Source organism: Geospiza fortis, unplaced genomic scaffold, assembly GCF_000277835.1.
Source record: "Geospiza fortis unplaced genomic scaffold, GeoFor_1.0 scaffold41, whole genome shotgun sequence".
Taxonomy (NCBI): Eukaryota; Metazoa; Chordata; class Aves; order Passeriformes; family Thraupidae; genus Geospiza; species Geospiza fortis.
Genome location: NW_005054299.1, coordinates 6,899,508 through 6,967,139, shown reverse-complemented (window position 1 = coordinate 6,967,139; position 67,632 = coordinate 6,899,508). Strand labels below are relative to the sequence as shown.

General features: G+C 39.5%; 1 long non-coding RNA gene across 1 annotated transcript; it reads left to right on the top strand.

The window, feature by feature from the left end:
- Positions 1 to 7,236: 7,236 nt before the first annotated feature.
- LOC115948439 lies at positions 7,237 to 60,622 on the top strand. Its single transcript, XR_004082267.1, has 4 exons — positions 7,237 to 7,271; positions 46,174 to 46,271; positions 55,390 to 55,531; positions 60,484 to 60,622. It is a non-coding gene; the product is annotated as an uncharacterized LOC115948439 (long non-coding RNA).
- Positions 60,623 to 67,632: the final 7,010 nt, after the last annotated feature.

Below are 67,632 nucleotides of genomic sequence, written 5' to 3'. Positions count from 1 at the left end.
AAAGGAAGAAAGGAAGAAAGAAAGAAAGAAAGAAAGAAAAGAAAGAAAGAAAGAAAAGAAAGAAAGAAAGAAAAGAAAGAGAAAGAAAAAGAAAGAGAAAATGTCTATCTCTAATCAAGTGTCAACCCTACTTATTTTAAAACATTTCTGCCAAGAACTAAGTGAATATCACAGTTTAGCAGTTCACACTTTTGTATGTTCATTATGTTGACTTTTTTGGATTTACTGGATAGTTGTGGTTATTACTAAAGCTGCCTTTTGTGTGTGTGTGTGTCAGGGAGAGGGTGCCATGGGATTTCTTCTTATGAAATATTTTCTTGGTTAGTTTTTCTCTTGGTGATTTTTGTTGGGTAACTGAAGTGGGGAGGGAGGAGGAAAAGGAGGGCAGCCTGGTGGGAAGGAGCAGTGAGGGCAGAATGGGAAGCATTAAAATTAAGCCCCCACCTGTTTTCTCTTTCTTCAAGTCATGTTTTATATGATGATGATGAGGTCATCAGGATGCATAAAAATGTGCCAGGAGATTCAAAAATTGGAAGGAGATTGTACAACATGAGTAGAAAATACATTTGAGTGCATGTGCAGAATCCCTTCCCCCAGAGAAGCACACAAACAGGCTTTCTGTGGTCATTCCCTGGTAACCCGCACAAAGAGCTGCTCAAACAGCTGTGCCTTTGGCTGAGCACCATCCATGGGGCTGCTGTGGAAAATGCTGATTTTGGGGCATTAACTTCCCCAACACAAATTCAGAGAAATATACTGACAGTTATTAATGGAAGGGATTGTGAATCCTGAATAAATATGTGCCGCGTTGGGAAATTATCTTCTTTATTTATTGTAACAAAAGATTCATATGTGCATTGTACTCAGGGAATGATTAAAGGTATGTGAAAAAGCAATGTTTTGAATTCCAATACAGCTTATTAGGTGACATCAGTCTAACTAAAGTACCTGACACCACATTTTAAAAGTATCTAAGTATTTTGAAAACAGAGAACAGTATGATTAAAAGATGTCAGAAGTACCATGCTGCCTATGTATTAAAACATGCCATGTTGATCAAGCATGAGAGTGTTTTTCATCAAAATTTGGATATCTTATGCTGAAAATTTGGTTATCTTATGCTGAACTTAAGCAGGAATAGAGAACTGCACACTTTTCTGCTTTTGCTACCTATGGAGGGACAATATTAAATAAGAAGTAGTTATTACTATACTTGTATAATTCTGATATATTGTATTTATATACCATGGCATAAATTTTTATGTATTTTGGAATTAGTGTCAAATCAGTAGAACAGTGGTAGCCAAGAAGACATTTATGTGTATTTTACCAAGTTAAAAGTTTTCTGTTTCTCATCTTTTGAGGAATATATTCAATAACTGCTTTTAATAGTGACACCTACTTTGACACACTGAAAAGATTGTTAATGTCAAGTCACATGTTGATATAAAATTACTGTTTGCATGTTGCATAAGCAATATAAGATTTGTGAAGCTTCATGTATTCCATTTAAGTGGGCTAGTCCTAATAAATATGGCATTTTTTATTGTTGCTTAGCAGTCTTCCTTAGACATAAAATTAATTTGTATTTTGGGGGACAATTACAATTTTTATGGGCAGAGCCAATGTTAAATTATGTCTTGTTATTCTGTGTAACTAATAACATAAATTAGGGTGGTAATTATTATTTTTGTCACTAATAGCTGTTGTTGTAGAGCACTTTTTAAGGAGAGGGCACATAACAAGAACTGAAAATCAACCCATTGCTATGTTAGTCACACATGGCAAGCAGCATGGTATAAATTCCCTCTGAAAGTTACAGAAGGATGCTGAACATCAGGGCATGCTAAAGGTCAGGCTTAATAATGGGGCATAAATCTCAGATCCCCTCAGTGAACATCTAATGCAATGAAAATCAGGATGTCTTTACTGAGTCCCTAAACCACTTTTTGTGCTCACAGCTACATTCACAAAGTTTAGCTTGTGATAGGACCCAGAAGTGTGTAGGAGGTTCTTGTCAATACACTTAGTGAAAAGAGGATCAAAATAACATTCTGTAATCTCACGTGTGGGACCTGAACCTGCACTTCTGATGTTGTGATTCATCTGTATCATCAGCAACTGTTTACAGGGATTCCTTGTTGGTGATTCCATGGAAAATAAGACTGTGACAGGAGGCCATATCTGAAAAAATTTTGTATCTATTTTTTGATAGTTTTTAATTCCCTTTTCAACACTTTATTTCAACGTTTTCAAATTTTCACTGTTTATACATCTACTTTTTCTGCCACCTTTTTATTAACCTTGAGCACAACAGATATATACTGATCTTTACTGAGAGGATATTCTACATTAAGTGAAACTTCAGAATACCAAAGAGTCTGACACGTCATCCATGGCAGTTATTTAAAATATTCACCTATGGTTGCAGAAAGATCCCTCTAAAAATGACCCTTCTTCCTTCTTATACTAACCTGATATAAAAGTACTTAAATCAGTGCCAAAAGGACTGAAAGGAATAATTGTGATTAAATTCCTTTTGACACTGCAAATTCTCCTCACAATCCAATTCTCAGATTTCACTGCATCCCTTCTTAAGAAAAGCTGGCTGGCCCAATTGTGCAAGAATGTTTTATAAGGCTATGAAACCAAAGGCTGGTTAATCAGGCCCTTTCTGCAAATGATAACGACCAAGGCAGAAATGCTGCAACAAAACTGATGATTCAGGTGGACAGTAGGAGACAGCTGCTGAACTGCAAACAGAACATGAGTCACCTTCTCCCTCACTCTTGAATGAAAAAAAACCAAACCAAAACAATAATATGATTAGAAATTACTTTCTCTACCCTCAGATTGAGGGAAGAGAGTGACAGCCCATCTGTCCTTGCTTAAATAACTAGATAAGTGTATTACTGGTGGTGGATGGAATGGTGTAGCCACATAGGTCTGGAAATGGAAGAGTAATGCTGACCAAATAATCATGCTAAAGTCAGGTAAAGAATAATTCTGTGTGAATAAAAACCAATTTGGAACCTGGGATTTAGCCTTCTGCAACAGAGTAGTCACAACAATAATCCTAATAAGTAATGGGAACATAGGGACAGCACTTGTTAGTTATAAATAATTAATTATCAGCAATGGGAAGCCTGTGGTAGTGGCAGGAGCCCAAGGCTGGTGCCCAGCAGGTACCTGGCAAATGAAATGTGATGGGCACACACAGTGTCTCCTGCCCTTGCCAGGCTCAAGTGAGAGGTATCAACTACTGAAACAGAGCAGGGGAACCACTTGCTGAAGGCATTGTAAAGGCTGCTTTCTACCCATTTATCCCTTTTTTGTCAGTAAGGTCCCAGGTGTTTTTATGGAACATGATTATGTGCAGAAGGAGCAAGGTGAGCTTCCACTCAGTTCAGCATTAAATTGAAAATTTAATGGTCCTTGCAAGCTCTTCTTCTCTGCCTGTGATAAGACGCCTTGAACTCCTGTAAGGAAACAACAACTGAAATCCACTTTTCCAAATTCAAGCCTGATGTTGTTCCCATTCATATTGTTTGGATCAGTTTGCCTACGTACTCCAACATCAGGTTTTTATCTTTCCCCGCAGAAAATAAAGTCCTGAACTGTACCTTCCACCCAAAATCAGGAAGACAGTTTTGGATAGGTAGAGTATCCAAAGTTCAGTTTTCTGAAATTATGCCCACAAGCAGCTAGCCAGAGTTTGGCTCTCTCAATTTGTTCACTTCCTATGAGGATGGCAGTATTATGACATCTAATATGAATGCAATAATCCAAAGAAAAACAAAATAACATGTTTTGTACATTTTCTGGTACCAAGGGATTACCATTTACTGCTGCTGTTATTTAGAAATACTGACATACATATATGTAGCCTTTCTAATTTTCTCAAAAGAAATGGGAACAGTATTATATCTGAGAAAACTAGCTAAACATTTAGTATTGTGACTAATATAATTTGTGATTCATCTCAGTTTTACCTTTTTGTATATTAAACACTGAATAATTTCTCTCTGACAGACAAGTACTATGCATATGCACAGCCCAACACTTCTACCTTGCTCCCTATCACTGCAGGAGGATGGGGATAATTCTTCTGTTTGCACAAGGTCAGGCAGGACATTGGTAGCAGCAGACCTTTTACTAGCACTGCTGCAGTTTTTGGGTTCCAAATGGCTGAAATGTGCTGGACGCATCCTTGACAGCTTTAACCTATTGAAAAAAAATGGAACATCTCTAAAAGTTTCATTTCAAAATTTAGCCAGTATCAAATCTGGCATAATGTTTTCAGAGGAGAACATGCGGGTTCTTAGAAGAAAATACTCCTGAACACTCAGCAGTTGTTGAAGTTTACTTCTGACCACATTTTTGGGAAGCACACTGAAACACCCCACAGGAACAAGGGATGCATAAAGCCTACAAGCTCTTTACCAGGTGGAAAAGTCATTCTGTAACAGCTAAGAGATGAAATGAAAGAAAAGAGACACAGTTCAACACACATGAACTTTCTGAATGAAGGTAACTGAAAGGTCAAGAGAATAATCTGAGTGATCAGCAAGGTGGTGAGGCACACACCAAAAGTCAACTTCAGGTGTGCTTCCAATCGGCTGCTTATTTTGAGAGAACATAATTTGAACCTAATTTTTTGCACCTGCAAGCTGGTTATCTGGATTAGCCTGATACTTAACATGTGCCCTGTGAAGTTGCTCTCTTTTTTCTGAGGCTATGTTGATGCCTGTGCTTGGGGGCCTGCAGGCTTTGCTTATACATTACAACATTTTATTCCCTTTTACTTGGCTTTGCTTCCAGAAATCTATCAACAAACCCGTAAATTTTTTTGTTTTTCATTGTCTACCATTTTTTCTTCTGTAAAATGATGCCGCTCATGTCTTGAAGGTCAGTAAATGTCCTTTATGTAAACCTGCAAATGCTCATCAAGATGCTTTGATCTCTGTTTAATATCTTTCTCTGAATTGCTTTCTTTTAATTTCTAGCTTTAGTATTTTCCTCATCTTTTGTCTCAAATGCTTTCCTTTAGCTACCAAGATTTTTGATTTCTACATTCTGTGTTCTCTTTTATATTTCAAAGTGCTCAGAATGTTCTGATGCTTTATAAATGTTCTTGCATCGATATGCTTTTTCAGAGACTCAGCTGCTCACACCATGTTTTTTCTAAAAGGTTTTTTTATTTTGGTGGTTACTACCCTGACAGATGGAATTCTTGACTCTTCCATTTGAATCTGGTAAGTAATCTAAAAAGAGCTAGGTTGCCTCGGTGTAATTTGTGAGGCTGGGATTTAATTTCTTTCCTTATTTACAAACAACCAAGAACTTTGTTGGTTTCTATAGTGAAGATCGAAATATTCCCATTGAAGATAAACTGAGGCTTAGGAGGGGCAATTATTTTAAAAGCAGCGAATTTAGGAGGCAAATGTAAACTTTCTTAGTGTGCATAATACTTTCTTTTGAAGTATGTTTCAAAAAATGAGGAGTTTTAATTAATCATGCTTTGAATTTAGTATAAGTTGACTTTTCATCTCTGACTATGACTTGATTAGCTGTCAAAATACTATTATTATAATACTATTTTAATTTTTTTTTTTTTTAGAAATTCTTTGTTTGCTCCCTTGGAGATGATCATAACATAAATTCAGGCAGTTATAAAACTCTTCCTTCTACTTCTAAGCATTTATTCTTGAAATAAATCCTATTGAAGTCCCTGGGAGTAAGGGACAATCTGGCCCATGATATGGGAGAGTTGCTAATCTTACTTTTACCATAGCTATCTCTTGCCTGGTATCCTGCTTTGTGTCTGTTGGGCTCACTAAGGAAATAAATTATCCTTTGTCAATGTCTTGTTGGTAGATTTAAATAAGTCTTAGAAGATTAGTGAGACACAGTTTTCTCTGTAGAAACTCTGCTGATTTGACTCTGTGGCATCCTGAACATCCAATCATTTTATTTTGCCTTTAATGACTATTTCAAAGTAATGCCTTGAAAAACCAGTAGACTCTTCTAAATAAAGGTACGACACTTGTTCCCTCCAGTCTTCTGAAACTGTTGTTTTCGTGTAGTCTGAAATTTTAGTTTCCTCATAACATTCATGTTTTATGGGTCCAGTAATTTTTAAGAAGTTTCATATTTTGGCCAGTCAAAATTTTGCACAGCTGCTCCTCTTCATTAAAAAAACCAAACAAACACCTCCCCACCCCAAAAAAAGCCAACTCCCAAAAAAATCCATTCCTAAAACAAAACAACGAAACTCAAGACATTTTGAGAATAATAATTCTCTGATGTTCTGAGCAAAGAAAATTGATGCAGGAAAATAATATAGCGCTCTAACAAAATGCCACAGATTTTCTAATTGGTTTCTTTAGGTCCTTTTATTCCAATGCCATCACTGAGTGTTGTATGAGCTTTTTACTTCTGATGGACTTATTTTTTTCCACCACCTCTCAGCTTGTGATAAACCCTCCAACTGATGTCCCAGCTTCCTGTTCCTGATATGCAGAACACATGTCAGAAAAACTGGCCTAACTGGAAATTAAAAAAACCAAACAAAACAACAAAAAAACCTACCAAAAAAAAAACCCCACAACCAAAGAAACCCCATAAAAAATAGAGAGAGATACTATAAAATAAAAAATAGAGAAGTACAAGCACCAACCCAGTATGAGCTTTAGGGTGATAAAATTGATATTTTGGAGATTCTAGAGATTCAGTTGTAGTGAGATTTTTTTTTTTTTTTTTTTTGTTGCTAATATAAATTTCTTGGGCTTGTAAAAGATTCAATGAACCCATGGCTGTTTCTCATTAGTGGTGGCTGTCACTAAAATGAATATGTTGCTGAGTGTTCAGTTTCTGGGAAACGTGGTTGAAACACGAGCAGCTCTCTCGATGCAGAGCTCAGAGTCAGATGTTTTCAGAGGGGATGTTCCCCATTAAGTAATGACAGAGAACCATACGGAACACATTACAAATCGAAATACTGATTGATGAAGTGCCTGTGGTCAGCTTTCTACAGAAATGAGAATTTTGAACGTATTATCACGTCAGCATGGAATTGATCTCATGTACAATCACATTTTGTTTTTATTTCTCTTTTGCTTTACAGTCTCACACGTGCTGTTCCAGATCACGTTTATAGTGAGCAGAACCTCAGACTAAAGGAAATAAAGCATCAAGTTTGAGCTCTGATGTTTCATTGATTTAGCCAAGTTCACAGAAGCCAAGTATGTCTGAGTTTGTTCACACAGCTGGTGAGCTATAAAGTCTTTCTCCCAACACTAAACCTCTCCCCTCCCTCCAAGAGCGGGGAGAAGGGACTCAGAGTTTGCTGGAGCATGTGGACCTTGGGGAGGGAGAAGTGGGGTCACCTGGTCAGGCAGAGTGGCTCTTGTGTGAGATTGAATTTATCAGACTAAAAGCTCCTCTTTGTCTTCCCCAAAGTAGATGCTTTCCTTCTTCCACTTAGCTCATTTGCAGGAATTTAGTGAGGAAAATCAACTGGTTCATGCTGACTTTAGGGCAAGATTGCTTGATTTGTTTGCATTCAAGTTACTTATTAGTCTAGCTGTAAGTTCAGTTTTGTGTCAGATACAGTGACCTCTTCTGTTTTACACAGAAGGCAAACAGGGCTGAGCGTATGAAACCTGTGTACACAAATCACAATGAGTGCGTGGCTGAGTCTGAGTGTATTTAAAGAAAAATGTATAGTCAAATGGTAAATGTAGAGCCTTGGGTCCACGAATCTAGCCCTTTTATTTTGCCAAACAATTCTTAAATGGTGCTTCAGTAAAAGCCTGAGCTGCAATAGACTTAGACACATATTTAGCACAGTGTTATGAACACTTAAGTATTTCTGTTCCTGAGATCCCAACATGAGATTATTAGAGTGGTAAGGTACATCAAGTATGAGAGCCAAGTCTTGCTTGTGCCTTTGCTAATGGAAACTCACTGAAGTGAATACAGTTGCTTGGTTTACATTTGCACAGCTGAGGCCATGGCTTGGCCTAGGACCTAAAAGTTTGAACATAAGGGAAAAATAACAATCAAATGTCTGCTAATGCCTAGAAATGTGAACGGTGGACTGAATCTAAAATTAAAAATTAGGAGGGAGAAATATTAGACATTCATGTAAAGCACTTGGGTAAAATTTAGGGTCTATGTTTTCATAATCATTGATTTCAGACAGTTGGACCTTATTGTTCAGAATTGTTAAGAATGCAGAATCCTTAGCTGAGTTCTCTGAAAATGAAATCTTTGAGACTTACAGCAAAAATAAAGTCTATTAGCCCTCTTAAATACATGTGAGTGGGGTTTTTTTCTAAGAATTAGCCATGGTAAACTGTCTTTCAGGGATCTGATTTCTGCCTTTCAGACTTCTACAGATGTTCTTCAAGATGCAGAACAAATGTACCTTCCTGATAAGCAATTTGTTACTTTTCACTTTGTGTTTATTCATGTCAGAAATGTGCATCGGTATGTAAGCAAACAATAGTGTTTAAGTGCTTAATTATTTCAAAGGATAAATAAATGTGGAATAACATGAGGAAATATTTACAAGCAGCTGTTCAGGGATATCAGATTTCAAGTTATCTGTAGCCTTCATAATTATTTTAATGTTCTTGTATTATTAAAGATATAATGCAGATATCATAGTGATAGTAATGATAATTAGCTGAGATTCTACTACCTTTCAGATATTTAAGTAAGGAAAATACTGGAAGACTTTTTGACAGTGATGGTTAATCTTTGTCAAAAGATACAGACTTTTGATGGGGCTTCCTGGCAGGAGGAAGCTTGAGAGAGCTGCAACTGTCACTCAGATTGCCTTCCCCATGCACAGTTTTCTAACTATACACAAAGATCCTGCAGTCTTCATGTTTCTTCAGCCCAGCACTAGAAAATTTGCTCACAGAAGTGTTGAAATTCTACTTTTGGTACTGTCCAGGAATTGCAAGTTTGAGTTTAGATTTGGCACAGATTAGGAAAGACTTATTGAGCTTTTATGTGGCATGAGGTTCCAATCTCATGAATCCTGCTAGTCTTGGAGGATCAAATATCTAAAGTCCTTACTGAGGCTGCTTCCCCAGCCCAAGATAAGCAATAGTCATGGTCCCTGTCTGAACAGGAGAGCATCTTGGGTGAGATGAGGGAAAGGTTGATGGTGTTTCCTTGGACCCTGTATGTATCTCAGGAGGACTCATAGTACTGTCCCATAGTACTGTTTGACCTGGGGTAGATGATTGAGGCTTTGTGCCAGAAAGACTAATTAGTACTGAACTGGGTGCACACATGCACACTTCTGGCAGCGTAACCAATAGATAGGTTTTACGACTTCTAGGCTTGCTCTGCTCTGACACGAAGCAAGGGTGTGGTTCCTGGCTCCTAAAGCGGCTCCAAGCAAGGGCTGAGTAGGCTTGCCCTGCAAACTCCTGGCCATGTGCCTGGGCTGCTCTCCTGAGCTGGAACTAGCACTGATGTGAATGTGTGGTGAATAAACTCTGAGCTGCAGGGTGAGGTCAGTCAAACAGGTTATCTCTGTGTTTGGGCTGCCTTTTTTTTCTTTCCAGCACTAGGCGCTCTAAAACTGATAGACTACCTCAACGCACTAGAGGTTTTCCTATGGGTCAGATAAAATAAGGAAATTTCTCTTTCTCCTTCCACTAAAAGTTTCTAAGCTTCTCCTGGGTCCTAAATCAGGGAATTAGGAATCTTAGATATTATTGAATTAATCTTCTCCAGAACTTGTTTTTTGTATGCATGAAGATAACAGTGAAGTTTTGTCTCAGATAAAAATATTCAGACAGCATTGTGTGAATTGCTGCAGCTGTAGTTGCCATTTTCCACAAGTACGTGTTATGACAGAGAAGACTTGCCAATATAATCATCACTAGTACAGATTTCTCTTTCCTTTTGTTACTGTTTCTTCTAAATGGCTGTGTTTGATTGCTTTATTTTTTTAACCTGCCAATTCTTATACATTTCAGCAACCCTAAAAAGATTATTTTCAAAATGGTCAAGTAACTAAAGCCTTTCTCTCTTTCTCAGATGTGATCTGGTGCTTGTATGTGGGTCTGGAAATGCTATTACCTGCCAAAACACTAGTGAAACTGGTGTGATAGAGACATCTAAATCTTCTGAAACTCTTGGTCTCATATAGAAGATCTGGCACTAGTACAACCATTTAGGTTACTGGTATGTGTTTTTATTGAAAAACATCCCACTACAACAACATTTATAGATATAAAGACATCCTATGTTGTTTCTTCCCTGTACTGCCATTTCCTTTCCAGATTGAAATAGGTGATACTGCTAAGAGCACCAGTATAACTGCACCAATATTAAATGTTGTATTAACTATATCTGACATCTTGTTGAAAGTTGTGACAGCCTCCTAAGTGCTAGTCTGTTCTGAAACTGAGATTTAAGGTCTAATTCCACAAAACTTTGCTTTCTTTTTAGATTGAGGCTTTTTGTCTCTTTGGCTCTCTTGGAAGATTTTTCTGTGGTTATATTTATGCTGCCAAATCAGATTGGGATTCAAACTTTGGGTAGGATTTTGGGTGTTATTATTTCTGTCTCATAATAAAACAAGGATTAGGAACAGAGTGAATGAAAAGTAAGGTTTGAAGCTTTTGAAGCAGATCTGTTGCTCACCAGAAAGAAGTCCATGCTAATGATGCAGTTTGAGACTTTTATTTTGAGTTTCCCTAGAATTTTTGAGGCAGTCATCTGAGATCTAAACAGCAAGGCTGCCTAAAAAGTAAACACACCCTTTTAGATGTGGTGAGCAGATCAGATTGGATATGAGTGCCAAGAATGTACAAAATTAAGTCTATTTAATTTACCAACAGAAATGTTACTGCACAGTGATAGCACACGCATGACTCATCTCCAGTGTCGCAACACTGGTTAATGATCCAGAGAGATTGGACACAGAGATGACTGCTCTTGTCCTTGCTGGGAATACCAGCAAGAAGCCTGACCAGTAAAAACCCTAACCAGTGCCAGTTGTGCTGGTTTTCAGCTCATGTGTTAGTCATGTACAGAAAAATTTATTCCCAAGTCACACCAAGTAGCACCAAACTATTACAGTTGCTGGATTTCCATGGCCACTCCAGGACTCGTCCTGTTAGAATATCACAGTGGGGTGATCACATCTGGCCATCAGAGAGCAACTTGGGGTGTACTGTTTCAACAGAAAAACTGGTTTGGACCTGTGCTTCCTAGTCAGGATCATGTATTGATCTGCAGTTCCAGTCCTATTAGGTTATTGATTATGTAACACTAATCATTACTATTTTCCAGAGTGACGTGAGGTTTCCACCATGTTTTGTTTTTCCTGGAGTGATGTGGGACACAACCCTCACCCCTCAAAAAAAAATCCCCAGCCCCCTTTTTTTCTGACCATCTTACCTGTATGGTGCAAAACTATCTTTGCTAGAAGAATCAGCAGATACTGCAAAACCAATTATCCATTGTACAGTTTTGCTTCTTTTTATCCCTCTCATTTTTTTCTGAATTTTGTGATTACTGAAAAGCATCAAATACAAAAGGAGACCATAAAGCAAAGGTAGGACTTTTCATTTGCTTGGGGCCACTCAGCTCCCAAAAGATCTGAAACAAGAGGGCCCTTCTAAATCCCAGAGAAAAAGCATGTTTTTCTGTAAATGCTCTCACATTCTCTCTTGCTCTCACTTGCTTTAAAGCATACATCTGACACAAATTAATCTGCAGGGTTTTTAGTCATTTCCCATCCGCTGCTGGGGCAAATTAGACTTGCTGATGTTGTTTTGGCCTAACCCTGAAGCAGCATGAAAGGAATGGCCCAGAGGGAGAGCGAGCATGTTCTCCTTGGCTCTTCTACCATGTACTCTCCAGTCTGTTCAACAACAAAAAAAATAGTTCAATTGGCGTGAAAGGCACTGAAAACCCCTCTGTAGTACCTTACAGAACCAAAATTACTTAATTAATGTGGAGACCATTATGTGAGGTTACCATATGAATGAGTAAGTGGACTGCCTGAGTTACAGAGCAGGAAAGAGGAAAGGATATCTGAGGTCAGACTTGTCAGGGTAAAGGAATCCTAAACAATGAGGGCATTGGTTTAAGATTTGAGGAAGAATTTGAAAAAGAGCCCTGAGAGTGAAATTAAATGAAGCATGGGAGAGTATTAGTGGAGATTAGCAGTGCAGCGAAGGAACCCAGAGCAGACTGCCAATCGCCCCTAAGCACAGGCAGCTTTAACTGGGCTGATGCAGACAGGAATTAGGCAGTACTGGAGTCTGACTGAAAACTATTTTCTTGAGCAATGTTGAAGAGTTTCTCTTCCACACCCCCTTTCTTTCACTGACTTCTGAAAATGAACATGCCCTGTCTCAGCTGCATGTGGGTTTTTGCCAGGCAGATTTGTGACAGAAGCAGATAAAGCAGAGTCAAGACTTGAAAAGCACTTGGGCACTCTCAGTGTAAATGTGAGATTCACTCAGTAGCACAAGATCGCCACTGCAAACGAGCTGCTTCAGATGAAGAAAGGCCAAAGCCTAGCAAAACTAACAAAATTAATGCCTGTGCTTGTAGCTGAAGTCTGGGAGACATTTACTTACATATAGATACTGGTTTAGTGAAAACTATATTATTTTTCTGAAATGATCATGCTTGCAGTGCTTTTCACAGCTCTTCGAGGCTATTTCAAAATTACTCCCCTTGGAGTTTTTCTTATTAGTTATAATTTCCAGAAAGCAGTATCTATGATAGAATAAGTATCCACTGACCAGATGAAGGTGGCAATATTTTGTAAGGTGTTGGCTGCAGTACTTATTTTATTGGTTTTGGTTTAATTTGCTGTCTGTTTGAAACAGTACTCGCATATTCTGGAATAAAAATCCTGACTGTTGACAGCCTCCAAAATCCCTAGCACTATGAGTCCCTAGCACTTTTCCTGTCAGCTACAAGAAGAATTCTTGCTAAAAACAAGGGGAAAGTGAATCATCTCTCTGAAAATACTTTTATTCTGTGCTTTTACAGAAGACAATGGACTAGATCTTGAGTAACATTTCTGAAACCATCCAGAGCAGAGACTGTAGGAAGTCAGAGATCATATTTAGACCACATTTTTCAGATATAACTGATGCCCCCAATTCACTGTGTGGTTTGGAAGGACCTAAGAACTTTGGAGAACAGTAATTCAGTGCTTTGATGTTTAATCCTGCTGTACTGTGATAACCAATGACTGAATGGATGGAAGAAGTTCTTTATTGTGGGGACAGTGAGGCACTGGAACAGGTTGCCCAGAGAAGCTGTGGATGCCTCATCCCTGCAAATGTTCAAGGCCAGGCTGGATGGGAGTTTTGAGAAACCTGGTCTAGAGAAAGGTGTCCCTGCCCATGGCAGGGGGATTGGATCTGGATGGTCTTTAAGGTCCCTTCCAACCCATACTGTGATTGTATGATTGTATGGATGAATTAATGCCCATCTTTAAAAAGCTGCACTGTATCTTCACCAGTAAGTACTGTAGGTAATCTTGTGTTTTAGAACTGTAAGCCTTCAACACTGGGGCTTAGGCTTCCAGAGCAGCTCCTACATTCTCTTGGGGTGTCAAGGGAACCCCTGTGCCTAAAGTGCCTCTGGGTAATGGACTGAAATGCTTATGTTGCCTCGTGAAGATTCCTTCCTAAAACTTCAATGGTTTGTGTCCCTAAAACATTTAGGTGCTTCTGGGAAAGGGGGTGAAGGTAGACCCTGACTGTCAGCAATCATAATAGTTTTCAAGTGACACTGAAACTGCTGTCTGGCTGACGTTCTAAAATGGAGTAAATTAGTGGAATCCACACAAATGTTGCTTCATTTTATAAACTGCATTTCAGAAACAGATTGGATAACATTTTCATGTTCCCCTTTGCAGCAATTGTTTCATTTCTGTGCAAAAGAATAATTTAAGTAATTGGAATTTTCCTGCAGGATAGGAAAAAATTACCCGCCTTCCATCCCTTTCTTTTTTATTTTCCCATCTATTATTTTAATTGAAACCAAAATTGTTTGAAATATTAAATACCATTAGAGGCCTCCCATAACTAGAGCTGTGTGGGAAAAAACTTTTCTAACCTGCATAACCTTTGTGTTTTCCTGAACACTTCTGCTCTGCTCTGAGACAAAACCAAGCCCCTTTAAAGGCAGCTGCACTCATGCTTGTGTTGCTACATGGGTGTTAGCATTATGAGAGTGGTATGCAACCCCCCAGAAGTTTCAGATTCAAAATACCTCATTTTCTTCCCAACCTAAGAGAAGGTTGCTAGTAAAAAGTTCCATGATTTCATTCTCTCTCCAGATCTTGAACAGGGATACTAGCAGGGCACTGCCCTTCAGCTGAGTGCTCTGCAGGTTAACATGAAGGCCATGAGAAGTCTGAAGCTGGTAGGAATCCACATAGAGCATGGCCCTACATGGGTTTACCCAGCCTGCCTTCAAAACACACCTTGCAGCCTGGCTGAGCATGGACTGAATTCCCCTCGGGAAGGAATGTTTGTTGGGAGACCTGGGGCTTACAGTCACCTGCTCTACAGCTGTCATGCAGGACTTCACTGGGAGTCCTTCAAGCTAGGCTTGACTGAGATGTCCCACTTGCTCCAGAGGAGGTGTGGGAAGTGCTTAAGCTGGGCTTGGCAGAGGAGGTGAGCTCAGGCAGTCAGCTGCAGGTGCAGCTGTGAGGCAGAACTACCTGTGGGGACTCAGATGAGGCCAGTCCATGATGGCATGTGAGTTTGGACACAGCAGAAAGCTGCCAGGAAACCCTCCAGAAAACAACCCTGGCCAAAACCCAAAATTTTTTGTTGTTGTTGTTTTTTGGTAGTTTGTTGTTGTTGTTTTTTTTTTTTTTTGTGTTTTTTTTTTTTTTTTTTTTTTTTTTTTTTTTTTTTTTGCTGTTGTTGGGGTTCTTTGGTTTTGGGTTTTTTCATAAAAAAGAAAATCACACCATATAAATGAGAAACAAAGATGAAGTTAAAGTGGTTTTGCTTAACCCTAGAGCTAAACAAGCTGACAGAGGAATTGCACACCCTCTAAACAGCCTGCATTGCTTCTGCTAACAATAACATATGTGATGCTCCCGCTAATTCTGACTTGACCATGGTGTTACTCAATATGTTGTCCTGTACTGTAGCTGATGGCTCAACATACAGCCTAAACAGAGTTAGCCTAAACAGAGTTAACAGCTGAGTGGGACTTTCTGTTAATGTAATGTATAATGGCCAAATTTTGCCAGCCATTAATCTAATTAGTACTGGAGGACATGTTTAGCTAAGAATAGTTTTTATATGAAATATGTTACAGGCAACATGTTCCTGAGCAATAAACTACTGCTGTTTCTCCACTCCCATCTGAACAACACACAGTAACTTTTTATTGAAAGATTTTTGTGTTACTTCAAACAGACGTGAACCCTGATATTCCTTCTATATGAAATCTAATTAAAGAAATGTGATTTCATTTTAAGAGGTTTTTCTCTGTCCTAGCCAGTTCATAGCAATTAGAAATGCTTTGCTTTAGAGCCCACATAGGAGACTTGTATTATGTAAAATTTCAAGTCTTTTTCATGTGTGAACCACAAATATATTAACTTTCAATGATTCACATTAAGCTGATGAAAATAAAGGCAGGGAGGCTGGTAGCTTCATACTTTATAAGAGTTTGTGAAGGTTTGGGGAGTGGGTTTATTTTTAAAAAAAAATGGAAAACAGCCAAAGTCAAGAAAAAATGAGGGACACATGAGATAAAAAAACCTATGTTGTTCTCTTTTAAAGGATTCTGAATAACTAATCCATCATTAAGATTCCTTTTAATGGCTGGTGCTCTTTCTAATTGGTTCAACTACTCAAGAAGGTATTTCAGTGCAATCATTAGCATAGAAAGCCTGATTGTTTATATCTTTTGATCATTCATGGCTATCAGGGAAGAAGCTGGATCTTAATATTCTTGAGAAGGATGTGTAGAGTTCTGCCTGCCATCCAAGCTTCTTGCTTGTAATACTATATGTCTAAGATCCTTAAGTTGCATAGAGATATCATCTTATTTTCTCTCATCAAATGTTTCCATAATAAATGCCCTTTTTGTACTATCTGTTATATGCTGTCCAGTGAGCTCCTTGGGAGTCAAATAACTTAGGAGAAAGGGGGAGAGAACATGTTCTTTTTGCAGGTTGTGGGGACTATATATGTTGTGCCTTGGAGATGAATACTGGCTTTGGGATTTTTAATGACGTATCAGACTTGCTCTGATTCAATGTGAATTGTTGTTGGGGTTAAACCATCTGCCATCTGGGTTTTGTCTGTTCATATTTGACCCAGGTCAACAAGATCTACCAGAGAGGTGATAGAGGTGTTTATGCAAAGAAATGTATGCGCTGGTTTTGGTTTGGCAAGCTCATTGGTGTGTTCTTTTGCTCTGAAAATTGAGAAGGAATCCTTTCAGGTGGAGCTTTCCTACAACATTTCTACTGTTTGTAGCCTTGAGACATTGTTGCCTTACTGAGTTTTGCTTTTGGCTCTTTCAAATCAGGCCAGAAGCAAAATGCATGCTGTGAAGAATGACAAATTTTAAACTGGCTGATGACACATTTTCAGTATACAAAATAGTCCATGGCATTTGTCATGGCTAAATTCATTCTTAGAGTCAGTGGGTGCTCTGATAGTGCATGGTCCTTACTGTGGCACCTGGTAATAGAAATCAAAGGATGAGGAACTGCTGACTCTTGCAAAAGCAGGGAGGCCCTGCAGAGAGACATCAACAAATTAGAGGAGGGGGCAATCTCCAACCATGTGAAGTTCAACAAGGGAAAGTGTTGGATTCTGCGCCTGGGATGGGACAACCCTGGATGTGCAGACTGGGGAATGTGATGCTGGAAAGCTGCGCCATGGAAAGGGACCTGGGGGTCCTGGTTGATGACAAGGTGAACACAAAGGCCTCACCTTGAGTGCTGGGGGCAGTTCTGCAATTGAAAATATGAGAAGGATTTTAAACTACTAGAAAGTGTCCAAAGGAGGACTATGAAGATGATAAACGGCCTTGAGGGGAAGCCATATGAGAAGCGGCTGAAGTCTGTTCAGCCAGGGGAGGAGAAGACTGGTGTGGGACCTTGTTACATCTTCCTCATGAGGGGAAGAAGAGGGGCAGCCATTGATCTCTCCTCTGTGGTGACCAATGACAGGACCTGAGGGAATGGCCTGAAGGTGTATCAGGGGAGTTTTGGGTTGGATATCAGGAAAAGGTTCTTCACCAAGAGGGTGGCTGGGTGCTTCCTCAGGGAAGTGGTCACAGCACCCAGCCTGGCAGACCTCAAGTGTTTGGGCGATGCACATGGTGTGACTCTTGGGCATGGTACAGTGCACAGCCAGGAGTCAAACTCTAGGATGTTTGAGGGCCCCTTTCAACTCAGCTTATGTTGTGATTCTGTGAAATTCCTTGGAAACCATAATTTTACTGTCCGGGATCTGTAACTGGATCTTTTCTGGGCTGAAACCAGCAAGAACTTCATACTTAAGAGATCCATTAAGTGTGGACACATGAAGCTGAAATTTTGATCTAGAGAGGAGCTGTACTGGTTGTAGAGTCCTGCTACTGCCTTGGGCAGTAGCCAACAGTAAAGCTGATTTTTAAAGTCTGTCAAATCTAGTGTCAAAACACTCCTTGTTGGTTAGGTAGATAGGGGTATTTTATGCTCAGGTGCTTCAGAGTAAGGTTGGAAATCAGTTTTTAAAACTACACTTGTTTCTGAATTCAAAACTGTTTCATGAATCATAGGCTCATACTGTGTGCATAGGTAGAGGCTCCATTATTTTGAGCTGTCTTTCAAAATGTTGATGGGGGCAAGCCCACAGAAGTTGAGCTGAGTGAATAATGACACAGTGAATTATTATGATACGTTTTGCTTAGGCTCAGGATCTTTCCTAGAAAATTTATTAGGAAGGGGAACTTTTTTACACTGACGAGCAACTTCCAAACCCTGGAAATATGAGCTGTGCTGTCTTAGCCGCTCTCTGCCTATGTGTGCTCACATGCTGCTCTGGCATGCAGGCCAGAGGATGCAAATGAAACCTTTGGTTCTGGAAAGCCACATCTGCCACTCTCCCCCATATCCTGCTAGCGTGTTTGCCAGTAAAACTCAACCCTGTGAACATTTGCAGACACCAGTCATAAAAACAGGCCAGGCACAGCAACAGTTAAAGCTTAACACAAAAGCAGTAAGTGTCACAGAAAATAGGTGGGTTTTGTTCCCCCCACACCTCCCTCTTAGCTGTCCTCTTAGGAGCATTTTGCTGGGAAGGAAAATAGTTATCATGAGTGCTGTTAAAGGCTGCTGAATGTTTGATTTAGGCAAAGCTTGCAGATTTGATTCCTCACTTTTGCTTATGCAGGCTCAACAATGTCTTTTGGAAAACCCTTTCCAAAAGGTCTTTGAGTCATTGTAACTTCGTTGCATCAAAAAGTTCAGCTGCAGTCACTCATTTCCAGTCATGGCCATTGCAACTTAGCCTGCAAAGGAAAAGAAACCTGAGGAGGCTGGTTGTTTCAGAATGAAAGGTGTGATGGCTGCCCACTCAGTTACTTAGTCAGAGGTCTTATTTAACACTATCCTGAGTTACAGGAATTCTGCATTTAGCACTCTCTTATGCTGTGTACCCCCCTTCCCCCAACTTTGGAAAGCCTCTGTCAGCAATCACAGGGAGAAGAGACAGTTTCATGAGGTGAGTGGGAGGTTATCCCTAATTACAGCTGTGTTATACCAGCATTTTATTTCAAACCCTTCTGCTCATGTGCATGATTCACTCCATGTGCTATGTGATTATCTACCTGACTTGTGAACTTGTGTGGTGAGGAGGAAATGCCTAGCTCGGGGAAGTAGCTATGGTAGCAATTCATATAAAGTTCTGATGTTTAGATGTTTATCAGAACAAAAGATAATGCTTAAATTGCTGACTGCTCAGGCCTCCAATTCTGTAATGTGCAGAAAAGTAGATACACACACTGCCCACTTATCAGAGAGGGCTTAAAGTTGAATATCTAAAGCATTTGACAATTCTCTCAGGACTCAGATGCATCAGCTACCATTAGTATAGGAAGTAAGAGGTTTTTTTCATATAGGTGAGAAAAAGCTACAAATCTCTGCCACACATTAAAAACATATTTGTGGGCCTGAAAGTTTTCTTTTGACTTTACCACCTGGCCTAAAAGGTTTCTTTCTCACAGTACAAACCCTGCCTGAGAAACATTTTGGGTTATCACTTATTTCCAAATTCTCCCTTCAGAGTAGACTGTAGGTCTCTGTCTTTAGTAGTGGAAAGCCACAGTTTTGAGTGGGATCTATAATTAACAGCTCTGCAGCTAAGTCTCAAACAGTTTTCTGTGCAAGGGGGAGACCCAAAGTGTCATTAGTTCCCTCTTGATCCCTGTGCTTAAATCAAAGGTTGATATTAATTTAGATCCAGACCAAACATGGTTATCTTACCCTCAGCAATAAAGTTCAAACAGTTACAGCTCTCCCTTACTTGACTGGGTAACCTCATACATAAATTTCCTGTTTATCATTCCTCTGAAAACTCTGCGAGGAAGGAGTGAAACAGAGTTCTCCAGAGTAAGCTCTGGTCTTCTACACAGTCTGAAGCATCACAGCTCCAAATGATCAAAATTGCTTGCCTTTTTTGTGGCCTGAGCTTAAAGAACATATACCTGTCCAGTTTACTTCTCAAAATGCAGGCTAGACTGCAAATGATTTATTTGAAGGAAACATTAATGTTCTGAAAACACAGAGAGTGTCATTCCTATAAGGGGTTGTCCTAAAGCAGCAGACCTGGCATCTTAAAAGGCAACATGGGAATTTGATACATGTATTTGTTTAATTAAAGAAAATTATTTGCCTGAATTGCAACTCTCTGGTGGATGGAGCTGCAAGTATCACATAGGATTTTCTGCCTAATAGCTGTTTTCAGTAGATGTTGAAATACATTGTGTTCTCATTTCAGTGCAGGAGTTTTCTGTTTATAAAAAAAACTGTTAGAGGTTATAATCTGTACTGTTGTATTTTAAAACTGACTTTATTGAATTTTCATAGTCTCATAGGAATTTTCATGGTGATTTACACTGCTTTATATTCTCTGAACAGTAGCTGGCATGGGTCCCTACCTTCTTTTTTTGCTCTGGGCACCTGATATGTAATGCTTTTTTAGCTGGCTTGGTTTTGTACTGTCTGAGCAAATACTTTCTAAACATTTTCTATCACTAGATTTAACACCATCAGTGTAGCACCTGGCACTGTCCTGACTAGCAAGGATCACTTTTGAGGCTTAGAATACCTGGCTATTTTTCTCTCACTGTTTACTGGACCATTTTTGTAACATTGGTCTTAGAAACTTTTCTGTAACCATCAGCTCCTTTTCAGATGCTTTTGAGTGTTCCTAGTGATGAGCTGGCACAAACAACCATGCTGTGTGATGGAAAATCAGTACAGAAGATGCATTTGACAAGCTGGTATTTAAAAAAATACCTCACCTTTTCCCCTGTCAAACTGCCTGGTCACATCTGTTTGGCTATATCCTTGTAATCTGATGAAACTGATAGAGTAAATGTTTGCAACGAATAATTCAAACCCCTCTAAATTCCCCAGCTCTTTAGTTTCCACACATATGATTTAAAGAAATGGGTTTACCCCCTGGTATTGTTTAGCAATCCAGATACACCAATCCTGAGCTGAAAAGGTTCTGTTTTAAGAGGAATGTAATTGTTGAAAGTACATAATTAATTTTTTCAGTGAGCATCCTTATTTCCCTTGGGATGAAGACATTAAATTTGGGCTTGTATTTTGAGTTATGTAGGAGGCTTAAAAATTAACAGGGAAAGTTTTGAGTCAGTCATATCAGGATCTTTTCAAACAAGTCCCAGGTAAATTTTTATCATGTTCATTGCTCTTCTGCTATTGCTTTTCTATTGAATGTAATTAGAATAGGTTGATAGTGGCATTTCATTTTGCACTGTATTTCCATATCTCAAAATCTGCCATTAGCTGCTTCCCCTGAAAGATATGCAGAAGAATTCCCTGCCTCCTTTTCACTCTGTTTCCATACCCCTAGACATGCTTTATCACCAAAACCTTTCTGTTTATGGACTCAAGGCATACAATGCAGTGCACAAATTGCTACCCACAGAGTAAATTCAGGTATGAACATTGTATAATTAACTCCAAGACTTCCAAATTACATATTGTACTAATTACATATAAAGAGGCAAATTACATGGCCAGGGCTGCCTGTTGCTGCTTGTGCAAGTTTGCAAAACACAGAACCTCCTTTATCTATACCATGATTCTCCAGCTATCAGCCTACTGAGGTTTGGTGATTCAGAAACAACTTTTCCAAAGGTCAGTACAGGTCACTGAAGTATCCTTGGAGATTTAAGTTGCAGCTTTCTTACATCCTGACTCAGCCAGGTTTTTGATTCTTGGTTCAGACTCATGACCTTCCTTTGTTTTCGTGATTAGACCATGGAAGTTGCAAAATACTATTGGGAAGTATATGTCAGAGAAGCATGTTTTCTATACAATTTTATTGCAGTCAGTGAGATTCTCAGTGCTAGAACACTTCACTAGAAGTTGGATTGCAACTTTTAAGCCCTCGTTGGTGACACTATTAACAAAAGTAATGTAGTGATATTAGGGGGAAAAATATAGATGTATTTTCAAGAGGGTATCTTGATGAAGCTGAAAAAGTAATTTACCCAACATTTCAGGTAATAGTTGTCCCTTTCATTTTCTAAGATTTAGGCAGGTAGCTGTCTGGAATCTGAGAATCACAACACTTGGAGTGATACAACAAACAACTGCAGGAATGTCCAGATCAAAGTGAAAAAGCAAAACTACACTTTTTTGTATATCTCCTTGATCTTAACACCACTAAATCTAAATGTCTTGATATTATCTAAAACCACCACACCGTTCCAAAATTAACCCCAAAGTTGGAAAGATTGCAGAGATTAATTGCAGAAAGCTCTTGCATTGTACAGTCATTCCAATCCTGTGTTTTGCAGACTTTGAGCATCTCATCTGTGTTGTACCTCATGGGGATATTATGCTAGAGAGGGGAGATTTAAAGCAAGGATAATTACAGGGAGTAGTGTATATTTTCTTTGAAAGAATAGTGTCACTTTTGGAAGAAACTAAGCAGCATGGAAAGAGGTATTAATTTGAAGAGTCACACATAAAGGAGACAGGAGTATTGTATTCAGCTTTGTGTTTGAGTTAACCTCCCTAGGTAATGAAATGCATGCATGTAGCATGATGTGATTCCTGGGGCTGGTCTGTGCAGGGCTGAAAGCTGTACTTCTGTGGACTTTTGGGGCCATTCCAGCTCAGGACATTCTACTATCCTATCAGTGTTTCTGTGAGTATGGACTCGCAATAGAGCACATCAAGCACCCTTAGCTGCCATCCCCGTTTTCTGGGGATCACAACAAGTTGTTGGGAACCCCTTTAGAAATGAAGGATCTGGGCCCTCAACCCTATGACCACTCAGGAGAAGACAGGATTACCTAAATAAAGTCTGAGTAAATAGCACGTAAGTGTGCTAGACCTTCAATGATCCCGCTCCTTTCTCATAAGAAAAGCCAGACTCACTGTGTTAGCACTGTAACATCCTTCTGTGATTGAAAACATTTGTAAAGTGATGCCAGCATGTTTCTGTTTGCATCCAAACAACAATCAAGATCTCACACAGTGATGATTTGCTGTCAGCTGTTTTTCCTGCACTAAACAAGTCTGACACTAGCAGCCCACGAGCTAATTATCTCGAGTATCTGGCATGGGAATCTACATTTTAGCTATCAGCAGAATATCACAGAACTGAAATAACCAGCCAAGTGGACTGATGTTCCAGGAAAATGAAGAGTGTCTCCTTGAGATAGAAAAAAGAAAGATGAATGCTGATAAACAGGATTTCCACTCTCCCACCCCATAAATTTATCTCTTAGGGTTTTTTTTTTAACGAGACTTTAAAAGAAAACACTGAGCTGAATACTTTAGGTTGAATATTGGCAACTTGAACTTTTATTTCTTTGTTAATTTCTATCTCCCTTTTCATCCTTTCTGGTTTACCTTTACCCTCTTCTTAACACGCAAAAATGGGTTCTGGCATCAGTTTGCTTTTAATATCTGCCCAGGTTCCTTGATGAGACAAGATTGTGGGATGCCTTGCTGTTCAACACCTTTTATTTCTCCCTTGGGGGATTGTTGGCATCAGACACTCCTGAGACAATCCGGATGGCAAAACAGCAAAATCTTTAGGAGTTCAACACTGTGGGTAAAGCATTCCAGTGTAGGCTGGAAGAGTTGTGCTGTCCAAGATGAAAAGGAAACGGGAAAAAACTGAATAAACAGGACATTAATATTTTGACACCTTGTCAAGTTGCTCATATTTCAGAGGGGTTTTTTTTCTGTATGTCTTTATGTCAGTTTAAAGAACACATTGTTTTGCTATTGCTCCCACTGTATTCAAGTAGAGCCATGGATTCTCTGGCCTTTTAAGAGTCAGGCCTGAGTTGTTTTCTAATGTTCTCTCATCACTGTAACATTGAAAGTGAACTTCCCTTTGTTTTTTTTTTAAGAAAAAGAGACATGATTTTATGCCTCATGAGCAAGGAATAGATATATATATATAACTAGGTCTATACAGAAAGTCTAGTTTATTAGCTAGAGGGAGGTCCCAGGAGAGCTAATAGAGACATAGATTTTTTTAATTTAAAGCAAATTAGATTCCTTTTCAGCAGCCAGACAAGAGCTGTAGGGTCCATATCCTTTAAGGAATTTAAGCATTTGGCTCACAGGGTCATATTTACACACTAAAATAAAGCACTTGTGAGCACTATTTAGCAGTGAGTCACCTTCCTCAGTAAGAGACTCTTGGGTACCACAGGCCAATAAGAAAATATGCAGAAGAGAGGGCTGTTTCTGAAAACTTCTCTGTTTGCTGAATGTCTCTGCAAAGGCAAGGGTTTCTCTCCAGACCTGCAGTGCAGTGATCTGTTCCCACCTGTCTTTTGTATGGCAGATATTGGCACAGATTTAGAGTTTTAAAAGATATTTCTGACCTCCAAAGACAGGGGAGTTAGAAGTGAATAATTCTGTTTAAACTGAATTTATTGCATAGAAAGGGAATGCAAGATTCATTAGCTCCCAAGATAATATAAGGAGAGGGATAAATGACTCCTCAGAACTGCAGGGAACATGCATACACCTTTGGGGGACTGGAAGTCCAAATTTAAACACAGTTGTGTTTAAATCAGTAACAAGCATATCCCCAGTTATAATTGTCTAGATCAAGAAGTCACTGGGACCACTCCTCAGTTTTTAAGGAGGGAGTTCACACTGCCTTTCAAAAGCCCCATTACACCAAGCATGTCCCCTTGCTGTCAGCTGATCTAACTCCAGTAACAATCATGGCACTGCAGCAGCATTGATCTCAAGATCTGAGCAATTGTGCTGAAATCAGTGCTATGCTGAGCCAGGAGGGAAGGGAGTTAGGCACCCTTTGGCCTGCTCTTGAGCTCTTAAACTTCCCTGAGTTTGCTGGTGTTGGTAGCCCACAGAAATCTGACTCTAAACCATAGGTTTTGGGTCTGATCCATTATGGTCAGTCCAGTTAACTTTCAGTGTAAGCCAAATGTAAATGGCTATGTGAAGTTGCACCTTTGGGAAGCAGACATGAAGCTGGCTTTATGACTTACTCTCTCCAGCTTTGAAATTATTTCAACTTCTTGGCCAATTTCAAACAATGATTTAACAAAGAAGGGGAAAAAAAACCAAAACAAACCCAAAACAAACCATTATGAACTTGAACTCTCTTTGTCTTGCTGCTGTTTAATTGGGGGTTGACATGACAAGTTAGTTGTACGTCTATGACAGTGTTAAATTACATTTATTGAGAAACAATTTTTGCAGCAATGCATAATTTGTCTTGCTCACTTTTGTATTGGCCTGTACGATTTCACTACAGCATTCCTTTCCAGGTTACTGCTGCGCAATCTGAGTGTTAATCATCAAATTAATTTCTGCTTCTGCTGGGCCTTCCACAGTACTTTCTTTTCTTTTTGTTTTTATTTCCCACATGTTGCTTTCATCCTGCCGTGGGTCACTTACTGTTATTCAGTTAATCCACTCTTGCAGAGTGGCAAATGAGACTGGTACTGAAGGTATGACTGCTCCTGGTTCCCAGCAGCTTTTAATGTCATAATTGCAGCAGAGGACATTGTGAAAATTAAGTTAATCCTTGTAACATAGTACATCTGTTAGCTGTATGAAAAGTGATCTTGAGTAAGTCTGTATCAGGTGTAGGTCATTAATTTAAACTCACTTCCTTTAATTTAATCCTTTATATGGAGTCTGCCAGTTGCATGAATCAAACCTAAGTTTATTGCGTTCCATAAAATCAGGCACAGTATTATATATACTTTTCTTTAGAAGAAAACTTCTGGAAACAACAACTAAAATAAGAGCTGCATGCAACAGTGATTTTGGAAGGTTCCATTGTTCCTATTTTCCCTTGCTTGCTCTCTGTCTTGTACATGTTGTAGCTACACGTTAAAAAAGTTCCTAGCTAGGTTCTGCAAGTCCCTTCATAGAAGAGAAAAAGCCCTCTCCTATGGGTTCAAGTTTCCTAAAACGCAGGGGCGCAAACTCATCAGAAAGAGATACCGCACATTTTCAGAGTAGGTTAAGCCTACTGCAGCCTCCAAAGACATGTTGTTAGGAGTTGCACATCCTAATTGCTGTGTGGACATAGTGTGAGTCAGTCCTGAGACATCCGTCCTGTGTGTGTTGTGAAACTGCACGAGGACTCAGAGCAGCGTGCACGAGGGGTCGCTGGGTGCAGTCATGCCTTGGTGCACGTCCGTGCCCGCAGACCTGTTGGGAAGTGTCTTCAACATGAAGACACCACCAATATTTCTGCAGCTTCTCTTACAGGCTGCTGAGTGATTTAGTGAAGTTTTTTTTGATATGACATTCTGCAAACAAAATGCCATTTGTTTAATACTAAGGAAGGCAAGATAAGGAAATGTCAGTAAAAAAGATCTCATTTTGTTATGATTTGAAGTTGATTCCTGTCAAAATGTATTTTGGTAGTTTGATGAAAGCATAATTTTGTCAGATTCCACTCAGTTTCCAGGAAAAGATACTGTTGACTCAACCCAGAGAGGGTTAAGACGTAAAACCAGTTAGAGCAAGGATGAAGCAGTACAACTCTCCTCTGAACTAAGGTTATCATTGTATTTATTGTGGGTCATTGATCATATATGAATACTGCATTCTGGTAATCCCTAGAGTTAAGAGGTCAAGATCTGACAAGAGCTGACATCTTTTATATCTCTACACTCAGTTTTCTGCAAATGCAGGACTCCAGATACATGATCTGAAGCAATGAATTCTTTCACTAAAAAAAAACAATGCAAATGCTACTTCAAGAGTCCCTACACTCTGTGCTTACAGCACATGGACAAATGCAAATGATCTGTCTTGGTAATGTGATTGTGTGTAATGCTTATAAGTGTTTTAATGGCTCCTCATAAGGAGAACACATAGTTCTCCATGTTGTCTGCTCCTTGGGGAAAATGACTGTGCTGAGCAGGCGTAGCATTGGTATGACCCATAGAGTGAGAAGTGTTGCAGCCTCAGCACCAGTTTTGCCCACAGGAAAGTCAGTGGGAATGCAAGCTGTTTAAATGTGAGAAAATCTAATTGCTGGAAACCAGCATTACAAATACTTTAAAAAGCTCTGAAATTAGAAGTTAAAAATATATAATGTTAAGGCACTGATATATAACCTTGACGCAAGGATGTACTTTTGGCAGAAGTATACTGTAAACAAGAAGTAAATGGAAAGCCACTGCCTTAATGAGCTACCAGTCTTGGGCTTATGACAAGATGCAAACAGAGAAGGAAACAAACAAATGGATAGGAACTGAAACAGAGAAGGATGTGGGAAGCATAGTGCAAGCATGCTTTTCCATGGACATGCTGTGTGCATAATATCTCAGTGAGCAAGGGGGCCCTGGGAGTCTCCTACTTCGTGTTGTGGCTTATTTAGGCACAACTCCCACAAACTTCTGAAAGGCTTTTGTCTTAAACAGAACCATGGATGGGAAACTGGGGCTCATCACAAAATGACGCCCAGGTATGTACAAATGAATCAATGTGCTTCCCACCATGCTGGCTTAGTGTTGAAAAAAAAAAAAACAGAAAAAAAAGGCAAGCAAACATGGAAGAAACAAAAGCACAGCTTTTTGTAATTATAGATCTTTTTGAGCTAGCCTGAGCCCTCCCCTTTCCTTCCTTTACCTTCCGCTTCTCCTCCCAAAATAATAACACATTTTGCCAATAATATTGAGGAAGTCTCAATGGGCCAGATGGAATTCAAAGAGAGGGATCTAATAGGGTTTTGTTTCATTCTTTTTTTTCCTCCTGATTTTTTCCCCCCATACCCTGATTTCCTACTTGCAATTTCTTTCTTTAGCTTATTGCATGACACAGAGGTGGTGATGCAAAAATAGAAGTTAATGGTACTACCACTGTTTGTTTCTATTAACATTTACATGTGAAATGAAGGCATTTTGGAAGAGAACCAGACTGGCCAGTAAAACCTTTCACCCTCGTAAACTGTACATTTGGTTTGATTTTTGGCTTAGATCCCAGAACTTGTCACAAGCTTTATTATAAAGCTGTAGTTCAGCTAGAGTTTTGTTAGCTTTATTGCAGCAGCTCCCCTCCTCCTCCTCAAAGGAAAAAAAAAAAAAAGGTGAGCAGACCAGCAAGGAAAAAAAAAAAAGAAAAAGCTTTTGTCCATTCTAAATCCTTTTCAAATTCTGGAGAAAATATACTAGAAAATGCAATTAGCCAGATAACTTTTCAGCATCAATCATCAGAATATAAATGAAGTTTATCTAAAATTTATAAAAAATATACATCATCCCCTTAAAATAGTCCAAGAGTGACTAATCACATAAACAACAAGGCAGTCACCAACACTCAAGCATGTTACAACTTCTGAGAAAGCACAGGCCTAGAAATGCCAAAGAGGAGTCCACAGATTGACTGGAAATGATTTGGACATCTGGAGAGAAGATTTTTTTTTACGTATGTACTTTCCCAAAGGGGTAATTTAGCTCTGCATGAGTTCACTCAGGGAATATATGAGAAAAAAAATAAAAAGAGAAAGGAATAAAAAGGAATGTGTTATGATGTGCAATTATAAAACTATTGGTCTCATCCTGCTTTCCTGCATCCTGTGAATCTCATGCAATGAATCCCCTTGGTTCAGGACAAGTACAAGTGAGAGCAGTATGGAATTACTGATAATGGGATTTAATGGAACTACTTTATAGCATAACCATTAATAATTTTTTAATCTATTGCTGCTGACTGAATGGTTATAGAGAGGATATATAGATCTACTCTGAAAGATCAATTCATTTGTAGCCCTTGGTTGGAATTTGAAACATGGTCTTGTAGCTGTGGGTCTAATTTGAGATGCAGAAGATCAAAGTTTGACTGTTGCTCCTGTCAATCAATTCCTATGTGATCCTTGCATAAGTAACTTATACTGCCTATATTTCAATTCCCTGTTGAAGAAATGGTAAACAGAAGATTTTATTTGAGGCTTGTTTAGACTAGTCTAAAGGGCATAGATTGGTTCTTACAGTGCAGAAATGTTTAATCTTTTAAAACTTCTTCAGTCAGGAAACGTTCATTGGCTGTGAGGCCTTAATTTTGATTGGAATTTATAGAAACCAGGTAGTATTTGATTCCCTTAAAATGCAAACAGGCACAACAACTCAATTTATTTCATAATATTTTGGTGCCTAATTTCAACAGGAATAATTATAACCCAGTGCATCACAATGATGATGATTCCTTGTTTTCCCCTTGGAAAATACAAAGTCACAAAATTCTCAAGTTCCTGGAGAACCTATTGAACTGAGTCCCATGTCTCCTGTAATAGTTGTAGTAGGGCTGTCTGGAAATAAAGTATCCAGCAAGCAGGACTGCTTGAAAATCTCTCTTCTTATGCGAAATGTTTAGTGTTTGGATGTGAGAAGCATTTTTTGAGGGTGGAAAGACGCACATTTTCTTACTGCCACTCTTGAGAAGCAAGCAGTTTTTCTCAGCATCATTGAAATCTGGTTCCCATGCTCAGGACATGGCTGGTGATGGCTGTGGGCTGCCTTGGCAATGTCTGAATCCTCCCTGTGGAGCTGAGCTGGAAGCTTCAGCTGGCTGGGTCAATGCATGGGCCTGGTAGATTCATTGTCATTACTGGTGAGTAAATCACACATGGAACTTGTCCTCCACTCCTTCCCAGAGAACAACATTGTCTTGTGGTGCTTTGCTGTGGGTCATCTAATGGAAAGGCAGTAGAGCATCAGGGATGTCCATCAGGAGCCTACTGAATGGAGAATTTGTGTGGCAGTGAAGATGGTGCACACATGACCATAAGCTTTTCACAAGGAGGAGACTTAATTATGTATGAAGCACAATGCAGTAGGTTGCTACTGAATTTAAGTTTGCAAGCAAAGCCTGTAACTCTCAAGGAGTCCTTGGCAAACATTGATTTGCAAACTTTAATCTGATAATCACAAACTTTCAAACTGTACTTGAAAGTTTGATTGGATTACAAGTAAAGAACGCAAAAGTAAAATTATGAAGGACTTTCACCCATTCATAAGAGGAAATCAAAGTGCATGAGCAAACTGAGAGCCCACTGGTGCATGGCATAGCACATGCTCTGTGCTGTGCTGAGAATGTTTTAACAGACAGCGGGAGCCAGAGCCTCAGTACCTCTCAAAATGTCTCTCTGCTTTACATTCTTACTGCTTTCTTTGAGGGGGAGGAAGGTTTGAAGGTCACAGAATTGGGCCATTTGTGTAACCAGAACCAGATGATTAATTACTTTTTTAAGGATTTTGTTTCTCTGAAAATTTTATCCCAGAAAAGCACAAGGACACACAAAGTCTGTGGTTGAAATTAAATTATATTAAGATTACAGAAATATTGCACATCACAGTTCTATGGAAGTGGCTTTTCATTGTTTAGCATAAGAAAAAGAAAGACTAACAAGTTAGGCTACACAGCTGGGGTTTGTGCTGTGTAACTTGTTTTGTAACACATCTTTAAATATTGTATACAAGCTGAAAGAACATATATTAGAAAGACTCAGACTGAAAAAAAATCAGTTAGCACAATTAACATTCAGACTAGATTAACTGTCATTTTAGTTTAAAAAGTCCTCACACTCCATTCTTTCATGCTACCCCCTACAAAAAATTTGGAACTCATCACTGGAAATATCACCTCAAAAATCTTTTTCTGCTTTCTGTTATTATAACCAGAGATGTATGTACTCATTGGAGGAAAATAAAAATGAATTTAAATTTTTTTTAAATCAAAAACAGATCCAGATCAGGATTTCAAAATTATGAGAATACTTTTTTTATTTAGATTTCTGGTATGTTCTAGGAAAAATGCTGATTATTATCAAATGTGGAAGACTAGGTTGCAAAGCCCATTAAAACCTCTGGAAAAACTGAAAACAATTTCAATGTGCTTTGAATTAGGCTTTTTCTAGAACAGTCTCTGGATATAGTATATGGAAGGGACTGAAAAGTATCTTGCTATTCTACTCCAAAGGCTCTGTTTCCCGTGGTAAACTGGCCATTTTGAGCACTGTCAAAAATCTGTCTCCTTTGCACTTCTTTGGCCCAGTTTTGGTTTCTGTTATCCAGCTTGCCTCAGTTAGTGACCAAACATTTTTTGGGTGACTGTTGTGGAACTAAGGCTGTTCCCAAGAGATAGCACTGATGCTGGCAACTGGATTTAAGTAAAAAGAGGAGGTCTAGTTATGTGAGTCCAGACCATTCTAATGCCATTCATCCTCAGAGCTGGAGAATGGTTCTGGACACATTACCAGGCCAAAGGTTTAGCAGAAGGGAGGCCTCTGTCAACTCTTATCCAAAAATCACTTTTTTTCAATTAAGTCTCTGTTTCCAGTTGGGTTTACTCTGGAGCTCTATTGTAGTTTCTCATTTCCCCTTTCAATTTCCCCTACTCTTGTTCAGCATGTGAGTTGATCCCAGCAGCAAATGGCAATGGGCAGAGCTAAACAGTACTGCAATGGACAGAATTATATAGAGTTCATGCTCTCTTCTGCAGGTCCTCTGCTCTGTGTCTAAAATCCCACACCAGGACTATGTTTCCAGGAGCTGGCCACACTAATCCAGGATGAGGAAACACAAAGGGGCTGGTGGCATACTGGCATTTGTTTTTCCAGATCTTGGCAGGACACTGCTGGGCAGTGCAGCATCCTGGCTGGGACAGGAGGTGAGCAGCAGTGCCATGTCCTCCAGGCTGAGCTGCTCCACAGCTCCTTTAGAAGAAAGCAAATCCTCAGCTACTTTTCTCCTGGACTGCTTTCCGGTGGTTTTGTCTTACCCTCACTCAGCACCAGGAGCAGAGTGAGTCCAGTATTTTTAAAAGCCCCACTCTTCATGAATGCCACTGAAATGTCTTTTTAAAAGACTTTTGATATTCTGAAAGGAATCCCTTTTGCAATGAGCAGTATCGCATGAAAAGGACAATTTTGTTCTCTTACTGGAGTGAGAGCAGAATTGAGGTTTCTGCAATTTTTCTGTTTACAGCAGCTTTGCTATAACAGAGTCCCCCTGATGCTTCTGGTGATGATAAATAAATGTATTTATATGTTGTGCTCTTACATTCTTGGTACTGAGGAAACAGAACAATAACATACTCTTGTCGATACAAGCACTGCCCTGGGAATTGACTAATTAACATAAAGCTCAGCCCTGCAGGGACATTTCCAGGTTCATTTCTTGCTGCCTCAGCAAACTACAGGGTTTGGGCTGTTAACTACTTTCAGATGCTCTTTGTCTTTCAAGAAAGAAATAAAGAACATCCACATTGCTTTAGGCAAGTTAATGATTCTAAAGAACACTTACCTTTTTACCATATGCTTCATGGCAGATTAAAATCCTGAAGGAGCTAAGGATTATATACCCTGTACAGTCCTTTGGCACAAAATAATGTGTTCTGATCTAAAAGTGAGTGGCTGAATGTGACATTTACATTCATTGTTTTTCCAGACCTACATGCTGAGAATGTTTGATTTTACTCAAAATAATACCAAAGCAGTGGTTTTGTAGATGCATTGATTCTGGGAAATCTTTTAAGGTTAGGACGAGCAGTTTACAGTGGCTACTAAGAAAATGGAGAAACTTGTGTAATCACTTCTGTAAAATTCAAAGGAAATCAGGCCTAATTTGTAAAGAGGAGATGTGCCTAAAATTTTGAGAAATTCATACTACTTGTCTCTTGTGTGTGATCATATTTGTTTATGTGAAGCATGTACTTTTCATTCACATTCTTTTCTTTGGACCACAAAGCAAACGTTTCCTCCATACAGGAAAAGTATATGAGAAAAGGAAAAGAATTCAAACTAAATGAAATCTGAATTTTACTGGTAAAGAAAATCTCATGGTTTTTATTAATTTCCCTAGATTACTAGATTTGCTCTGCTCCCTGTACTGGTTTTTATTATTATTAATCTATTATTAATGGATGTCTGCCTATTGCTGCTATTTATGAATGAACAATATCCCATTCAGCAGCTCATAGAAATCAACTGTAGAAACTAAGAGTAAAAAGATTTTCTGACAGAGGGTTGAAAGATATTTGATGGGTCCTCAAGGGCTGCAGCTAAAAGGACTCAGAAGTTACATGTGAGTGAGCACAGATACCTTCCATGTGTTTTGTAAAGCAGAAAAATAAGGTGTATGTGCGAAGTGCACACTGGAGAAAGCCAGCACCTGAGTGCATGCAGATACATGCAGCACCCAGAGTTCTGTTTTGTACACAGATTTGCTTGTTGGTGCATGAACAGGCTGATTTGTGCAGGTACTTCAGGCATGACTATCAGAAGACTGGGTGTGTATATTACTGTGTGTGCCTATCAGAACAAGTCATTGAGGTTACCCAAGCACATCTGATTCTGGTCTATAGCTTTCACAAACTTTATCCCTCTGGTATGTTTGCCAGCCCTTTCATTTTTGCCACAATTTCAAACAAAATAGTGCAGTGTTTGCTGAAAATAGACAAAACTCTGAGAAAACAGGCACTGTTTCACTCTTAATGAATTATTCTGAAAAGCCTTAATTTGGGTCACTTTGGCTTTTAAGTTTCAAAATAGCAAAGTGGATTGAAGGGAACTTTAAATCAAACTAGGAGAATGTACAGAAAGCAGGAAGGTAGGGGAAAGTAAAATCTGATATGGAGCCAGAGGACAGCTGGGGCAATGTGGGCAGGTTGACACTTTAGCAAAGAAGAGAGACTCACTGTGAGAGATGAGTGACCACAGGGTGAGGAGTCAGAGGCAGACAAAATGAAAGATTGCTACAGCAGTATTTCGAAGAGGATGAGGCATGAAGTGTGAGTTTTGGGGTGATCACAAGAACGCCAGCCTTGTGCCTCTCTAGAACTTGGAACTTCACCAGGTGTCTGTGAAAGCCACTGAGGATCTTTATTTCCTCTTATGCCCATCCACACAAGCACTGGCAATTTACTACTGCCACCATCTACTATTACAAGTGCTGTGCTCCTTGCAGAGATCTGTGCCATGGGTTTCAGTATTTCCAGCCCTGCTGATTCTGGGTTCCAGCAAATGCAACGATGCCAAAAACATGCTAATGAAGTCTTAGTATTCTTCTTTAGTTACACGTAATTAGATACCACTCTCTTTATCAGCATAATAACTTTTGATTAGTTTAGTCTGCCTTTAGTACACTGAAAAGCTAAAGGAAAGCTAGGCATAGCCAACTAGGTTTTATTTAACTTTTCCCTGGAGATTCTTCCCTATATGCAGTGACCGTGGCTGTCTGTCATACAAAGGCAGCATGCAAAAACAGAGGGAACAGTGCATTTTGCCTTTATTGTCAGGAAGTGTCAGAAGTATTAATAGCCTAAATTTTGCTAGCTAGCTAAAATTCTCACACTGCAATCTCGTGCATCAGCATTTTTTTTTACCACAGATGGTCTTTTATGTAACATGGTTGGAAATTGTGGCTGTGTTCCACAGCAACAGGAAAATGGGATACATCTGCACAGTGTGGGGAAAAATACAAATGAAATAGAAGTATGCAAGCATTTAAACTACAGGGAAACAGGACTGCGATAAGCCCTGGACTACAGGAGCAGGAAGAGAGTGTCAGCCTCACCCATGCCCTGAAAAAATGGTCACATTCGTGGGCTACTCTATTGTACTGAGTGGAAGTTTGTTTATGTGGGACCTTCCTTCCCTCAGGACTTCCTCTGAGAGGAAATGTCGTCACTGTTCAGTAGGGGTCAATTGTTATGCATTCAAAACTCAGACATAAAATAGTATCACTGAATTCAACAAAGTGGAAAGGAATAACTAAGATTTGTCCATTTACGTATTTAGAAACATGCCACAGCTATTCTTGCTCACTAATGCTTTCAGAGAGCTGAGAAAAATCCTACAAGTCAAGTAGCTGGGATAATATTGTTTTAATGTATCCCAAACACACTACTCAGTATTTGACGAATCTCACTTTTTTCAGCCCTGGTATCTGTCTGTGGCTGATGTGGGAATATTATTTAAATGGAAGAAGGCAAAAAAGACTGCAACTTTAAAACCAGAGTTGTGCTCTCATAGGAATACTCAGCCAAGTTGATTCTGTGTCTTGAACCAAACTGCTCTGAATCTTAGTTGCTCTGGAGGAGCACTTTTCTGAGGACATATTTGCAGCTGAGGTGCCCCTACAGTTTTACTTTTCATATTGTGATAAAGCAGGAATATTGTTTGAGATAAAAGGAGCTAATATTGGTGTTGTTTTGCCTTTGTCATTTTGTCATCAGGCAAACAAAATAGGTCTTTAAGGAACTTATGGATGGGGAATAGGCTGAGCCCTTGGAATGACAGAATAGCAGATACTGGAGGAGTTCTCTGCAGATCACCTCATCCAACCTGGCTTAGGCAGGGTCAACTAAAGCAACTTGCCCAAGACATTGTCCACTTAGGTTTTGTCTCCAAGTAGGGGAGACTCTACAACTTCTCTGAGCAACATGCTCCAGTCACCTTGGTCACCTTCATGGTAAAAAAAAATAAAATTGGTCCTTAGTTTAAATGGAATTTACTGCATTTTGGCTTGTGCTTTTTGATTGTCCAGGTGTTTTTGTCAAGCTCATGGTAACAGTGCTGTTTTGGCACCATCCACAGCAGAAAGCAGACAGAGGCACATTCACAAGTGTGGCCGGTAAGCCCTGGTCTGTTCCCCACTCACAAGATGTTGCTAGTGCTCTTACCCTCTTAGGTGACTAGACTTTTTCTCCAGACATAAGTGGGGTCACACTCTTGTGTCCATTTTGCATTAGGGATACCTGTGGGGTACCAGATAACAAAGGAATGTTGGGAACCGACGAGGATCCAGAGCGGTATCTGTTTGTCCAGAGAGGCACCATGAGCAGTGTTGAAGTCTCTTGACAGCCTGCCTCTTGAGCTGTCAATGTCCATAAAGTCCTCTTCCCTACTGCACAGTCTGGACTAAAAGTAAATTGTTAATCCTCTCTCACACAGATTTTCCTCATGGTCCAGTAAAACAATCAGGGAGACAAGAAAATGTCATTTAATCTTTCCAGTGGGAAACTTAAGAATTCCCCTCTAAAGAAAATCTGTAGAATAGAGCATATCACAATGCTACAAACTGGTGTCAACCTCTCTTTTAGACAAAGCACCATAATCCAGGAGCTGGGGACCTGATCCAACATGTTTAAACCAATTCCTCCTTTTTTCCCAGCTTCCTCTGCCTCCTCCTCTCTGTAGCCAAGTCGCATGGTGGCAGTACCCAGGTTTTCAGCGCAGGAACCAGCGGAAGGGCTTTCCTTTTCCTTTTCCTTTTCCTTTTCCTTTTCTTTTTCCTTTTCCTTTTTTTCTTTTTCCTTTCCCTTTCCCTTTCCTTCCCCCCCATCCGCTGGCCTTTCCGCCCGCCGGGCCCGGGCCGTCGCAGGCCACCAGGCCCATCTGAAAGAATGTCGCCTGTGAGGCAGAAATTCCCACCATGGGAATCGCGCCTCTGTGTCGCACAACAAAGGCCACCGCATTGTGTCCCTGTTAAGCGGGTGTTAAAATGCGCATATGTTGCCAGGGCTATTGCAGGCCAGGGCCCATTTAGGAAGCGGAGGTTTTTCCCGGCCGCTGGCTGCTCTGAATCCCCCATATTAGCACATTAGCGCACATGCGGCCGCCTTATCAGATTAGCTACACTTGTCACAGATTAGTTCACCCTGTGAAGGAGCCGCAAAGGTACCTTTGACCGTTCATTCAAAAGAGCCAGAAAAGTTTTTTTTTCTTGTCTTCAGCCATCAGAGTGCAAAGTGAATTAAAAGCAAAGTCTCTCTCGCTTCTCTCTCCTTCCCCACCTCATTTTGGTAACAGGATAACTAAAGGATAGCTGCTACGGTGGACAACACATAGAGAGATATCAATGGACACCTAATATTAATCTAGAAAATATTTATATAACGCCTTAAAAACATTGATGTGTTTTCTTTCCTCACCGATGTCAATAGTCCTTTGAGAAATGACCTTTCTGAAGTTCAGAGTGGATTTTTTAATGTTTTGCTTCTCTGTCTCCCCCTTCCCCTCCTTTTCCATTACAGTTAATTTGCAGCGCGGTTCCGTGGTCTCTATTCTGCAGACTAGGGGTAGGGGAGAGGAAAAGACTTGCTAATGGCTCGTTACATTATTTTTTTAACCTATCTTTCTCCTTAAAATATTTTGATAGCTGGTGAATCAAACAGTGACTCAAAATACCTTTGGTATGACTTGCAGTCTACACAGGCATTAAGGCTGAGCCTAGAGAAGACAATAACACCTTGGAAGTGCAGTGACAGCAGTGACACTCATCCCTGAATGAACTTGTGGTGAAGGAGGCCCAGAAAGGTACAAAAACATACAGCTGAAATTGCTGGCTAGCATTCACACCTTTGGCACAAAAAAAAAAAAAAAAAAAAAAAAAAAAAAAAAAAAAAAAAAAAAAAAAAGTGGAAGGAAATTGTGGTGAGGAAGGAATGCAGCAATTCCTCACACCTCAGTGCTTTCTAGGGGAGGTGTTTCACATCCTTGTGCCAGGTGTAGCATTACTGAGCTCAGCTGGAGCTTGGCCACGGCAGATGAGCTGTGCTGCCTGCATGCGGCAGAGGGGACAAACCCAAGACAAACGGACTGACGTTCCCTTTGTCATACTTTTAGGCTGTGAGAGTAGACCTTAAATCACCACTCAAGGGTCTGGTGCAGAAAATTTGATCTAGGAAATGAGAAAGAAATTACAGACTAAACTGTGCCTTTTTTTTTTTTAACTTTGATTGCAGGTAACCAAAACTGCGTTATCACTAGTAGAACTTTAACTGCTAATTCTTTTTTCAACTTTTTCCACAAATACTGGAGCATAATCGACAATATTGTTTACTAGTCTGTTTCTTCACACAGGCTGAAACCTGGCTGGTTGCGTGTGCTGTTTGTAAACAGCAGAAAGTACAATAGATCTTTTGTAAGGGCACTTGCATGTTACCAGAGGCTGGAGTCTCAGTGCTGCTGAGCAAACCTTCCAACAGTGTGCCCTGAAGTGCATGCAATCATACTGTCCTAAGACCACAACTTTAGGGTCAGAGCTCTTCTTTTTGATTCTGGGATCATTTGACAGCTAAATCCTAGTGGTGACTCAATTTGTAGATTCTGTTGAAATACAGCGATATTTCTCCTATGGTAATTTTTTATTTTATTCTTTTCAAGTCATAGTGCCACCCCAATGAGGGAGGGCTGTGAAGCATATGGGAAAACCATCCCTTGGAACACTATGTCAAGAAAATTTACAGCACTGATGAACTCCAAACTATAAACAACTCCAATTAATGATCTAGAGAGTGAGGCAACAGCAGTAACAGCAAAGCAGGGAGAAATATATAGGAGAAATCAAACAGCTGGACCCTGCTTTTCCTTCTTTATAGTTGTTGAAAATGGTCTCCATGTTAGAAAGTTACCAGAAGAGTTCATTGGGACATCTGATCCTTCTATTGTCAGGAAGGATGATAAAACCCTACATTATTAATTTCCTGTATTGTTCTCTGATACAAAGCATCAGTATTGTTATTTTTATGCTTCCACATGCACCTAGTTCAGCATAGTAATTTCAAAATTCTATTTTGTTATATATAAATATATATGTGGTGTTAACTGATTTCCTCCACTTTTTAAATTTGGTTTTGAAATGATGTGATATGAAAAGGAACATTGAAAATAGAATGCTAGTTGAAAATCTATTATTTCACTGTCAGTCTAGGGATTCTTTCTATATTTCTCAGTCTTTCAGTTTTTCAGTCTTCCACTGATGCCTTTCAGATGCACCTACTGTGACTCTGTCTAGTTTATGGACTGCCTTGAGTCATTAATCTGAATTTAGCAAAGCCATTTTGTGGATGACCTTTCTGGTTTTATCCCAGAGCTAGAAAAACTGCAGAGCTAAAGGCCTAAATTAATCTCTTCCTCAAATAAGCACATAGGAGTCTGGGCCAGAGTATGAATCTTCTGTTTCCATTAGTTATTGTTACTGTGCCCTCCCAAGTGCTACCTGTTTTTCCAGTGTGAGTAAAGGGTCCCAGTTTGAGAGATCCTGTAGAATGTGAAAGTGCTGATTTTCACACACCCCTTAATTGAATGTTGTCTGTAACAATGTGTTTTGGTGCTGATTATGTAAATGTGAGTATTTTTGAGAACCTTGATTCAAATCCAAGCAGTAATCTTCCATGCTCCCAACCCAAAATTTAACCTCAGTCTATTAAGTGTTTGATTTTGAATCTAAATGATAAAACAATCTGTCTTGCTTGCCTTGAGCAACAGAGTCTAGGATCAAGACCTGTAGAATTTTATGTTTTGATTCATATAGTTGGGTCCATGGCACTTTTCTGATAACTTTGTGTTTCTTCTCTCTCACAACATCAGGCAGTGTGGCAGCCTGGTCTGTGAGTTACCAGTGCAGTCATGACATACAGCATGTGGGGTCAGAAAGCAGTAGGGAGGCACTGCCATGGGGATGGAGATGCAGACCTACTGCTGGCTGTCACCCATATGTGCTGGAAAAAGAGGAAAGCTTGCACAGCATGTTTCCTGGCAGAAGCTGAGCATCACAGCTCCCCCCCCCGCCCCCCCAGCCCTATCACCTACCCAGTCGCTTTTGTCACCTCAAGGGGTCTGGCTCATGTGCAGAGAAAAAACTTAACATGGCACACAGCTTTGAGCCTTCAGTTCCTTGACACAGCTCTTAAAAGAAACTTCTTGGCTTTGGTCATTTTATGATATAAAAGAAACACAATTTTATTTGAACTATCCATGAACTTTTAAAAACCAACATCTATCAAAATAGCAACAGCACATTATTGAATTTTATGAGTAGCCCTTACTTGTTTCAATAAGCATCTTCTTATTTTAGCCCACTGGATTTAACTCAGGCTTCATCAGACATGAATAGTAAATCAATTATTTTAAAGACAGGAGAGCTGCTTGGCTTACAAGTCTTTCCCATGCTGATGAACTCCTGTGAGCTGCATGGCTGCTGACCTGGTCTGGGAGCCTTGTTCTAATTGGGAATGTTGCTCATTGTGAGAGCCCCCTACGCAAATCCCGATGCTTGGTGTGCGGATTTGCATTCCAATGCTCTCTGTGCTCTGTAAGGGTGTGCAGGGCTGGTGTGCTGGCTCTCCAAGCACAATGGCAATTATGGATATGTGTCTCTGGGCCAACAATTATTTCCATGTGCTTGCTAAATGAGTGCAGGGAGAGAAGACTTTCCTCTTGTTTAGTCTCTATCGCTGTCTTTGGTGCTGTATTGCATTTTAATATAAACCTCCCCCCACAACTGCCTCACCCCAGCCCTGTTAGATACTTGGCCTGGCTTTCATTAAAACACTAGTGCATGAATAGCTGTAAGTTCAGGGCTGGAGGGCATCCTTGCTAAAGCTTGAATCTTTGGTAAATAACTTTCTGCACTTTTGGAAGTGTTAAAAGTAACTAAGCATCTAATGAAAAAGTAGCTGAATAACAGAGTTCATCAAACTACTCCCACTAGCCTTTTTTTGCTAGTAGGGGTAAATAAATAGTAAATGTTTTTTCAGTCATTCTATATTTTTGGCAGCTCAGACTTCCTATCATGTGTGTAGGTTCACAGGGCTGAAGAATATCATGCCAGTATGTACTGCCCTGTCGGGCTATCAAAAGCAACAGGTTTGGTAGGACAAATTAGGCTTTGCCTTCAGACCAAACAGGCTGGGCTACAAAAATGACAGTGTCAGAGCAACAGCTGGCTTAGTCAGACAATGCACTGCTATATAGTCAGCATTTCTTATTTTCATTTCACTTTCCTTTGTTTTAGAGACAAAAAAGGAAGCCCTTGGGGGAAAAGACTTCCAAGTTTAGTGCTTGACCAAAGCTGCCTGACTCTGGTCTCAGCAGCCTTTATTGACTGAACTTTTACATTTCTTTCTCTCTTTGTAACATTGACACTGGCACCTCTGTCCTGCCACAGAACCAGTACTAAACAGGCCCTAGTGCAGGGCAACAAAATTTCTCATACTGCCCTTCCAGCTGTTGAAGAGTCATCTGCCATGGACTGTCCCTAGGGTTAACAGATAAATCTCTCTGTACAGTGATAAACATACAGAGTCTGCCCTTTGACTGCCCAATTATGTGTTACTCTGTGCTGCGTGGATTCTATTTTAGAAAATGGTTTGAGGCCACCAAACTGTTCTTCACATGGAAGCAAAACCAGCTCTGCTGTAACTTAAAATCTGTGTCCTATATCAGGGGCTGATGGAGCTGTGCTGTGGATGGCAGTGGGGATGGGTTGGATTCAGGCAATGGCAGCTCCTCTGTCAGGTGCCAGGTGTTTCTGCTTCCCCCTCTCCTGCTCCACTGGGCTGTGCTGGCTGAGAGCAGCCCAGCTCCTGAGCCAGCTGTACCAAACATCTCGTTTCAGTGCTCTGTTCTTATGGAGAAGGAGCAGTGATATCCTCATCAGGCATAATAATATGTGAAGCATGAAGAATCTGTAGTGAATAAAATACTCCCTGCATTTACAGAGTAACTTCAAAATTATTGTTGCAAGGGACACTTTTCAGTTTAATATTACTGGCCCCAAATTAGACTGTATTGCTCTTGCTAAAAGGGCCAATTCTCTTTGCTTCAGTAATTTGAGGAAGGAGCACATTAAAAAATCAGAAAAAAAGAAGAAAGAAATTAAGAATACACTAGATATTTTATCCAAGGTGCCTTGGTACTGCATATTGGTGACGTATGACTAAATATTTTTAAGACTTCATAGTATTTTAGAGTTCTGCAGTCCTGCAGAGTATGATACACTGCCTTCTTTCTTTTGCTCTTTATACTGAGCTATAAGGACAGCTGTATGGGTTCCTGAAGCAGCAAGTCAAATATTTTGCCTATAAGGTCACTTTTGTTATCACATATGGTGTCGTAAGGAAGTTTCCAACTTAGTTTCAAAATAGCTTTGGCAGGACACACAATTCAAGCCAAGAAAGTCTCCTCCTCCTTTTCCCAGCTTCTGTCAACACCAAGTCAAGGGTCAGCAACCTAAATCCAGCTCATATGTAGTTGGCTAGCTCATTTTTCTATTTATCCAGGGACAAAACCAGACTTTGCTACTAAGATAAAGTCCCTCCCTTCCTGCAGTGACTGAGGTCTAGAAACACTCTTCTCAGGTGCATTGCATAACCCAGACTTCTGCTTTCTGTGCTTGGGTCAGACGTGCACCGTACATTTCAGTTAAAAAAACCCCAATACTCCCAACATGTCTGGTTTGTTCTTTTGACACAGTTTCTTAGCAGGATTTCACTTGTCAGCTAGAAAGGTCAGATAAAAGATAAATCTTTATTGGGATAAACTGCACTGTGTGAAATACTTACTTTTGTAATAACCACTCTATGTTTTTCTTGGGCTATATCTAATGTGTTTTGCCGTAAATATGTCCTTATAGGCTTTTTTGTGTGTCTATGCCAAAAATAGAAACAGGGATACAAATTGTGTTCTCTGTCCTGTTTCCTGCCTTTGAAGAATCTCTGGACTGAAGGATCACTAATATTCAGGAACAGTCGTATTCAGGACAGGTACCCATCATTATCCCTATGGATCTGACTAACTGCAAGCAAGTCTTCATGCAAGATGAGGCTCTTTTCCACCCACTCATCAGGCAGTTGAATTTGGATATGAGTACTGGATCCAGGAGCCTTCAAGTTTCCATGCATCTGGTCAGGCTCAAACAGCTTCCTCTGGACTTTCAAAGGCTGCTTGAAGACCTACCTTTTTTTTTCCTCCCTGGACTTCAGTCATGCCACTGTTTCAGATGTTTTTACTTGGAAGGACAAGCTGTTCATTGATATGTAGGTTTTCTCTTTTCTTGTACCAACCAGCTGAATTTTACCCTGGCACCTTCAATAGTGCAGCAGTTTTGTCAGATATGTAAAACTGAAACCATTCATAGAGTGTCTACTTTTCATTCACAACTGCTCAGCTAGAGGGTCATAGATACAAAGCCTAGTTCTCAGGGAAAGTGAGAATCAAAGTGATCAGGAGGTGCCCTGAATTTTTTAATTTGACAAATTACTGATAATGCAGGACAAAGAACACCGCCATGTTCTGTAAAAAAATCAACTCTGTAAAAACTGAAGTGCAGCAGCCAAACACTGAAAAAAACAGCTGAAACTGTTGCAAAAGGAAGGAGGTTTAGGAAGAGAAAAGACAGAAGGTGTTGAGGAAGATAATAGGTAGTGGCAGAGTTAATTTGTAAAACACCATCTTTTTAAAAGGAAAGAAGCAAAAACAGGGGAGAAAAAAAGGGAGAAAAGAAGGAAGGGGGTTGCTATAGTGAGAGTAATCTTACAACCTAATGTGTGAGTGTTCTCAAAAGACTGGATGTTCCAGTTCAGTGAAGCAAGATGGCCCCCTGCAGTATTGTTAGCCCCCTCACAAAAAAATTCCTCTTAATCTAGGAGCATCACTGTACAAAACACTAACAGAACTGCTGTGGTTTACCATTAGTTTCACTCAAAACATGAAGTAAACATTCTTTGCATTAAAACAACAGTCAGAAATAGAAGTCCTCAGTTACCAGCTTTGCTCCCACTGCTTCCGAATGCCTCCTGTGTGGTTCTGATGTGAGATTGAAAAAAAATTTAGTTTAGAGTATTATCTCAGAACCCCCAGGAAACAAAACTCCTTTCTCAAACTCATGTGGTAAAGATTGTGATAGGGTAATAGTAAAGACTGAAAAGAAAGTCTTGCTGGAGTTGTGAAAGCAGGCAAGTAAAACTTCATGGATGAGAAGGTAAACTTCAGAAAAATAGCATTGTTCTCTACATGCATTTGGAGTAGAAATATTGATGTGTATTTTGTGCATGAGGAGCTTTTTATTTCTCCCATCTTATTGCGTTTCTCTGACAGTGAGAATGAGACAAGATGCTTTTTTGAAAATAAGTTTTTATAATATATTGGTATATTGGCAACACTTGGGCTCTCAGGTTTTCACATTCTTTTCACTGACACAACAAAACACCATAAATTCTGTGCTTTGTGAAAGCACAACAATTCTATGCTTTAGCACTTATACGTATTGTGGAGTTGTACTAAATATTAATTGTGGCTGATAAAATACAGCAAAATGCAGAACTTAGTTTATTTAGCAGTTATACAGGAATGTGCTGTTAGCTTCCCTCTGATTTACATGAGACTTCTTGGGCTGCCATCTGCAACCTAAAGCATCATCCAGGTTACAGATTGCAAAAGCTGGGAAAAAGAGAGGAGAACCAGACAAAAAGAGAATCAAATATTTTCTTAGCAGTTAAATACAGCAGTTCATAAGGTTCATGAAGTCAAGCAAATTCCTTTCCTAGTCCTGTTTTCTCTCCCCCTCCCCTGCTTTGTATACCTCCATGATTTCTGTCACTATTATTTGCAAGACAGCAACACTCTGCCCAGTGCTTGACAGAGAATGGGCCAGAAATAAAATTGTTAGAAGAGAAGGCTGTCTTATAATAATTCTAATTCAGGCTTTAGCTGGTTCCAACCTCACTCAGAAAATCAAAAATGGACTTGGTAAGTCTGAATGATGGTAAAATTTAGTAAAAATTAATTTCTTTGCCTTCCAATGCTGAACTTAACACATCACTCACAAAAACCCACCCAAGCTCTAAGGAATCAGTGTTGTGAGGTCTGTGTGGCCTTCTACAGACTGCTTTGGTGTGAGAGCTTGGATTGTTTTTGACCCTGTGACACTGAATGGCCAAGAGCTTCCATGCAAGGACAATGGTGCTGTTAGTGCCCATTACTAAAAGCCTTCTTGTTTCTTTCAACTGCTCTCAGGCCTCCTAAACAATGAAAGAAATCCATACATCATTAATAAGGAGATTTAATTTAAATTCTGCTCTAAGAGAATTCTCAGATATTCCCCTCAATTTTTTTTAAGTGAAAATTGTTGGAGTCTGATGTAAGGCAGAACCTTAATGTAGAGAAGTGCTGGGCCTCATTTAGAAATGCCTGGAAACTAGTGGGAATTAGGGCAAACTGGAAAGCAGTACTGGCACACCAGTGAGCAGCTCCCATGGAATGAAATCTTGCTGAGCATGGGGATATGTCAGCTACTAAAAAAAAAGTCTTCCCATTAAGTAATCTCTTGTGAGCCAAGGCATTTTATTACTTTTACATTTCTAATGATGGTAACTTTATTTTTATTGTGACTGCATGTAATCCGTATTTCTAACAGCCATTTGTCACTCAAAATGGCCTAATTTTCATTAGAAAAGGGAATTGCTAAATTCTGACTGAATTTGATGTGAAACAAAAGGGAGCAGGATAGCCCACATTCACTTTTGTAGTGAATGATTGTTAATATAGACATCAATATTTTTTTTAATCATGAACACTCAGTACAATTAAAAATCAGTCAGTACAAAATGATCAGGGCTTTTTGTCCCATGAAAATAATGTGAGTGGATTTTGCCTCAGCTCTCTCTCTACTGTCAGTAGAACCTATCACATGAGGAATGAATCCTGATTAGGGGTTTCAGAAGGTTTTATTCTGCTGTCACTTTGGATTTGAAACCATTCCTCATTTTGGTATTTTTAGAAATGTAAATAACAACACAGGATTTCACAGAAACTTCTAAGTTGGACTGCATTGCTTGAGAGATTGGTTTATATTGCTAAATCAATCCATCTGCCAGAAAAAAGCCAGAAATTACTAATGATGCCTTCATTGTATATATATAATGTCTTTAAGTGTTGAAAACAGATTTTAGTGCATGTGTAATCCAGATCGAGGTAGCATACTAATGATTAGGTGGAAAACAACACTTGTATCATGCTCATTCTTCACAGGTTTCAACAATCATGGTCAGTTTCTCTTTGGGTGTGTTTTGGTTACCTATCAGATTGTTTCTCTCTCCATCTGTCCACATATGTATCTATCAATGCACACACACAAAAATACATAAAAATGTATTTAGAGAGAGAGAAAACTTGGAAAAGAAATTCATCTGTTTATGCTATTAAATTTAATTGAATGTTTTGGAATTAGCTATTCTGTAGTTAAGCTACACTGCCTCAGAGTCAAATTTGTATTTTGGCGCATAGAAATTTTGTTATGTAAACTGGATTCTCAGTCTAAATGCAGTCTTTGTACAGCTCATGCAATGCTCATTTTAAGTTGGGTTAATCAAACTTACTCATTAAAAAGTTATAAATAAAGATACAGTTATAAATAAATTGATGAAGAAAATAAGAAAAATATTCAAATATATTACAAATAGCTCCTCAGGTCTTCTCACTGTGTAATATGGCTTCTAAAGAAGGTAGCTGCAAAAAAAATTCAGAGACCTCTTTAAGGTGTATTCTTTTATCCCAGGCACCCTGATCTCCGCAAAATTGAGCAGGGTCTTATCAAAGATGTTATATTCACTTTAAAGATTGTTACATTCTTTTGCAGGTGCTCCTAACATGACATAGCCTCAGGCATTGGTGGAAACTTCTGTTTTGAGGGGATTCTGGCAGTCATCTCTATGTCAAGTTTTCAAACTGTACCTAGTAAGTACATGATTGCTTTACAGAGCAGTGAAATGTGATTTCTTTCCCCTAAATATTTAGGCAGCAATACCGAACATCAGTTTAAAACAGGAAATTAAAGATTGTTTTTTGGGGTTTAATTTGTTTTGAAAATTTAGGATAGGAAAAAGTATATATGCTTCTGAGGATGAAATAATTCCTTGGAATTTGGGTACGTTGACATTAGCATTTCTGTGTGGGTCAGTGCTGTGCTTTTAAAGGACTCCCTTGCTTGTTGCCAGCTACCATGTGCTGGTTCACATCAGAGGCACCACAAACTGGATTCTTTTAGGATGTCATTAAGCCAGGAGATGCAAATACAATACACTCCAAGCCACCAACTGGCAAATCAATTCACACTCAAATATTCCTTTGAATGCATAAATAAGTTCATGTTGAGCATGTACAAGTCCTTTCTATGTTTGTTTTTACAAATATTTGAACAACTGTGCCTCATTAGCTAGAACAGTACCAGAGCCTCCATCACAAACTCACTTGAATGAATATGCATGAAATCACCATTAGTTTTGCATTTAGAGTAATTATTCTGCACACATATTTAACCAGAAAATGGACAGCAAAGAAATCACTCATCTCATTTCCTTGAGCTCAAGTGAGAAAGGTATTTCAGACCTGATTTTCTGCTGCTTTGCATTTTCTATGTTTCTGCAAAATGAGTGTGAAACATTATCCATTCTGTTTTGAAAACATTTCACAACAATGAACAATCCTGTTTCAGTAAGTAGTTATGGTATTCATCTGTCTGTATCTAATTCTTGCTTATGCTTAGAATGTAAACTTTTGAGAACAGGGACATACCATACTAGTACCATGCCGTGCAGAGTGGGATCTTGTTCAGTGTCTGGAACTCCTGTGCACTCTTGCAATATTGCAGGTTAGTTTTGCAATGCTCAAGATGTGAGAGATTCAGTTATCTCACATTTTGAATGTTGCCCATTATAGACGATATTTGTAATCAAACTGTATGTTCATGTAGGGGTCAAGAGAATTCTGTCAGTTGAGCAAAGGTCAATCAGAGATCTTAATTCCATGAGCAGAAAGAAAGGCATAATATACTGAGTAAGACAGGAGTTGGGAATTATTACCTATGCTCTTGTAAATACATATAAGGCGACATTATGATCATGTCATACCATGCCCAAAAATGGAGATTTTAGTATGGGAAACATTATTTTCTGCTCTGTCCCTTCCTCCTCTCTTTCTCCAGCCCCATGGCTTTGTTCTTTGCCATTCAGTGTTTTGGTTCAAGTTAATTAAAGATTCCTGTTGCAGCCTCCTGGAGTGAAATTCTGGCAGTATGCCCAGAGCTGCCATAGTCATATGTAAGCAGCCCCTCCAGTGAGCTCCATAATGTCTCTAAGAAACTATACAAAGAGGAAGAAAGAAACTGAATCCAGATGGAATGGGAAATCAGATATTTCTTCCATTTGTGTTGAAATCTGTGAAGACTGCCCCATAGGTTGAAAGAGAAGACAATTCACATACTCTGCAGTCTCAGGGAAAAGCATGTTTTCTCCCCACCCCTCCACCCTCAATTGAAGAGGAATCTGTGAGAAAGCTTACAGTGGGACTGCAAAGTCAGTAATGCAAAACATGTTTTCCCAACTCTGCTTTACCCTGCTAGCTATAGAAAGGTGTAGGATAGACCTGTCAGGGGAACACAAAAAACAAAACAAAGGAATCAAAAGAGTGACTCAGGCAGACAAAGGCTCTTCCTAATGACAGGGTTATGAGAGAATTTGATATCCAAACCAACATTTTGACACGCAATTCATAGTGAAAAGAGGACTTAAGGCATTTTAAATGCCCAACAGGAGAATAAACATGTCTAACACACTGAGCAATAACCACATCCTGAACTGCTTGTTGTTAAAAAGCAAATTAAAAATATTACAAAAATGTATAGTACATAGCCATTTCTTGGATCTCACATGCATAACAAAAATCAGAAATATCCCAGGAGGAGTGCAGACATGGTACATTTTGTGTTTGTGAGTCTTTGTCAACTTCAGTGCTTGGTTCTTAAAACCTAGAACTGCACTTGGTTGGTAGTTACTGAGTTACTGAACTAACAACAGTATCGTTAGAAATCAAAAGTGTGGATATTTGCAAATATGCTTTATACATAAATTACAGTTTGCTTCATGGCAGATTTGTGTTCATCAGGGATATTCTGGAATTTGGTGGGGGAAAGGAATAAAATTTGGATCTATCTGCAGTATTGCTTGGTTTCTCTAAGCATTTTATTTTACTATCAACAATGTTAATTTGTTGCTCTCTGATGGCCTGTTTAATTTTTCAGGGTTTTTGTTGCTCACGGGTGGGAAGTACATGAAGACTAAACTTTGGCCAGGGCCATTAAAAGAAGAAAGTGTTAACAGTTGATTTCTATGTCAAAGGACTAATTTTAAATTTTAAAATACCTGGGCAGAGTGATTGCTTGGCAGAGAGAACAACCGGTTGCAACTCAAGAGATACCCATTTGAGGTGCAGGCTTTGGGCAGAGGTTATGATTCAAGGTTTTAGCTGACAGCTTAGTGCAATACTTCAGGGGAAATGAACCTGATAATTGCAGTGCAAATTTCCCCAAATAGCAGGTTGACTGAAATAGCTCTGGTACCCTGTGACTAATTGGGTGTTTTTGTTTTGTTACCATATTTTTTTTCCCCTTAAGAAACAAAAATGGTGCAAAACTCTGTCCAGGTGAAAGGGGTAATAGATATGTGCTGATATGTGTGTTTCTTGCCCTTTCAAACCTTTGAAGCCAGGCTGAGGTCAGATTACTCAAGCAGAACAGCCCTGTTGACAAACATGTGGTCTTCAAACAACAATCCCAGTATGAGAGGTGCTGCTAATTTAAAATAACAGAGGGGAAGGGGAAAAAAAGTAAAAAGAAAAAAAAAATAGAGGGAAAACCAGCACCAGTCTACACGAAATCCAACCCAACTGCTAGCGTCCCTTTGTGAGCCTGCCTTCCCCACCGAGTGAATCAGCTATGGTTGGGGTTAAATGGGTAGCTTTTGTCTCCTCACAATGGCTGAGAGTGACAGGTTGAGCTAAATGATTTACTGGTGGAGATGATTTGAAGGACAGAGCCAGGCAGCCTTGGGAACACACGCACAAGAAAAGGACAGTAGCGAATCAGCCTCTCCTCCCCCTCCCGCTTTCATGGTTTTGACTGAAAGATCACAGAGTGAGACTCTGACAGACACAAGGACCATTGAGAAGCTATTTTTATTACTTATCTATGGCAGCCTTGCTTTGCTGAGAACAGACCTAAGGTTAATTAACCTTACTATTCTGGAATTTGGTGGGGGAAAGGAATAAAATTTGGATCTATCTGCAGTATTGCTTGGTTTCTCTAAGCATTTTATTTTACTATCAACAATGTTAATTTGTTGCTCTCTGATGGCCTGTTTAATTTTTCAGGGTTTTTGTTGCTCACGGGTGGGAAGTACATGAAGACTAAACTTTGGCCAGGGCCATTAAAAGAAGAAAGTGTTAACAGTTGATTTCTATGTCAAAGGACTAATTTTAAATTTTAAAATACCTGGGCAGAGTGATTGCTTGGCAGAGAGAACAACCGGTTGCAACTCAAGAGATACCCATTTGAGGTGCAGGCTTTGGGCAGAGGTTATGATTCAAGGTTTTAGCTGACAGCTTAGTGCAATACTTCAGGGGAAATGAACCTGATAATTGCAGTGCAAATTTCCCCAAATAGCAGGTTGACTGAAATAGCTCTGGTACCCTGTGACTAATTGGGTGTTTTTGTTTTGTTACCATATTTTTTTTCCCCTTAAGAAACAAAAATGGTGCAAAACTCTGTCCAGGTGAAAGGGGTAATAGATATGTGCTGATATGTGTGTTTCTTGCCCTTTCAAACCTTTGAAGCCAGGCTGAGGTCAGATTACTCAAGCAGAACAGCCCTGTTGACAAACATGTGGTCTTCAAACAACAATCCCAGTATGAGAGGTGCTGCTAATTTAAAATAACAGAGGGGAAGGGGAAAAAAAGTAAAAAGAAAAAAAAAATAGAGGGAAAACCAGCACCAGTCTACACGAAATCCAACCCAACTGCTAGCGTCCCTTTGTGAGCCTGCCTTCCCCACCGAGTGAATCAGCTATGGTTGGGGTTAAATGGGTAGCTTTTGTCTCCTCACAATGGCTGAGAGTGACAGGTTGAGCTAAATGATTTACTGGTGGAGATGATTTGAAGGACAGAGCCAGGCAGCCTTGGGAACACACGCACAAGAAAAGGACAGTAGCGAATCAGCCTCTCCTCCCCCTCCCGCTTTCATGGTTTTGACTGAAAGATCACAGAGTGAGACTCTGACAGACACAAGGACCATTGAGAAGCTATTTTTATTACTTATCTATGGCAGCCTTGCTTTGCTGAGAACAGACCTAAGGTTAATTAACCTTACTTTTTCTATTTTTTTTCCCTCCCTCTTTTTTTTTTTTTTAAAGTTGTTGTTTTTTGCATTGGGTATGTGAGCCTGTAGGTTGGCAGGGTCACATGCCATGGGCAAAGGGAAAGTCTCTGTGTGAGACTTGAGCACAAGAAAGCTCAACAAACTTGTCCCTAGCCAAAACAAAGCTTTCCACAGAGCAAGGCAGTGCGGCGGGGCCGTGGCGGAGGCAGCTGCTCGGAGCGGAGCCGTCCCAGCTGTTGTCAATTGGAATGTGCTAGAAGCAGAGCTCCCCCTGCCCTGCTATGCTGCTCTGGGGCGGCGGTACCCAGGGCTAATATGGATCCCAGATTGTTTCCTGAGCACTGTTTGATCTGGCTGTGTGGGCAGGAATGAACTCGTTTGTCGGGACGCGGGACGTACCAGAGCATTCGTTTGCCTGTCCTGCCCAAGCGCAGGCCTGGCACTCAAGGACACCATGGCGAGCTGGCCATGGGCCTCAGCTCTGCCTCAGGACTCTTCTCTGCCTGGGGAGTTCAAAAAACACAGCTGAGGTGGGGAAGGGGCGCAACACAGAGCAGCTGGGAAGCCCTGTTGGCCACCCAGACCCATCCAGGGCACCGGCAGATCCTGAGTGTGGCTGGCCCAGGCAGCATCAGCAGGGAGCTCGCCCTGCTCCGTGCACCAGCAGAACTCCAAGGCAGCAGGCAGAACAGGACCTGGCCTGTAAAGGGCAGCAGAGGTGGCCACACTCCAGCCTCCCCGTTAGGATATGTGATGCTCCCTTCAGCAGTTTCGCTCTGAGAATTTGAGAGGAAAAGCATGAACTTTTCTTAGTAAGAAAAAGAACTTTTCAGACAGTTGCTGTGAATTAGTCTGAAAAATCCCAGAAGGCAGTCCGTAGAAGACCTGAAGGTTGGGTTTATGGATAAATCAGAACTCATAAGAGATGTATTACTTGAAAGAGCCAGCACTCTCTTTCTGTTCCATATTTCATTTGGTGTATGATTTGTGAGCTATTCCTCAAGTGCAGTGGAATAATACATCCTGTCACAGGTCATAACCTGCAATTGTCATGTCAATATTCAGTTCTGAGAGATAGCTTGAAACAGCAAAAATTCTACAAGTACTACTGCAAAAAAAAAAAAAAAAAAAAAAAAAGAAAAGTAATTTAATAATTTTACTAGTGCCTACCACCTAATGGCATCCCAGACCCTGTGAATCAAATCTTATGAATGTGCATCGAAGCTTTGTTACAATATATTAAGCTATATCTCAGACATCTTAACTACTTAAGGAAGAGGTTTGAACAGTAAGACCCACAGTGTGCAATAAGACATAACTTTTTTGTTGTCTAGCTTCAAATTGTATTCTCATTTTCATAATTTCATATCAGAAAACTTGTAAGTTATGATGTAGAAAAATGGAAGGATCTATAAAATGGGGAATTTGGAGAACAGAAGAGTTTGGTGTTAGTCTCTTGTACTGTAGTGTTGCAGTACTGTGCAGTTGCAGTGTGCTGTCACATGGTGTGTTTCTAATGGCCTCCTGAATACTCAGTTGCAAATAAACACCTCTGTTTTAAAGTAGAAATAGCAAAACAAACTAAATCTAAAAATATAAGAAGGAACTATGGTATTTTTTTTTATTCTGTGAAAGAGCAGTGTTTGCTAAAGATAAAACAACTGTAAAAAAAGCTTACCCAACAGGCTTCCAAATCTGGATTTGCCACTGTAGAGATTATGGAAGGTGCAAACAGAAGAAGGAAACTTTCTCTTCCATTTACTTCCAGCCATAATCACTGTCACTGTCCCAGTGTGCATGAGGAGTGTTGGGATTGCTTCCTTCCTGAAATCCCAGAAGAAAAAGTGTACTTTAGTACCTGCTGAGTACTATAAGGAATAGGTTTAATAAGTATTATTCTTGATTGGCTCTGTACTAACAGATCTTTCTATTCTAATTTGCATCTGTTTCTATCATCAATTTTCTGATTCTTTTCCAAGCCCCTCTCTCTTTCAGTTTCTGCCTCCACACCTAAAGCCCCAGTGATGCTGCTACAAACATCACCTTCTCCAGAGCTGTGTACACAGTGCTCTTGTAGGACATACAAAGGACATACCATCCTTTGTATGTTGAACCCTGCTTTAAATAGTGTCTTCCATAAGTGGCGAAGTTTGTAGAGCGCTTTAAAAATTAAAGGAAAAAGCATCTTATATATTGCATAGGATGAAGGAGTTGATGTGAAGTTCAAGAGTGACTCTTCTAATACGAGGGCTGCACAATAACAATGATGTTTTCTCGAAGTTAGAAGTGTCATTTACATTTGGTTCTCACCTTACTCTTTACTGTGCATGAAATTAGCATAAAATAATTTTCAGCTATTTAAGCTAAACCTTTTTAAGCCTCTCCTAGGGTTGGTATATCCTGTCCCTTCTTGTTCTGTGATTTTTCTCCTTACCCTCACTTTTGTTTCCTGCTGTTCTGTCTTTCACCTGCCTTTTCTTTGACTCCTTTACATTTCCTTGTCTCATAATCCTGGTGAGTCACTCCAGCTCTAATAGGGTTTAGAATTTACAGAGATTAAGATATTTGGCTTTGAAAGTAAAGAGGGGAAAACTGTATAAGGGTGGGAAAGGATGCAAGGGCTCCATTTGATTCCTTATTTTCATGCTCTGCCGGTAGCATCACAGTTCTGCTGCCTCTCTCCTGTTTTTCTGTGTCTGAGCATTCATACTTTGGCTAGCCCGGCCTGAGTGACTAGATATCATCTACTGGCTAAGAAATGTATGGAATAGGACAGTGTTGAGTCACCCAAAGAGGGAGCAAAATGGAGAAGCCACGTTCAGGGGGCAGAGGAGAGTGTGGGCTGCATGGTCACTGTGCTGCAGCTGCCACCAAACAGCTGGACAACAGAGTCCCCTCCAGCCACTTGGCACTCTCCAGTGGCACTGGGTGGCCTCTGATGCTGACGTGGGACATGTGGGTTGGTCTGTTCATTCCAGCAGGGCACAACCCCGGAGCACAGCTTGGAGCCAGCACTTAGTTCTTGGGGAACACCAGCCACTTAGTTTCTTCCCATGCTCAACAATTAATTCCTTCTAGCAGACCTTTCAAAAGCCTTTCTTTACATTACAATTCTTCCATTGCTTGGTAAGAGCTTACGTCACATCACAAGACCAAAAAGCACAGTGTGGCTTAGTGTAACTTGACCCTGATCTGGCATTTCTTTGTGATGTGTCATGTCAGAAATGTAAAGAAAACATTGTCCCTTTCCTATTCGTTTGGGCAGCAGTGGCCACTACAGGTTGCCTTTACCTTCTGCCTGGAAGATGTATGTGGTTTAAAAGACTAACAAGGTTTCTGTGCTGGAAGTAGGAGAAGTTTATGAAGCTTTACATACATTTTGGAGAGCTGAATGTCAGCTCAGCAGCAAATGTGCTCTGAGATAGTGCTGCTTGGGTGGCTGCAGAGAAACTGGCAAGCAAATTGCAGAGAAGCTGGCACTTGCAATTCCTGTGACTTGAGAGCAAAAAGTGATGAAGGATACTATGATAAAGTACTGTTTTGTAATGTCTGTAGATTTTATTTTTTGGCCTATTTAATTTCAAGTCCTTTCAAATAAGCACTTTCCAAAATGGATTTCAGACAACTAGAAAAGGCTGAAATTACCCTTAGAAATGGGATGAGTAAGAAAACCTAGAGCATCCTAGGCCTTGTAATAAATTTCCTTCTTGTACTGAGCCTTGAACTAAGCTAGAGTGGCAAACAGGACCTGTTACAGCCTAGACCCAGGCCTGATCACATTACAAGGAATAATATCTGCATTAGTTTTTCATGTCTATGCAGGAAATTTTAATCCTGACTCTCACTGCAGAGTGTGCTGACCGGTTGTTGCTTACTGTGAGTAGTCTGTCTTTTATGTCCTCAGAGCTACAGCCTGTTTGCATTGAAATATCACACTCTCAAGAGCGTTGCTGCTCCCCCTGAAAGGATGAAAAGTGCTTCTTGCTTTTAAAAGAAGACTTATAACTTTATTACCTTGGGGATGGTGAGCATGCAGCCCTGATTTAAAAGGCTTAGTGATAGTAGGAATTGAGGATAGTTTGCAGATAGAGGATTCTAAGGGAGCCTCAAGTGTTCAACTTCCAGTCCTGCTAGAAACCTGTTGAGTTACCTTGAGCAACTCCCCACTGCTGCAGCTCCATTTTCCCTTTGATTTTTTAATTTGTTTAAGCTTTTCTGTATGACCTTGTGGTATAAGTCCTGATCTCACATTGATTGTTAGATACTGGTACAGTTTGAAAGGAGTACAAAAGTGGAGAGTCTGAGTTTCCATGCTTTTGCAGGGATGAAATATTCTCATACTGTATAGGCTTAGCAGTTCTCCAGACAAAATACTTTTGCAGAAGAGATTATGCTCTTTACCACAGTCTTGTCTTCCCATCCATACTTTGTCATTAAGTTTAGCTGAATCAAAGTACTCAAGTCAGATCCCAGCTTATGATAGAATTATTAATTGAAATGTCTTCCTTCCACTGATGATTTTTTTTTCTCTATGGTGAAAAAGGTGAGACTTTGTGAGCGTGATATATTGCAAAAGACGTTTGAATGAATGGGCTGTTGCAATTTTGTGTCTAATGTCTAATGAAAACTATGTGCTTTATTTTGTAGATCTTTTTTCCATAAAAGGGGGGAAAAAAGAAACCACAGAGAAACCCAAGAAACCACAGAGCTCCCTGCCCCCCTCCTCCAATCCTTTATACATATATGTATAAAATAAAAAAACATTGCGAAAGCATCTGCAAGATGTCTTGTGAGTACAGTGTATATAAAAAAAGAGGTAAAAAAAGAGGTACTTCTAATTTAATTTACAGGATTTCAATTTTACTTCATTCATTTAAGAATGTTTTCCTCAAAATTTTGCTTCAATTAATTATGCCATTAAGTGTAAGAGGCATCTCAAATATTTGAAATGTTTTCCTCTGTAGGCAAGGTTATGTGGGTCCGGCTTTTGACCTTGGAGAAAGCAGGCACCTTTGGGCTAAACTTATTTAATAGGATGTTCAGTGAACATTAGAGATCTACTTTAACAAGAGGTGAGTGGTACCCCAGAAGTGCTATTTCTGTCAGTTCATTATAAAGGCAGAATTTGTGGTTAATCCAGATATAGACAGTACCATTGCAGATGGCTGTGTTTGATCAGCTGTATTGATCAAAATACTTGCACAAGAGCTTCAGAAAATAAATGCAAGAGATGTGTGCAAAGTTAAATGGAGGTTTGGTTCAAAAGCCCATTAGTATCTAATATCTCTAATATCTCTGAAAAGGCCTTAATCCTCCTTAAGTCAGTCAAAGTAGAAATACAGATTTGTTAATGTTATTTTCTACCTGATTTCTTCTTGTGGGCCCTTGTTTCCCTTAGGTACAGAGCCCAGTTCCTGCTTAACTCCCATGTGAGCATTTGTGCATGGGCACATACATGTGTACATGTGTGCAGGGGCAGCACTGCCTAAAACCTCCCCAGGACTGGGCACAGAATTCATTTCTTATGCTCCATGGATGGGGAAGCAAGAAGGGTTAGAGGTCAGGTCAGAACAGGAGGGGATCTGGTGACAAGTAGGAAGGGAAAGGGGTTCCCTTTCTGTTCTCAGGTGTAAGTAAAGGTGCAACCTCATGGGCTCCTCCGTGCCAGCAGCAGCCCTTCAGCCTCTCTCTCTGGGTCTGGATGTGCATGTCCCTGGGCTCTCTGGGTGTGGCCATATTTATGGCCTCTCTATTGCCCTTGGGATTAGTAAAGACATTATGCCTTTTTTTTTCTTTTTATATTGAATGATTTTGACATTGAGGTTTTTTTTTTCTGTATCAGTAGATGTAATATTAAAAATTAGGCTGTCCATTGAAAAGCCTGTGATGATGACCATAAATGCACACATGTCTAAATTCTGACAAGGCTAATGAGGCTGTGCAATTCTGCACTGATTGTATATTACTGGCGGTTACCTGGTCATTAAAGACTCCTAAGTTGCCCTTTTTGACTGCAGAATTCCCAGGATCTCCCAGACTGCCTGCAGTGGAATCTACTGAAAAGTAGCAACCATTTGCATTATTCTGGTTTTCAGTTTTCAAGCTGTACTAAAATCTTTTCTGAGTGACTGTGCTATAAAGCCCTATGATCAATTTTAGCCATATTACCAGAGGCGTTTTTGAAAACTGCACTGTTAACCATGAAAGTCCCTCTTGAGTTACATCAAGAGTATCAACAGCATATGAATGTGCACCTTTCAGTTAACATTACTAGAACTAATATGTAAACAAACAGTAGGTTGCATTATTCTTAATGGGCTTAGAGTATCTTTCAATTTTTAAATATAGGACAGAAGGCTGTTTACAATTATTCAACAGTTCATTTTTAGGAAATCTGCCTCCCAGTTAGAAGTAAAATGCTTTTTCTACATTTTTTAAATGTTAAAGAATGAGGGTGACAAGAATAGGCTGAAGAACTCCAGGCTGTGCCCTTCCCCGCACAGTTTGAACTCCTTGTATTTATCTGAAGCAGATGTTCCAGGCAGGATGTATGCTGCAGCCAGAGGTGAGGAGGGAGGTGTACAGGACTTGAATACATTTCACTACAGCTCCCACATCCTGTTTACACATAGCTGCTGCCTGAGAACAACGTAGGGAATAAAAAAAGGAAGGTGGAGGGGGATGTGATAGGAAGGAATGGCTGATGGGAGCCGTGATACCAACACTGCTGCTGGGTGTGCACGTTGAGAGTGCCAGAGATTTGTGGTTCTCTTTGCATTGGCCTTTGCCAGCAACATTTTCTCCATGGCTTTGGCAGGCATTGATAGACATGCTGTCTTCAGTCACAGGGGAGAGAAAAGGAAGAGGGGGAGAAAATTAGTTGAGAAAAAAAAAGAAAAAGGGCAGCTCACCTGCAGAGAAACACTATACTTACTCTCGTATTCAGCAATGCTGCTCATACTCTAGAAAAAACAGAGCTGGAATTCACTGAACCAACTTTTCTGTCTCATTAAAATCTTGGACTGATTTTTAATAGTAGAAAGGCACTTACTGAATCACTGGTGGGCAATGAGAAATACTAAGAAATCTAAGGCCCATTTAAGCAGTCAGCCTGCTGAAGGATGGATTTTTTTCAGGCTGGATACTTACTGGCAATTTGATTTCTACACACACAGAGCAGTGTGTGTAGCAGTGTGTGTACCACTTTTCTGTGCACTGGTAATGCACTTTCATTTTATGTTTCCCTTTCAACTCATTGCACCTATTCCAAATCATCCACACAAATTCCTGTCTAATGCTAGGGAGAGAAGGAAGATATCTACATAGATACTCTGATTTTTCTTTTTTTGGTTGGTTGGGGTGTTTTATGTTTGCTTGGTTTTTAAAATATTTTTAAGTATTTCTTAAACTGGATCAATAAGGCACCAGCTTTTCATAGTCAAAGATTCATAAAACTGCTAACGACAAAATTCACAGGAGGTAAAATGCAAGAAGCAGTTTTTCTAGATTGTTTTCCAGGAGGTTCATAATATGCTCTGGGAATGCTATATATATGTTGGGTGTCCCTGTAATATCATATTCTGCAGAGACTGACTTTACATCGGTATGGTCATGCACACATACAGATGGGGTATTTTGAAGAAAATGCACTTTCCTGTGCTTGAATGGTATGAATTTAAACGCTAAACATCACAGATCAGCTGATGTCCTGTCAGTCAATACAAACCAACATACAGTGCAAGGCAATATAAAAGAAGCTCAACATTTACAAAAACATGAAAATCTATATTTTAATAGGTTATTATAATCTATTTGTTTTATCTCCTACCCATTGGAATATTTAATACTAAAATCACAGCATAAAAGTTTCTGTTCTCTCAGTCCATAACAGTTAACTTGACTACTACCTTTTTATTTTTTTTTAAGAAAGGAACAATCTTGATTCTCAGGACTCCTAATTTTTACACATGTTCCAGCAGGAGACAGAAACTTCTAAAGCTTGTGCTAAGATAAGCTACATTTCCCCAGATGCCTTGCTTTTCTTTATCCTATTATATTTGAATTATTTTTTTATCCAAGAAACTACCATGGTATTAGGTTTTGATTTTCTTATTTCAAATCATCTAAAAGACCAGAAATTTGGGATCAAATTGAAAGATAGAAAAAAAATTAAATTCTGGTTATTCTCAAGCCCTTTCTCTAAGCTTCAATCTATTTAGCACTTGAAACTCAATCTTCAGATAAGGAACACCAGTCAATCTCTTTGTTGCTTCCCATTTGTTTTTGTACAACACAGCCTATCGAGTTCCTTTTTCCATGGAATAGCTGTAACAAAAAGAGTTGAATTAAGATCTTACTGTACTATTACTTGTAATCCCAGCTCACATTTACACAGCTTTGTAATTGCTATGGTTTTTGAAAGCTTTTCAAGCTGTATATGAAAAAGCTATTACATCAGTGCTAAAAAAGCATCCATCTTAGGGTCAGGCAGAGGCTGCATGAAAAGTGTTTAATTTTGTGTTGCAAAAAGGGTTAGAATAGGGTGAAGCACTGTAATTGGAAATACAGACAGACTATTTGAGGAAGAAGGCTATTTTTTTATCTCAATATTTTCCATTTCCCTGTATTTTTTAGCATTTCATTAGGGAATCGGGTCTTTTGCATCAGTTTTGTGGAGGTGTCTTCTACCTTCCGACATGAAACTTATTAAAGTAAATGAAAATTAAAAAGCCATCAAGGGAAAAGTACTACCGTGGTTACGGGTAGACAAACAGCAATATGCCATTTTCTGGCTTATGCCTTTGGCCTCCAGTCTGAGCATGTGTTTGCAGCCTTGGGAGTTCCTATTGCCGTTTGGAAATATTCTCAGGATGGTGCCTACAACAAAGACCTTAGGAACCAGAGGATAATGTCAAAGATGTGTAGCAAATGGAGAATGAACGTTGTATTAATGGTATACCATGTCATAGCACAGGTCTGAGTTTTAAACCAGACTCCACTTCTATTCATCTTTTACTGGCATTTCCGAGCAGGGTAGAGGTCATTTAAGACAACAGAGCCAAAGACATGACAGACAGCACTCTACTAGTAAGAAAAGAAACTCAGCTACTTGGCACAAATATCAGATATGGACATTTTCTAATTGTGACCAGCAACTGAATATCCAAAGCAATACTCCTTATTTGGAATAAAATAATGAATCAAAGCAAGATAAGAATATAGCATGTGTGGTCTGCATACAAAAATTTATTTTGTATAATTTGCTCATTATAAATAGAGAAGATAATGATGGCAAGACACCAATATTTCTTGCTTTTTCCCACTTCTGTACTGCATGCCCAGAGGTCCTAGTTTACAAAGTAGAAGTGGAAAGAATTTCAGAATTGGCTTCTATCAATTGCTGTTACCATTTTTATCCTTATCTATTTATACTTTTAATCATGCACAGTGGTCAGGAGTGGTACCTGACTGTGCTGACAGTTTTATGATGTATGAGATGACACACTTTTTGTTCCAAGAACTCTGTTGTCCTGTGGCTGGAATAGGCACTGAAAAGTTTCAATAACCACTCTATCTTTTTTAATTTTTTGAAAGATTTTTTGATCTTCAGTAAAGTCTGTTATGTTTTGAATGACAGTAAAGAACCTTAATATTCATATATATTATATATATATATATGTAACGATATATTTTTAATTTGTATATTAATTATCTTGCTTTACCTGTGCATTGTCAAAACAGTCTTCTGACCTGTTGGATTGAGTCCAGAAGAGGCCCAAGAAGATGCTCAGAGGGCTGGAGCACCTCTCCATGAAAGCAGGCTGAGAGAGTTGGTGTTGCTCAGCCTGGAGAAGTGAAGGCTTTGGGGACCCCTTGGAGCACCTTCCAGTACCCAAAGGGGTCCAGCTCAGCAGAGGGAGAGGGACTTTTCACAAGGGCATCAAGTGGCAGGACAAGAGGTAATGGCTTCAAACTGAAAGAGAGTAGATTGACACTAGGCTGTGAGGGTGGTGAGGCCCTGGCACAGGTTGCCCAGCTGATGTCCTGTCAGTCAATACAAACCAACATACAGTGCAAGGCAATATAAAAGAAGCTCAACATTTACAAAAACATGAAAATCTATATTTTAATAGGTTATTATAATCTATTTGTTTTATCTCCTACCCATTGGAATATTTAATACTAAAATCACAGCATAAAAGTTTCTGTTCTCTCAGTCCATAACAGTTAACTTGACTACTACCTTTTTATTTTTTTTTAAGAAAGGAACAATCTTGATTCTCAGGACTCCTAATTTTTACACATGTTCCAGCAGGAGACAGAAACTTCTAAAGCTTGTGCTAAGATAAGCTACATTTCCCCAGATGCCTTGCTTTTCTTTATCCTATTATATTTGAATTATTTTTTTATCCAAGAAACTACCATGGTATTAGGTTTTGATTTTCTTATTTCAAATCATCTAAAAGACCAGAAATTTGGGATCAAATTGAAAGATAGAAAAAAAATTAAATTCTGGTTATTCTCAAGCCCTTTCTCTAAGCTTCAATCTATTTAGCACTTGAAACTCAATCTTCAGATAAGGAACACCAGTCAATCTCTTTGTTGCTTCCCATTTGTTTTTGTACAACACAGCCTATCGAGTTCCTTTTTCCATGGAATAGCTGTAACAAAAAGAGTTGAATTAAGATCTTACTGTACTATTACTTGTAATCCCAGCTCACATTTACACAGCTTTGTAATTGCTATGGTTTTTGAAAGCTTTTCAAGCTGTATATGAAAAAGCTATTACATCAGTGCTAAAAAAGCATCCATCTTAGGGTCAGGCAGAGGCTGCATGAAAAGTGTTTAATTTTGTGTTGCAAAAAGGGTTAGAATAGGGTGAAGCACTGTAATTGGAAATACAGACAGACTATTTGAGGAAGAAGGCTATTTTTTTATCTCAATATTTTCCATTTCCCTGTATTTTTTAGCATTTCATTAGGGAATCGGGTCTTTTGCATCAGTTTTGTGGAGGTGTCTTCTACCTTCCGACATGAAACTTATTAAAGTAAATGAAAATTAAAAAGCCATCAAGGGAAAAGTACTACCGTGGTTACGGGTAGACAAACAGCAATATGCCATTTTCTGGCTTATGCCTTTGGCCTCCAGTCTGAGCATGTGTTTGCAGCCTTGGGAGTTCCTATTGCCGTTTGGAAATATTCTCAGGATGGTGCCTACAACAAAGACCTTAGGAACCAGAGGATAATGTCAAAGATGTGTAGCAAATGGAGAATGAACGTTGTATTAATGGTATACCATGTCATAGCACAGGTCTGAGTTTTAAACCAGACTCCACTTCTATTCATCTTTTACTGGCATTTCCGAGCAGGGTAGAGGTCATTTAAGACAACAGAGCCAAAGACATGACAGACAGCACTCTACTAGTAAGAAAAGAAACTCAGCTACTTGGCACAAATATCAGATATGGACATTTTCTAATTGTGACCAGCAACTGAATATCCAAAGCAATACTCCTTATTTGGAATAAAATAATGAATCAAAGCAAGATAAGAATATAGCATGTGTGGTCTGCATACAAAAATTTATTTTGTATAATTTGCTCATTATAAATAGAGAAGATAATGATGGCAAGACACCAATATTTCTTGCTTTTTCCCACTTCTGTACTGCATGCCCAGAGGTCCTAGTTTACAAAGTAGAAGTGGAAAGAATTTCAGAATTGGCTTCTATCAATTGCTGTTACCATTTTTATCCTTATCTATTTATACTTTTAATCATGCACAGTGGTCAGGAGTGGTACCTGACTGTGCTGACAGTTTTATGATGTATGAGATGACACACTTTTTGTTCCAAGAACTCTGTTGTCCTGTGGCTGGAATAGGCACTGAAAAGTTTCAATAACCACTCTATCTTTTTTAATTTTTTGAAAGATTTTTTGATCTTCAGTAAAGTCTGTTATGTTTTGAATGACAGTAAAGAACCTTAATATTCATATATATTATATATATATATATGTAACGATATATTTTTAATTTGTATATTAATTATCTTGCTTTACCTGTGCATTGTCAAAACAGTCTTCTGACCTGTTGGATTGAGTCCAGAAGAGGCCCAAGAAGATGCTCAGAGGGCTGGAGCACCTCTCCATGAAAGCAGGCTGAGAGAGTTGGTGTTGCTCAGCCTGGAGAAGTGAAGGCTTTGGGGACCCCTTGGAGCACCTTCCAGTACCCAAAGGGGTCCAGCTCAGCAGAGGGAGAGGGACTTTTCACAAGGGCATCAAGTGGCAGGACAAGAGGTAATGGCTTCAAACTGAAAGAGAGTAGATTGACACTAGGCTGTGAGGGTGGTGAGGCCCTGGCACAGGTTGCCCAGAGGAGCTGTGGATGCCCCATCCCTGGAAATGTTCGAGACTGGGTTGCATGAGCCCTTGTGTGCCCTGCTCTTGTGGAAGGTGTCCCTGCCCATGGAAGGGAGGGTTTGAATGAGGTGATCTGCAAGGTCCCTTCCAACCCAAACCATTCTGTGATTCTGACTCATTGCCATTGGCACCTATTTCGTGGGTAGGCTGAGAAAGTATTTTTTTCTTTCTTCAGTTGCTGAGATGATGAGGCTGAACAGAAAAAGTCATCACTTTGGTGGAGGTTTAGTTACAAATTATGCAGGAAACTTTAAAAGCATTTGGCATTCATACCAGTCTGCTGTAATACTGAATAATAATACTATTCATTCTCATGAAAAGGATAAATGCTTCAATAATGCTTAATGCTGAGTTTATAGTCATTATTCTGGAATGGGAATAACTCAGAAATGAATCTATTATGAATCTACTATGTCTGATGACACTTTTAATTCCATTAATAGTAAACTAGGCCACAGTGAGAATTTCTTATTCTTACTTCTTTTTTTGCAATCATATCTATAGTCAGTGCACTTGACTCAATTTAAGTTATGAGCAATGCATTATTCATGTTGCTAACACTGCTCCGGAACTTCACTTGCAGACTTAATTTCATGGTTAGTGATTTCCTTGTGAGAACAGTAAGGACAAATGGAAAAAAGAATGCTTTCAGTTTATTTGGATTTGAAGAGCATTGTAAAATACAAAACAGTGAAACTTAGCAAACCCAGAGCTGCAAGTAGAAAGATTACAAGCTCTTTCACTGCCTGCAAAGTTTTCATGTTTGATCACCTTGTGATTTTAGTGCAGAAAAGACAGGTTATACTATCAAACTAAAGAGATGCCACTAAATTATTATTAATTTTAATGAGCGCCCAGTATTTGCACTTCATAAAACTCATAAACTTCATAAAATAGAGGGTATGAACTCAAAAGATCATATATTAATACCCCATCTTCTGTCATTCAATTCCAAACCTCAGTCCCAAGTGTAAAATAACTAAATTTAGCTGACCACTAACTTTTGTTAATGATACTTTTGATCTAACTGCCAGGAGCTGTCTTCTCTACCTTGCCTGATAAGAGAAGCACAGCCCTTGAAAAATTTTAAGGTAAAACTTTTAGTAGAGCAAACTGTACTCACTGTGCCAAGTCTTGCACACAAACCCACTATTAGCTAACCAAAACCAACTACAGGTACCTGACAAAGAAGTAAATGCATAAATTTTAAATGCACAGTGAAATGTAAAGCTGAGGATATAGACTAATTAGATACAGTTATGACAGGATAATGACATTTTATAAATCTATTTTAATAGATTATTTTTAGAAAGCTGCAATAATTACAGTGCATCAATACATTTTTAATAATGCTGGTCTTAGTTTAAAACATGGGAAAATTTTCATAACTCATGACACTGGATTGTGTAGCTATTTAAATAAGACAGAAAAAAAAGCTGTCAATGGCCTTTGTGGAGTTTGTCTGGTAGGGAGGAGGAAATAATGAAAAAGCATCTGCAGTAGGAAACCGATATATCATGAAGAGGTCTGGTTTACATTTATGATTTAAAAGAGATTTCTCTGTGTCACATCAAACTATCAAATGGGAATTTATTTTAGGGAGTGTAGAGATTAGGATTATTCAAAAACCATCTGCTAACTGGGGAACTGTATAGGAAGGTATCAGCCTTCCTATAGACGGTTATGGACTGTCTCCATAGGATGAGGGAGTAGATGAAGCCTTGCATGATTTGCATTGTGGTTTTCCAGTTACTTTCCTCAACATTTCAGAATATCTGCACATTCAGAGGGTCCTCAGCTGCATTAGCCTTTGACACATGTTTTTAGAATGTGTTCATTCACCATTCTAAGGCCTAACATCCATGTCTACCTATTTGTATGTGTATGTGTATCTAATCTATTTTTCTTAACTTTCCTTATCCACCATACTCAGTTTTACAGACAAGATGACACAATAGGGTGTTATGTACAGGGCAGGCCTTAGGAGTGAGGAAAAAAAGGAAAAGAAGGCCCATCTCCAAGCTGTGTACACTGCCAAAGAAAAAGGGAGGAACTAGAGCTCTGCTCATGGTCACCAAACTGCATCACCCCTGGGCTTAGTTACTGTGGTGGGACAGCTCACGTGGCTGAGAGGTTGTTGTGGAGGGATACACAACATTCAGAACAAAGAGAATTGTGTTACAGACTGTCTCCATAGGATGAGGGAGTAGATGAAGCCTTGTTTAAACAACTCAGGATGTCTCTGTACCCAGACCCTAGTTCTTTTGGAGAACTTTCTTTTCTCTGTTATCTACTGGAAGGGCAACAACATTACATGGTCAGGTGCAGGTACTATACCAAAGAGGGATGGCACATAGCTGCATCTGCTATTCACTTAACCAGATGGGACTAGTTGGGTTGTAATGGTTGGTTGGTTGGTAACTACTTGGTTTTGTTGCCTTGGTTATAGTCACCATGAAATAGGAGTTCAAGATCCTGAGGAAGGAGAACAGATTTAAGGTTATTCTGGAAAATGGTAGATGGGACACAATGAGAAGGAGCTTCAAAGAGGAAAGGAGCTCAGAGTAAGTTTGCAGATCCTTAATGACAGTATCCTCCAAGTACAGGAATGGTCCCTCCCCATACACAGAAAAGCAAGGACAGGTAGCAGGACATCAGCTTGTCCAAGCAGAAAACTCATGAAGGAGCTACAGTGCAAAAAGGAGACAAAACTCAAACAGAAATGAGAGTAGTCCTTAGCATTACATTAATAATAAAGGGCTGAACAAGGAAAATGAGTAAGATGGTAAAAAAAATTAATCAGGCTGTGAAGGAAGCGGACCAAACTGCCTGTAGGCTGATGATGAGTGCATGGGTCTGTCTTGACCAGACCTGTTTAGCATCTTTACCAAGGCCTTGCTCGAGGGGATGGAGTGTGTGGTCACTGGGTTTGCAAATGACACTGACTGGGTGGACCTAGGGCAGAGCTGCTGTCCAGAAAGACTGGGACAAATGGAGGAATGAGCCAACAGGAACCTTCTGAAACTCAGAAAGGAAAAATGCCTAGTCCTGCATGTGGGAACAAATGAACTCCTGAAGCAGTACAGGCCACTGACTGGCTGGCTGAGGAGCATCTCTGCAGGACTTGAGGGGCTGGCTGGACATGAGCTGGTAGTGTGCTCTGGTAGCAAAGGAGACAAATAATGTTCTGAGCTGCATCACCAGGAACACAGACAGGAGATCAAGGAAAGGGAAGAAAGTCCTTTACTTGGTGTTGTGAGCCTTCATCTAAATATTGAGTATAGTATGGAAAAGATGAAATCTCTGTCTTTGGAGGTTCTGAATTCCTGTCTGAGTAAAGGACTAAATAACATTAACTGATCTTAAAGGTGAGCCTCTGAGTAGAAGCTCGGACTAGAGACCTCTTGAGGTCCCTTGCAGCTTAATTATCCTCTAGTTCTATGATTAAGAAGGAGAGAAAAACAAGAGTTGGAAAGAGAAAGGAATGGGTTCAGATCAGGAGAAATATGCCCTCATTTCATGATTCTGTCTCTTAACCTCTGCATCCTAAAAGAAAAAGTGTAGGAGGTGTTACCCAGCAGGGTGAACACACCAGACAATCTTGTTGCGAAATAGCTACCAACATGGAACACCTCAGTAATGGCAAGGTCCCAGGAGCACAGGGAAGTTCTGCCACAATCCCCACACTACCAGAAGGGAAAGGGGTAGAAGATTTCCACCCAAGGAAAGTGTGAACAGACATTTGGAAAATATTTTTTCCTCAGAAATGTGGATATTAATACCTTGATGACACCAAATCTGTCTTTCCTATAAAGAAAATGTGAAAGATTACAAAATGCAATTTATTTTTAACATACTGTTTTGTTTTGATCTTAAGGCTATCCCTGGGATTATACTGTCTAACAGTTTCCTCTTAGTTTGTCTCTTTCAATTTTGCTGAATAACTAACATGAACCCAGAGGCATCTGGCATAATTCTACCAAATATAGCCTACTGATGGGGTGGGAGAAAGAGATGCAGCCTGTTATTATACCTCAGACATTCAGGAGACAAATTTTCATGTTTATTTAGCCCTTGAAAATAAACAGTGAGAGGAATGAATAAGTGATATCTCAATTTTTTACAGAGGTAAACTTTACCTAAGATTAGCAGCTCTGCTGTTACCTCAGCCATATATCAGAGAATGAACTACTCCTTGTTTAAAAATGTATTTTCTAGAGTCTAGGTTTAAGGATATAAAATGAAATAGAAAAAGAAAATCAGAAGGTAATGCTTGGCCAGTCATTTGATGTTATGAACAATATAGTTGCTTGTAAGCCAGCTGGGTATTTATAGCAATTTCCCCAGTGAGAAAGGCTATTGATAAATGCTACTATTAAAACCCTACAATAACTGTAATAATATCTTTCATTTTTAATAGTGTCTTTGATCCTAAAGGGGCAGCTCGTTTACTGCCTGTTTTCCAATTAAGA